The sequence below is a fragment of the Hyperoodon ampullatus genome, assembly GCF_949752795.1.
Source record: "Hyperoodon ampullatus genome assembly, chromosome: 5".
Lineage (NCBI taxonomy): Eukaryota > Metazoa > Chordata > Mammalia > Artiodactyla > Ziphiidae > Hyperoodon > Hyperoodon ampullatus.
The window spans coordinates 66036609-66108697 of NC_136918.1; positions in this window are offsets into that span (position 1 = coordinate 66036609).

Consider the following 72089-nt stretch of genomic DNA (forward strand, 5'->3'; position numbering starts at 1 on the left):
TTCCTACTGTCCCACTGTTTCCCAGGGTATATGGTTTTCCTTGCTGTAGCACTAATAGACCTAACCTTGACGACAGGCATGTATGTTCCCGGGGTTTTTTGGTCTAGTGGGCATGGACCAGAAGAGACAGATATGAGTGAGGAACATAATGCAGGATCACGGACTGTGTTAGGCAGCTTGAACTTAGTCATGCAGGCAATGGGAGGACTTACTGAAGAATTCTAAGTGTGAAATACTGTGACTTAAATTGCATTTAAAATGTGGACTGTGGGTATGAGGACAATGATTTTGAGGGCTAAAAGAGTGTTTAGCCCTCAAAGGGACTGCTGTCAGCAGTGGCCTGAACTTGGGGATCAAGAATGGAAGGGAAGTAATGAATTTGAGAAATGTTTATTAGGTAAAATCTGTAGTCTATAGTAATTGATAATGAGAATAAGAGAATAAACAATCAAGGGTACTGATTATTGGTTAATCACATTATTATTTCTTAGCTGATTGCCCCATAGGGATGCCCACACTACAGACTTATTTGGCAGCCTGAGAAACGAATGGAGAAGTCACTCCCAATTAATAATTTGGGTAAAAACACAAGGCAGGTTGCTGTTTTCACATTTAAAGTTCTATCATGGTAATACGGTACCAGGGCTCTAATTACATTGGAGGCATTTTTTTTATTTCAAAGCATGTACAGTATTTGGTTGATAAAAAGCAACAGAAAACATCAAAAATGTATGTCTGATTTTTTTGCCTAGGAGAAAGACCAAGAGTTGAGAGTTTCCCAAGGAATGCAGTTTAGTCTTAAATAAAGATGTGTCTTGATGAAAAAAAAGATGTCCTCAGAATACTATTAGCTCTGTCAGACTGAAAACTTCACAAGGGAAGGGAGTGTGTCTGCCATGTCTATTATTCTTGGCACCCATCATAGCACCCCCTTGCATATAATAGGTGCTCAGTCATTAATTAATTAATTAACAGAGAGTGTGTCCCCAACAGATGCCAACAGCACCAATGACTGGTTGTAGAAAGAGCTCTTTAATAGAGCAGCAGCATGAAATAGAAAGAGGTATTTGCAGACCTAGATCATAAAAGCCAGACAGTGGCTGTAGCAGCTGAGGAAGCAGGTTGAGGTAGCACAACAGCTTAGGGTAAAAGGGAATGTTCTCACTGTGGGTTCCCAAGAAAAAGAAGATGAAAGAGAGCAAGTTTTCAGAGGAGAGAAAAGATGTCTGTGTCCATGGATTTGCAACAAGGACTATAAAGTCTTCATACTAGGTACCAATAATAGGACATGGGATATTGAGTGAGCAGTAGTGGTTTCCCCAACCAAGATAGGTGTGGCTTGGAAGGTGAATCATTAACAAAGGATATTTTCATACTGCCATTCCACCCTATCCCAGATTCTGGCAAATCCTATGATGTTCTTAGAAAAAAGGACAGGAGAAGTGTGAGAGACCCCTTTGTAAATCCATAGGAAAACAGGAGATGATGACAATGGATTAAGAGGAAAAGCAGTGAAATTCAGTTAAGAAAGTCTTGTTAGAATAATAAAAGCCAAGCCTCAGTGAAAATGGATGGGTGTCAAAAAATTAAACTCAAGCAGTGTCGTTTTATGTACATATGCCTCTATATCTAATTTAACTGCTGAATAAATTCATTTTCTCATGTATCTCTAGTACAAATTATCTCATATAACTTTAAAAGTAAAAACATCTGGTTAAATAAAAAGAATCAGTTTCTAAGAAGAAATATCTGAATATGGATACATTTCATCTAAGGCAAAGGAAGAGACTTAGAAGCCCTAGCAGTAAATATATTATGATACACCCTCCGCCAAACCCACAAACAACCATACGTAATAAACAGTTTTCATTTTGAAATGACACAAATATCTATATATTTGAAATAAGTTGACTTTTTTCCTTCACCCCCTCCCTCCCTTTCTCTGCACTATTCGTTGCCCTGTTTCTGTTGCTCTAAACATGTGTTGAGTCCACCATCAGAGTAATTCTCCAATGACCCTGGTAGCCACTGAACTACAAAGCAAAGGTGAATGTTCCTTGATATTCTCTTTGGACTTCTACTTATCAAGCAAACAGGAAAGATACAATTGGATACCCAAAAGTTAGTTACACTAACATTTAGTACATAAAATGGCAGGAAATAAAATGAGAGTTTTTTTGTGGTTAATTATGAAAGCTAGAACATTTAAGGACACTTATAGTCAGTATCCAATCAGCTGTTTTCAATAAGCAAGAGCATTTGGGTTTTTTAATCTGGCAGGAAATTTTGTTATCATGAGAATACCATTGGTCATACGTATAGACCCATAGCTTCCCCCAAATAAACGAAACTTGCTTTCCCAGAAACTTCACTTTGGACACATGCAATTTGTCCAAAAATATAACATTATCAAACTGTCTGTATTAATTTGTCCCTTTTTTTTCATTTCCTCTAGCTCAACGTCTGTTTATACCTTTCAGTACAAAAGTTTGCTAAATATTGCTTGTTAGCTATATGGATTCATTGAGTAAAATGAAGTCCTTTGAAACAAAAGAAAACCAAAGGAAAACCAAAATAAATAAAAAGTATAGATAAGAACAAAGAATGTATAATCAGAAATACAGAAACAAAAACTCATTTTAGCTTGAATAAGATAATTTTTTACCACAGAATTTTTTGAAACTATAAAATGATGTGTGTAGAAGCATGGACGAAGTGTATGCTTGTAAGTGGCAGGCTATCAGTAGTGTTGGTCCAAATCTTCATGTAACTTGTGTGTGCATGTGAATGTTGCTGTGTGTATATATTGGCATGAATTCTCAACCAACATTCTGGAAGGAAAGTAAAGTATTAGCCATTTTTAACTAAAATAAGGAATGAAGGCATGGTTGTGGTACACAGAAATCTAAACTACCTATGAATTTCATTGACTATTTTGCCGAAAAGTTGGTACGTACATGTTACCATATGCCATCCATTAAATAGTAAATACAATAACTGTGTATCCTTTTAGAGTATTTAATATTTTTAAGACTATAGATTCATTGAGAATTTGATAAAAAGCTATGGATACTCTCTATGGAAATTGACACTTAAACCCACATCTAGCATATACTAACAATGGATTCATAGTTACTATAAGGGACATTGTATACACATGAGGTTCCATGGATCCCATATTTAAAAAATCTCTTTTTCTAAAAGAATATGTTGATAGCAAGTGGCCCCCCTCTCGATAATAGGGAAGGCCCTCACTGAGGCAATGAGAACAGTAGGCCCTCCTAGAACTAGACTGCAGGGAAATCTATTTTGGCTCTAAGGTGAGAGAAACACTGTAGGATAGGCAGAATGAAGAAACTGAGCCTTGAATATGTTGATTATAATTCCGAGGGAGTTTACCCCTCAAGTCATTCAGTTAATTGGGTGTTAACTGAGAGACATATTTTAGTGACTTCTACAGAGTATAATTAACAATAAGAGAGAGATTCTAAATCAGGCTCTGAGAGAAAGAAAAAACAGACAAACAAAAACCACCTGGAAGGAAAAATGAAAAAGATAACATTTACAAATGAAGTCAAGAGAACTTTGGAAAGAATGCTGATTTTATCAGAAAAAGAAGAATTTATCCAGTTGAGTGTAGTTAATGAAACCAAAACCATGTTTAAAAGTGTCTGAAAATATCAGTATGCATATTCTTTCTGAGACTGGCCGGGAGAAGATACTTGATAGTTTGGCAAAGGATTTAGAAGGAAATTTGCCATTCTGCAGAGCCAGTTTTGGTTACAGACACAATTGAAAAGAATATTTTTAGCCTTGCCTAGTTAATAAACCATTAATGGAAAAAAGTGGCAAAGAAGTTAACTGACCTTTTGGATCTTGTCAGAATCCTGTCAAGGAGGTGGCAGTGGAAGAGTGACAGAGAGGCAGTGACTAAATGACAATGGCTGGAAAACCTATGATTTTAATGAAATGTATCTTTGAGAAACTGATTTGGAACAGATGTGCTTAGAGTTATTATATAACACTTTAAATTCTATTTTGTTATTTGCTCTTCTTCTATTGCTAATTGTCAAAATGTTGGCAAATTTGGCAAGGAGGAGAGAAAAGGGTAATGTATATGTACATGGATATGTTTCGGGGGATTGGGAACCTATCCCACTTGCCCCTCTCTCCATCAACCATGTACACCTCCCTTCAAAACCCTTAGCCTTAGTCCTTCTCACTAGCAAATGGTAAGTCAGTATTGTTGCACTTGCCAGTTCTGTCACTTGATAAGTATTCTAAGCTTATCCCTATTTTAGTGTTGAACATTTCTAGATGCAGATACTCTCTACGTTTATATAAATACATAATACTTAATTATACTATTTCATTATTTCATTATATTTACACTGTATTATTTTTGTCTTATGTTTTATTATTTTATATTATATAAAATACATAATTATATAAATATACAATGTTATAATATGTTATATATTATTATAATAAATATGAATTGCAATGATTTGATGAAGGTTATATTAAAGTGAAACTCAATTACAGTGACCTTTAAAATGTTTTCACTTAAAACAGTTAGGCTCTCAGTATTATGACTGAATGTTTGTTTTCCCCCAAAATTTTATGTTGTGGCCCAAATGCCCAATGGGATGGTATTTGGAGGTGCGGCCTTTGGGAGGAAATTGGGTCTTAAGTGTGGATCCCTCATATGGGATTTGTGCCCTTATAAGAAGAGTCAGGAGAGAGATGATTTCTCTCTCTCCCTCATATGAGGGTACAGCAAGCCCTTTGTCTGAAAACAAGGAAGAAAGCTTTCACCAGAACCTGACCATGCTGGCACTCTGTATGTTTTGAAGTCAAGAGACTTCCAGCCTCCAGAATGGTGAGAAATAAATTTCTGTTGTTTATAAGCCACCCAGTCTATGATATTCTGTTATAGCAGCTCAAACTAAGACAGTCAAAAGCCAAGGAGTAAAAAGATAATGGAGACTCACTGAAATAGGCTTCGCAAAGACAGATGTAGTTCCAGTATTTCATTATTAGTCCTATCATTTATTATTTTATGAAGGGTTCCAAGATTTTCTTTCAGATACTGTTGGCTCTTTAAACAATTCTAATGCTTGGATTTTTAACATTTTTTTTTAAAACTCTTACCTTAGTGTCAATCTTCGAGACCGACCTAGGTATTTGTATATAGTAAACACCAAACAGTGTTTGCTAAATTATAATAACTTATCTCATTCTTCATATGCTGTAAGAAATGAGTGGTACATCTTTCTTACTCAAGTTTCTAACTTTTCTTCAGCAGTTAGACCCACTCAAGGCCATTGATCACCAATATGCTGGAGGGAAACTAATAAAATCAGGGATCCTAAAGCTAGTGTTATATTTTATTGAGCCGGGAGGAAAGAAACAGAGATTAGCCACAGATACTAATCAGCTCCTCTCTGACATTTGCAAACCCACAACAGTCCAAGAACCAATAATATGTTCACTATAAAGTTTTATTCCAAACCTCATAGGCCACTTAATTGTGTCCATGTCTTGGACACCTCACCTCTTTGGTCACTTGTCAGAATTTCAACCACTTTGATCTATAAATTCTCTCCTTATATCACATACATTTTCCTCTCTTTCCTGATATTTGCTCCCCCTACCCCACCACTAATCTTCCTTGAGAATATTTCTATTCGGGTTTATAAGGTCAGAAAATTCCCCTATATCTTTCTTTTTTTCATAGAGTATTCTCACTTCCTTCATCCTGAGAAGCAGCCTTGAGTCTCCTCTAGGACCAAGCACCCCATGTAGCATCTTTTTGGAACTCACTACTCCAAATTCAAGTTCCCAGTGTCTCAGCAAATGCAGGGGAGGGGAAACAAAAGCAGACAAATCAGAATTCTTCTCACAATATCATTCTTCTTTTACAGTCTTGTGAAAAACTCCCTGATTTTGTATCCCTACTATCCAGCTATATCAGCCTCTACCCAGTGTTAAGAGCCAGGTGAAAAATTCTGCTTTGTTTCTTGGGACCTTTTGCTCTTGGCTCAAAAGTCTTCAGGTACATTCAAATTTTATTCACTGTCATCAGTGACCCGTCACTCATGATTTCCTCTCCTTGAACTTCCAAGGTCATAGACACAGCATAAAAAGGACTAGTGGACTCCTCAAAACTCCTATGTGTTGAAAGGAAGAAAGTAAGTTGTTTATTAGTTTTCTCTTATGCTTTCTCTTATACTTTCTAATAATTTTTAATTCTTTCAATTATTTATGTGATTTTTCTCATAACACTGTGTACTTTATCCATATTTTTATAAAGAATAGTAAGCCAAACTAGACTTAATGTTCCAAAGATTTCTTTTTTCTTTCTTCCCTTCCTTCCTCCCCCTTCCTCCCTTCCTTCCACCCTCCCTCACTTCCTTCCTTTCCTTCTTTCTTTCTTCTTTTCCTAAATAATTGCAAAAGAGAATTTGAGGAAGTTAATAATATTGTTTAATGACATCAGATAAAAGAAGTAAAGCATTTGTAGCAAATGGAAAATAGAAATCAAAGAGCAAACAAGAATTGTAATGAAACAAAAGCTCCTCCACACATTTATAAATTAGGGTCAAAATCTGGTTCTGAACTTTCAGTGGTGAAAACATATGAAGCATAATAATCTCAACGACACCATGAGGTAATTAATTAACTCAGAAGAAATGCATATTTTGCTGGTACTAAAGCCTGAGGACATTTCTCCTGTGGGTCCTCATATGTATTGTCCAATGTCCTCAACCACATCCTGAAATGCAACTATGATATGAAGTTGAACATGGCTCTATCTTAGAACCTTGTTGGGTGAAAACCGACAAAGCCATTGTAAAAGCAATTCAGCCGGAATTCAATATAAAATGATAAAGATACATAACTCTCTTTTGGTCAAGTTTGATTCAGGTTAAATTTCAAACTGGTTAAATCATTAGTTTTACTTTCAATATATGTATAATAATTACCCAGGCAAATTATGAAAAATTTGTTTTCCACCAATACTCGAAGTGGTTATCCTTGAATCCCAATATGAATAATACTTATCTGAAGTAATAAATAAGCTGTTTATCCTTTAGGATAACTTCCACAAAGTTATTTCTCACATGCATTTTAAGATAAAAGTTTGCCTGCAGACAGTGTAAAATTATAATCTCTGTAAGAATCCAGAGAACCAACGTTCTGTGTTACTGATTAATAATAAAATCAATGGAAAAGAATAAAACTGCTCTCTTTTAATTTTTTTTAATACAATGAAGTACCTAATCAAAATAAATACCTAAGAAGAAGGAGGATCTATGAGCAGGGCAAAATTTTTCCTCAGAAAATAATTTGAATCTATCCCCAAACAAAAATAGATGCTAGACTCTAAAAAAAAAAAATTATTAATTAAAAATTAGATGAAGGATATGATAGAAGCCTCCACATTTCAGCAGCTGCTTTGTAAAAATGTTTAACCTGGAAAACTCATAGAAAAGGTGTTACTAACCACCTACCAAAAGCCATATATATACAAATCTCAAGCACTACAGTATTCTGATACAATCTCAAAAAAAAAGGGAAAGAATACCTGATTCATTCCTTGTCTTTGAAATAAATTGGTCTACTTGTGCTTCTGTCTATAACAATTAAAACTTATAATCATCTTAGTTTTAAAGATGTTGCCAGTTATTACATAGCAGACTACATTAATATTTCAGCACCACTTTGAATGTGTTTTCTGTTTCTTGGTTTATTTTCTTTTTCTTCTCAGCCATCTTTTGTGCCTCTTATATATGCAGAATTCCTCTTGTCCTCTGGTCATCAGAACAAATGCTGAATATATTTAAACCTCACACACACCCAGCTTAGCTCCACCACTACTGTAATCATCAAACCAGGTATTTTGAAGAGGAGCTGACCCCTGATATCTATCACCACATACAGACGTCCACAAGCTTAGTGAGCAACTATAACCATTATATTATGCTCCCAGGAATTCGAAGAGCCCATAATGGGGATGGATGGCTTGCCACTGCTACACAAATTCTGGGGTCTCAGGTGATACAGGAGTGGAAGAGCAGAAGGATGAATAAATGGCTGAGGGCAAGAATCAGAGGAAGGCTTCTCTCACTGTCTGGCATTGGGCTGGGGTGACCCAAAGCACCTACACTTGGCTTAATCATAGCAAAGTTACTTCTGTGTGGTGTGACTTTCTTCTGGGTAGCTCAGTGTTCCAAGAGTGTGGAAATGCAAATGCAGGGTAGCAGGCTGTCCCTGGGACCTAACCTTGGGACTTCACACAGTGCCACTTCTTCAAAACCACCACAGAATGTAATAAACTAATTAAGTACCAGGAAAAAAAAAACAAACATGACTAAAGGTAGGGAGGTAGAAAATTGGATACAACAGTCATAGTTGTTTCGATGATATTTCAAATAAGAAAAACGTACCCTCGAAATGTGCCATTTCACATAAAAGACTGCCAACTCGAGCCTTAAAATTATCATTCCAAATATCCGCCTGCTGCACATATTTGTAAAATTAATTTTTCTAAAGTATTTTAAATATACAGGCAAGTATGCATAATAAAAAAATGAAAAACCACATACACAACATCCAGCGCTTTAAAATCTTAACATATTTTTATATTTGCTTTAGAGATAATTTTTCAAACACTAAATCAGAACAGAGTTGAGGCACCCTATGGAAACTTCTTAATCCTATTTGCCTTCTTACCTCCCCAGAATTAACAACTACAATTGATTTGAAGGCTATTATTACATATTTTAATTCTATTATTATACATGTATACAGCTATAAAAATATATAGGCTTTGTTATGTTTTGAACTTCATATACACAGAGACAGATTGAGCACTTGTGCTGTACCAGATACTGTTCAAAGCATTTCACATTTTAATTTAGGTAAAATAACAATGGTCCTATGAATAGAAAATATCACACAGACACACCCTACTCCATTACAAATGAGAAAAATAAATGAGGTAAAGAAACATTTGCAAAGAACTGTGAAGGTCTGAGATTCCCTCCTACTTACAAACTAACAAGTTATCCTGCCAAAGATTCATGGATACTTGTAGAAGACAGGAGAATCCTGGGTTAGATGGAAGACAAAGTATTGCTCATAGTAAAGGCAGTGTCCAGAGTATTAGCATTTATTGCATTGGCTCCCCCAGTCCAGTTACCACAGGGCTTAACAAAGAGGGTCAGATGATATCTGCACAGACAGTGGATTGCATTGAAGAAGAGGGGCAATGAGCTGAGGGAAACTGTAATAATGTTCTGTAAATATGCCTTCCCTTTGCTCCAGAGGGAGATGCTATCTCTATCATCAAAGTCTGTTCACTATACAGATAGCCTTGAAAAGACTGTTCTAAGTGAAGTGCTTCATTCATAAGAGGGGCAGAAATGCAAGAAACCCACGGAGAGTTGTCTTACAGCAAGATAAAGTAGTTTGCTCAAGGCACACAATTGTTAAGCGTTGTAACAGGTTTCAAACAGAAGTGACTGATGCCAGAAACCAACCTCTTTACTGCTGTGTTATTCAACCTCTTCACCAGCATATAAGAATTCAATTTTTCAAATACTGCCCAACATTGGTATGTCTTTTTCTCTAATCTGATAAAACTAACACAATAACCTGATTATTGGGATTAGTGATGAATTTGTGCATAATATGTTTCTTGGCCATTTCGTTTTCCTTTACTATGATTATATCCTTTGCCCTGTACTGCTACTTCTTTTCATTTTTTTCATTACTTGATTTATAGTAATTTTTATATATTCTGGAATGCAAAACCTCACTGTTTGTGTGCTTTAGAAAAATCTTTTCTTATCTGTAGCTTGTCCTTTTGTCTACAGGGTCTTATGTTGTATAAATACAAATAAATGTAAAACAACATTTTATTGTAAGCAAATTAATCAGCATTTTCCTTTATGACTTATGCTTTCTCTTTTTACAGAAATCATTTTAAGGAAATATTTTCTTTCATCACGTCTATAAACCTATATTTTACTTGTTTCTGATAAATATTTAAATTTTTTTCTCTTCAGGTGTAGGTCTCCAGTCTTTAGTGATCTTTGGTTAGGAATGACTATTCTGGTATGATATACATCAAAATGCCTGAATATTTACTTTAAATTATTCTAAATTTTATACATCATGAGTGACAATTTACCTCTGTGAGCAGCTATCAGTCAGAATAGCCATCATCAAAAAATCTAGAAACAATAAATGCTGGAGAGAGTGTGGAGAAAAGGGAACACTCTTGCACTGCTAGCGGGAATGTAAATTGATACAGCCACTATGGAGAACAGTATGGAGGTTCCTTAAAAAACTACAAATAGAACTACCATATGACCCAGCAATCCCACTACTGGGCATATACCCTGAGAAAACCATAATTCAAAAAGAGTCATGTACCAAAATGTTCGTTGCAACTCTATTTACAATAGCCCAGAAATGGAAGCAACATAAGTGTCCATCATCAGATGAATGGATAAAGAAGATGTGGCACATATATACAATGGAATATTACTCAGCCATAAAAATAAACGAAATTGAGTTATTTGTAGTGAGGTGGATGGACCTAGAGTCTGGCATACAGAGTGAAGTAAGTCAGAAAGAGAAAAACAAATACCGTATGCTAATACATATATACGGAAGCTAAGAAAAAAAAAAAAAGGTCATGAAGAACCTAAGGGTAAGACAGGAATGGAGACACAGACCTACAAGAGAATGGACTTGAGGATATGGGAAGGGGGAAGGGTAGGCTGTGACAAAGTGAGAGAGTGGCATGGACATATATACACTACCAAACGTAGAATAGATAGCTAGTGGGAAGTAGCCGCATAGCATAGGGAGATCAGCTCAGTGCTTTGTGACCACCTAGAGGGGTGGGATAGGGAGGGTGGGAGGGAGGGAGATGCAAGAGGGAAGAGATATGGGAACATGTGTATATGTATAACTGATTCACTTTGTTATAAAGCAGAAACTAACACACCATTGTAAAGCAATTATACTCCAATAAAGATGTTTAAAAAAAGTAGAATAAAACTGAATTAGAATTGTAAAAAATAAATAAATAAATAAATAAAATAAAAAAAGAAGAAGGAGAACCTCTAGGATAACCTCTAAGCTTCAAATAGACTTTCTAAACACATTTTTAATGTTGTGAGCTGTTAAAATTTATATCTTAGGGGAGTAGTAAGCATGATTATACAATAAGAAAAGTAAATGGAAAGTTACATAAAAGTTATTAGTTACTATGTTGTTTTATGATTCTTGTCATATCTATATGGCAATCCTTTAAAATAAACAAACAAAAAAATGAAGCTAAACTATTAGAAACCACATTGAAATATCAAAATAAATGTTAAGAGTTCTAGTGTGACATGGATTGTAAATGTGATGGTTTTTTTGGTACTCATTCCATTTAATCTTTTCATCAAAATAAATTGATAATTAACAGCAATTATATGTCTAAAAAAATTTAAATTTATCTATCACCAACACTCTTAGCTTTTTTCCCTCACATTTATCAGTTGGGCAGACAACGTGGCACAGGCTAACATTTTTATTCTGATTTATATTGACTTGATTCTTAATCTAACATTTCAGGAATGCATGCCATTCCTTTTTTTTTTTTTTCCTATAAGCGAACCATCTATATTGAATACAAGAGCTTCAAAAACAGTGGACACCAGCTAATTACAGAATGATTTGGCTATCTGTGACATAATTTCATTCCTATACTTTTTCTCTTATGAAATGTCATACTAACTTCAGTTTTATTTTTTAGAAGGAAAAATAGTGACCATGATATAAAAATAATCTGGAATTAGAACCATTATGTTCAAGGTGTTTTATCTTTTCAAATTTAAGAATAGCATTATGAATGTATAATTGTATTTTTTTAATCTTTAAAAATAGACAATTTATGTCTGACTATAGGGATTATAGGTAAATTTAATTTTTATTTTAGTTTCATACCTGATAGTATTTTTCTAGATTTTCTACAGTTATTTACATTATTTCAGTGATATTGGTGGTATTAGTAGGAAAAATATATTTGGTTTGAGAAATAAATGTTGATAAATCAATTAATCACCTATGCCATACATTATTATCTGCCAATCTATGACTTGACAGGAAGATTATAGAATACATGCTGTTTAAATTTAATTCTGAGAATAAAATATGCTAAAAGAAGTTAAAACACTAATAAAAAGCTTAAAGAAATATTTCAGTAATAGATAGATATAACATTCAATAGTGATATGATTTAACATGGAGATAAAAGGCAATTGTCCCAAGTGTATATACAAATCCAATACTGTCACAGTCAAAATTTCAGTTGGAACACATATTGTTCCTTGTAAAAATACATGTAAACAGTGTCTGAAAAGAGCTAATTCAACTTTAAAAAATAAAAAAGAATAACAGAGACACATTCTTTATGCCAGATAGTAAGGCTAAATGCAAAGACCAAGCAATGAGGATGATATAGAAATCCACATGAAGAAACAAATGGAACAGAATATGGAATTCTGATATGTAGTTAATATATTTGAAATTTTGTTAATGACTGATAAAACAGACGAATGGGAAATTACAGATTTCTTAGTAGGTTGATATTGGGAGAACTAGCTTATTCTATGAAGAAAATATTCTTTAATGTGCATAGTATACAAAGGGAAGCTGCACATGGATTAAAACATGTAAAATTTTTATAGAAAAAAAAAAGGAAAAATAGTAGAAGAACCTCATCCAGCAGTAGGAAGGTTGATTTTAAAAGATCCCCAAAGCGCTAATCTAGAGCAAAAAATAAGGATTCAAGTACATCAATATTTAGGATCTCTGTTCAACCATAAAGCTAAAAAAAGTTTAAAAATAAGAGAAAATATTTGTAAATTTTAAAACTGATGATATTTATATCTAAAATACACCAACCAACACACACACACACACGCGCACACACACACACACACCACAAATACACAAGATAGTTACAGGAAATTCAGTAGAAAATAGGAATAAGAGAGACACAAGAATTTCAAAGAACTAAACTGGAAGTAAAGTGATACTCAATCTCGTCTGTCATTAGAGCAATAAAAATTAAATGAAAAAAGTATTTTGCATCCATAAAGTAGAAAAATAATATCAGTTAGTGTTGGCAACAATATGGGTACTCAAGAATTTCTGTAGAGTAATTGGGAGGGTGTAAATTGGTACAGCTATTCTGCAAGGTAATCTGGAAGATTATATTCAAATTAAATATACTGTATATGCATCCTAAGACTTAGAGGTGTGTATTCTTGGTATACAAACAAAAAAGTTCTTACTAGGATTGGGATGGAAAGTGTGCTGTGAGGATTTATTCTAGCAGGCCATCCAGCAGGTGTGCCTGAGTTATTTTACTAAGGTTCCTGCATGGCACTGACCCCTGGTCAAGGCATGAAACATATGGCTTAACAGTGCTGCTTTGTAGCCATGAGTCTGAGGACATTTGGAGCAATCTGTACCAATTTGCCAGTATTGCTATTGATAATAGTGAGATTTAATGATTTCAACATAGTCTCAGTGAAGTGCTCCCCTGGAGAGCTCTGTGGTTGAGTTTGGTGAGATAGTTTCCCTATTCATCTCTAACTGGCTGGATTTACCTTACCATGCTTTATATTTTTTGTTGTTTTAAAGAAGATCTCATGAGCACTATATTCCATGTGTTTATATGTATTGCAAAATATGTCCACTGCCAAGGACTTTTATAGAATTTGTGCTACTGCCTTCTCACACTGAATGTTGATGTGCAGATTTCCCCTTCTTGTATGTCATGTGATTTTTTGGCCCATGGGTCCCCACAGAAATCTTTAATACCCAGAAAGATTAACAAGGTGTGAATCAGTGCTGAATGCACCTCGATCAACTTTTTTTTAAGACTATGAAGCAAGTTTTCTTTTATAACTTTTAATACACTTTCAAATCTTTCCTTCAGGGACTTGAGTTATATTTACTCATATCTCCTTTTTCTTCCATATCTATTATTTTCCGCATTTCATTTCATTTAATTTTCTCATGTCTATACTATATATGTCCCTGTTCTCAGTATTGCCCATTCTTCATTCAGATTCAAAAGTGACTTTATTACTCTTCTTTTCCATTTATTCTGACTTATTCCAGAACACTTTTCATCTCTTTCTAGGCCTCATCACCTCTTCTTTTAGTCCTAGTCACCAGATACAATGTTTTTGGTAGGCCCTTCAAAACATAAGGGTGATTAGCTGGTGGCCACTTGATTGGTCAGTGTTTTTGTAACCTCTAGTTGTTAATTCTTTGCCATCCTTCTCATTTGCTTTATTGTAAAATTATTCTGATGCATGCTTTTCATCTCTATTATAGTTTTCATGTTAATTTCCTTTTTAAAAAAATTTTAATTTAAAAAATTTATTTTTTAGTTTTTAAATTTTTGTTTAATTAACTATCTTTTCTTAGGTCCCTGGCTAGTTGTTTTTTCTGTTGCTGGTCATTTTTCAATACAGCTTCTTTCTTTGTAAGCTATTTCTTTGTTGACAATATTGGAGAGAAAGTCCAAAGGAGTGAGATGAGTCAACAAGCCATTGGATTTGGATTTCAGTCTCTTTCCTTTGAACAAATACTAACCCACATTCAGCCCAATGGGTGGATTCCTGTACCAGGCCAGCTATAAGCTGACCTGGTTATGAGTGAGATCCTATGCAACACAGATCCTACATATCATGATCTAGTATTTTAGTTAGATGACAAAAACTCATTAGCACTTGAAATGATTGATACCTACTTTTCTACTTTCACCTTGTCCACTTGGCAAGGAAGTGTATTTCCTTCTTGAATCTCTCCTTCCCTGTTGATCTTTGATATGCAAGTGTTATTTGGGAAACTCCAACATGCTCACTATGGAAGATGGAGAAAACAACTCTTTTGGATCTGTCCACAGTGTTTATCATTTGACCATGTACTCATATAATATTTAATTTTCTTTTTAATGCCAAGAAGCATTATCTGAGAGGAAAGGGTAAGGTTCTTATTAGTGATATCTATCTTTTCTGCCTAACTAGCATTCCCTTCTTCTGAGGGTGTTCTGGGTTAATTGGTGCACTCCCAACAAAAGATACATTAAAGTCCTAACACTCTTGTACCTGTAAATGAGACTTTATTTGAAAATAGGGTCTTCACTGATATAATCGAGGTAAAATGAGATTACACTGAATTAGGGTAAGTCTAACCTAACATGACCAATGTCCTTGTAAGATGAGAAGAGACACAGACTGAGACATACAAAGAGAACACCGTGTCATGACAGAGGCAGAGACTGCAGTGATGTATGCACAAGTAAAGGAACACCAGGGATTGTCAGCAACAGCAGAAGCTAAGAGAAAGGCTGAGACAAATCGTCCCCTAGTACCTTCAGAGAGATTTTGGACTTCTAGCCCCAATAACTGTGAGATAATAAATTACTATTTTTTTAAGTTATCCATTTTGGTAATTCTAATGACAGCCCTAGGAAATTAACACAGAGGGTAGCATGATAACTTCGTTTGAAGAACTACCAGCTTATTGTCACATGTAATCAATTTTTATGGTTTGGCAAAGTTGTTTATGCTTCATTTGCTTGGTAATTCCTCAAGAATAAAAAATTAATTCATGAATTATTTTATAAAGATGATTAAAAAGAAATCTATATTATTTACATACATTAGATTGAAGATAGTAACCAAAATATCTGTAGAGACACAAACATGTCTTTCATTCATTACCCCTAATTGGCTTTATAATTTATTTTATTACTATTTGCCTAAAATTTTTAAATGCAAATTTAGCCCCATAATTCCTTTCTGACAGAGAACATTAAATATTTTCTTAAGCAGACAACATGTTATTACAGAATCCCATTCTAACTAAAGAGGAATTTAGAGGAAGGTTTTAGAGTTTTCACGTAGAACCCAAGAACAAGAAGTCAAACTGGGTCTTCGATAGAAAGAGACAAGGGGAGCAGAGAAACAGTAAGCACAGCATATACTTTCTCTTAGTTCCCCTCTCTTTTTCCCTGAGGTAGAATGGTCTGTCATTTCTGCTTACCCTCTTTACTTTTACAGATTAGAGTTCTCTGCTGATTCAGCCATTTGCAAGTTGTTCTTAATGATCACCCCAAAACTGCCATCTCAGCTCCTGAGTCTATGTGACCTTACAGGTCCTTTTCCCAGAACTTGGAACTTAGTATCCATGCTCTAAATCAAAAATTTTAGTAGAAAGAGACTGGTAGCTCTAGCTTAAGTTACACTCTGATCTCTGATCCTATAAACTATGGCCAAAGGACTGAATTTATGTGAAACACAGGGCTGCAAACTCCAGGGTTATGGAAAAGGTAGGATCTTTTAAAAAAGGTTGTAAAAATGAGAAAGAAATACTCAGTATTTCTAACACAAAATCCTAAAGCTGTGTAGATTTCAAATTGTTACTGCTTTTTTATTTTATTTATTTATTTATTTATTTATCTTTTTGCAGTACGTGGGCCTCTCACTGTTGTGGCCTCTCCCGTTGTGGACCACAGGCTCTGGACACGCAGGCTCAGTGGCCATGGCTTATGGGCCCAGCCACTACGCGGCATGTGGGATCTTCCCGGACCGGGGCACGAACCCGTGTCCCCTGCATCGGCAGGTGGACTCTCAACCACTGCGCCACCAGGGAAGCCCCTGTTACTGCTTTTTTAAAGGGTCATTAAGATATACCTATTCTACTTTATTTTTAAATGTATTTCATTTTAAATTTAAGTATGAAAATCTAGGAAATGCTCCATAACTGTTTGAATTGATAACTATAGTTACCCAACATAGTGAGAAAAGTAAATGAGATTTGAAATTAGAAAACCTGGAGACCAAGACCACTGTTACTCACTAGTCACGAAATTCTGTCAAGGATTATAACCTCTCTCAATCTCACATTTGTTATCTTTAAAATGCAAATAAAAATAAGAATACATACTTTAAGTGGTTAATATGAAGACAAAAAATAGTTTATGTATAACAAAGGGCCTTAAAGTGTGTAAAGTGCTATAAACCCTGAATATAATGTTATATTACTTTGTTATAACCCCTATAACAGCTTATGCATAGCTCTGTAATTGGTACATTATAAGTGCTTGGATGCCAGCTGTCCATTGATCAATGCCCATTTGTATTATAATTTTATTTCTACTACTGTTATATACTGAGTTAGTTAAGTTTCTTTTAGTTGCATGTAACATAAACTGACTCTGGTTTAAATAAGCATGGAAATAAATTAGATTAAATTATAGGATCCAAGTCCTAGCTAAGTATCAGAATGAACAGGATCCAAGATAGCACTAGGGACCTTGACACGTCCAAGGAACTTCCACTAGAGAGTATGTGGCATGAACACAATCACATCTCTTCAAAGTGTCACTCAGTTAAAACAGTTCCAAATTACTTCAAGAGAAAATGGGATCTACCCAAGTTGGCTAAAAAGTCTAACTCTGAGTCTGTCAGCATCACATATTGAAAATATAGTTCCTAAGGACCCCTCTTATTATTGGTGGCAGATTCAAGATAAAATCAGAATGATACAGGGCATCATCCCAAGAGACATCTGCTGTAACTGAGCAGCAAGGATTTTTATCATTCAATTTTATAAATGGCATTTTTTCCATGAGTATTCATTTTTTTCTATCTAGAATGTGATTTATCATAGAAAAGTTGCCTTCATTCATGTGTTTATCCATATCCTTTTCTCTTCTCATCTTTGTATCTTTCTGTACACGGCTTAATTCTATTGTATATGTATTGGTCATATTTCTCTACCTCAGTATACATACAGTTGTCCCAACCCAAATTCAAGCAAGAAACTAGTCACTAAGAAGTATCTATGAAACCCAAATCCAAATTCCTGGGAAAGATGGGAGCGATTCTGATTTGACCCAACATGGGCCAGGTGCCTGTTCAGCTGTGGCTGGGAGGCAAGTTACAATGCCAGATGCCTACTTTTTTTTAGCAGGGCTGCTGAAGTTGTCTGAAAAGAGGGGCAGGCATGTTAAGAGTTGTAGGTGGTTAATTTTCCTTAAAGAAAAGTGAATGAGGTGGGCAGGCACACAGAAGTTGCAGTTGATAAGCTCTAACCCATCTAATGAACTCCAGAGCAGTTTTTACAGATATCTCCATCAGCATATCCTGTGAGCACTTTACATTCAGTCTGTCCAAAACTGAGCTCATCATCTTCAGTTAGGACTCCAGTGTTTCATATTTCTGTCATCATTCTCTTAGACCCCCACACTTTAAATACTACAGTCTATTTTGACTGGTCTCTACCATCCTGATTACCATTTCTAATCAGTTAACAGGTAAGTCATTTTTACATCTATAGTGACTCTCAATTTCATTTGCTCCTTCATTTACTTAATTCCAGCACTCTGTTTGACTCTTATTACCTAGCCAGTGTAATATAATATATGCAAAGAAAAAAAAACTTCTTTGTCTCTAATATCTGTTCTTTAAATCCATCCTGCAAACGGATGCCAGGAAAAGTTATTCCCCAAAGATCAGTATCTAGTTCAGAAAGCTTCAATTCTTGGAACCTGCTCAGATCCAAATTCCAAAGCCAATATTTAGAACAATACCTGAAATGTGCTCCTATCTGATTTCCTCGTCTGATCCCAAGCTGGCCACTCTATGTGGGAAAAATATGACCTTTAACGCATTCTCTGTTCCGATGATTTGTTAATGCATACAGGACTTCCTCTACAAAAACTGAAGCTCTTCTCTTCCTTGCTACTGTAGTTTTGCTCATCTCACTATTTCACTGAGACACTTCGCCATCTAGACCAGCAGAATTTTATGCATCAGCTTAGGAAAAAAAAAAAAAAAACTCTTTCAAAATCTCTTTCCTTGTACCCTCCTCAACACAAAACATGGGAAGAGTTTCTTCTTAATATAAGTAGCCATTGCAAATTTTCTGTACCTCTCTTGTATTACACATCACATTCTGACATAGGTGTTTTTAATGGTTTTCATCATGCTTTCCTCTCTTGTCCATCAAAGAGGAGAGAGAAAAGAAAGAGAGAAGAAAAGAGAGAGAGAGGGAAAGAGAAAGAAAGAAAGAGAGAGAAAGAAAGACAAAGAAAGAAAGAAAAAGAAAGAAAGAAAGAAAGAAAGAAAGAAAGAAAAAGAAAAGAAAGAAGGAAGGAAGGAAAGGGAGAGGAATAAAAGAAGCAAGGAGAGAGGGAGGGAGGGAGAGAGAAAAGGAAGGAAGGAAGGAAAGAGAGAAAGAGAAAAATAAAAGAAGCAGGAAAGGAGGGAGGGAGAGAGGGAGAGTTGTAAACTCCTTAAGGAAATACCTTGAAGACAATCTTAGTCATTTATCTCCTCCTCAAGAGCATCCAAATACACAGAGAATATAGGAAAAAGCAAGGGTCCTTACAGTATTAAGATGGAAGAGTGTCCCAGTAACCCTCAGGTTATTTGAACCTACTTCAGCCCTCTCTCATAAGGAATCCATACATACAATGTGCAAGAGAGAAACCAAGTCCTCTCACTGTCTCCCCATGGAATCCTTTGCTCAAGGTAGTTTGATAGATATATATTTACCTAAAAACCAATATATTTCACTTTCTTCCTCAAAACCATATGCTAAAGATCATTCTTCACATAGATTCACTCAGAAGACAAGAAAATGTGATGACTGAAGCTGCATCAATGCCAACACCCACTCCTCACAAACAAACATAGAACCAAGGCCTCATTCAAAAGCAAAATGATACTATATTAACTAAAAAGCAAGTCAATAATTGTGACCCAATTTGGCTCCTTCACCCTGATGAGTTATATTAGCAACTTCCCTTTCCTCTCATAAGCAGGATGAGGGTCAGATACACAACAAAGAGATGGAGGTAGGCTGAGGTTCAAAAGCGCATCCCGGTGGCTAAAAGCGCAAACACCAGAGACGGGAATAAGACACTAAGGCTGCTGCTGCCACCACCAAGAAGGCTGTGTGCCAGAACAGGTCACTATCCACACCCCCCTTCTGGGGAGGCTGTGCAGCCCGCCACTGCCAGGGTCCAGGGATCCAGAAACAACTTCCCCAGGAGAACGCACGGTGAGCCTGAGGCTGGTGCAACGTCACACCAGCCTCTCCCTCCGCAGGCTCGCCCCGCACTCCGTACCCCTCCCTCCCCACGGCCTGAGTGAGCCAGAGTCCCCGAAGCAGCTGCTCCTTTAACCCTGTCCTGTCTGGGCAAAGAACAGATGCCCTACGGCGACGTACACGCGCCAAATCCAAAGCTGAGCCCCGGGAGCTGTAAGAACAAAGAAGAGAAAGGAAAATCTCTCCCAGCAGCCTCAGAAGCAGCAGATTAAAGCTCCACAATCAACTTGATGTACCCTGCATCTGTGGAATACATGAATAGACAATGAATCATCCTAAATCGAGGAGGTGGACTTTGAGAGCAAGATTTATGATTTTTTCCCCTTTTCCTCTTTTTGTGAGTATGTATGTGTATGTTTCTCTGTGGGATTTTGTTTTGTAAAGCTTTGCTTCAACCATTTGTCCTAGGGTTCTATCCATCCATTTTTTGTTGTTGTTGTTTTGTTTTGTTTTTGTTTCTTTTTTAAAAATTTTTTTCTTAATAATTTTTTTTATTTTAATAATGCTATTTTATTTTATCTTTATTTTATTTTACTTTATCTTCTTTCTTTCTTTCCTTCATTCCCTGCTTTAGACAATGAATCACCCCAAATTGAGGAGGTGGACATTGAGAGCAAGATTTATGATTTTTTCCCTTTTCCTCTTTTTGTGAGTGTGTATGTATATACTTCTCTGTGAGCTTTTGTCTCTATAGCTTTGCTTCCACCATTTGTCCTAGGATTCTATATGTCTATTTTTTTCTTAATAATAATTTTTTTTTTATTTTAATAACTTTATCTTACTTTATTTTATTTTACTTTATCTTCTTTCTTTCTTTCCTTCCTTCAGTCCTTCCTTCCTCCCTTCCCCCCTCCCTCTCTCCTTTCTTTCTTTCATTCATTCATTCTTTCTATCTTTCTTCTATCTCTTTCTTTCTTTCTTTCTTTCTTTCTTTCTACTTCTACTGATTCTTTCTTTCTACTTTTTCTCCCTTTTATTCTGAGCCATGTGGATGAAACGCTCTTGGTCCTGTAGCCAGGAGTCAGTGCTGTGCCTCTGAGGTGGGAGAGCCAACTTCAGGAGACTGGTTCACAAGAGACCTCCCAGCTCCACATAATATCAAACAGCAAAAATCTCCCAGAGTTCTCCATCTCAACACCAGCACCCAGCTTAACTAAACGAGCAGCAGGCTACAGTGCTGGACACCCTATGCCAAACAACTAGCAAGATAGGAACACAAACACACCCATTATCAGAGAGGCTGCCTAAAATCATAATAAGTACACAGACACCCCAAAACACACCACCAGACGTGGACCTACCCACCAGAAAGACAAGATCCAGCCTCATCCACCAGAACACAGGCACTAGTCCCCTCCACCAGGAAGCCTACAAAACCCACTGAACCAAACTTAGCCACTGGGGACAGACACCAAAAACAACGGGAACTATGAACCTGCAGCCTGCAAAAAGGAGACCCCAAACACAGTAACATAAGCAAAATGAGAAGACAGAAAAACACACAGCAGATGAAGGAGCAAGATAAAAACCCACCAGACCTAAAAAATGAAGAGGAAAGAGACAGTCTACCTGAAAAAGAATTCAGAATAATGATACTAAAGATGATCCAAAAACTTGAAAATAGAAGAGACAAAATGCAAGAAACATTTAACAAGGACCTAGAAGAACTAAAGATGAAACAAGCAATGATGAACAACACAATAAATGAAATTAAAAATACTCTAGATGGGATCAATAGCAGAATAACTAAGATAGAAGAACGGATAAGTGATCTGGAAGATAAAATAGTGGAAATAACTACTGCAGAGCTGAATATAAAAAAAAAGAATGAAAAGAACTGAGGACAGTCTCAGAGACAGATGAGACAACATTAAACACACCAACACTCGAATTATAGAGGTTCCAAAAGAAGAAGAGAAAATGAAAGGGACTGAGAAAATATTTGAAGAGATTATAGTTGAAAACTTCCCTAATATGGGAAAGGAAATAGGTAATCCAGTCCAGGAAGACAGAGAGTCCCATACAGAATAAATCCAAGAAGAAATATGCCAAGACACATATTAATCAAGCTGTCAAAAATTAAATACAAAGAAAACATTTTAAAAGCAGCAAGGGGAAAACAACAAATAACACACAAGGGAATCCCCATAAGGTTTACAGCTGACCTTTCAGCAGAACCTCTGCAAACCAGAAGGGACAGGCAGGACATACTAAAAGTGATGAAGGAGAAAAACCTGCAACTAAGATTACTCTACCCAGCAAGGATCTCATTCAGATTTGATGGAGAAATTAAAAACCTTACAGACAAGCAAAACCTGAGAGAGTTCAGCACCACCAAACCAGCTTTACAACAAATGCTAAAGGAACTTCTCTAGGCAAGAAACACAAGAGAAGGAAAAGACCTACAATAATGAACCCAAAACGATTAAGAAAATGGGAATAGGAACATACATATCAATAATTACCTTAAATGTAAATGGACTAAATGCTTCCACCAAAAGATACAGATTGGCTGAATGGATACAAAAACAAGACCCATATATATGCTGTCTACAAGAGACCCACTTCAGACCTAGAGACACATACAGACTGAAAGTAAGGGGATGGAAAAAGACATTCCATGCAAATGGAAACCAAAAGAAAGCTGGAGTAGCAATTCTCATATCAGACAAAATAGACTTTAAAATAAAGACTATTAGAGGAGACAAAGAAGGACACTACATAATGATCAAGGGATCGATCCAAGAAGTTATAACAATTGCAAATATTTATGCACCCAACATAGGAGCACCTCAATACATAAGGCAAATACTAACAGCCATAAAAGGGGAAATCGACAGTAACACATTCATAGTAGGGGACATTAACACCCCACTTTCACAAATGGACAGATCATCCAAAATGAAAATAAATAAGGAAACACAAGCTTTAAATGATACATTAAACAAGATGGACTTAATTGATATTCATAGGACATTACATCCAAAAACAACAAAATACATGTTTCTCTCAAGTGCTCATGGAACATTCTCCAGGATAGATCATATCTTGGGTCACAAATCAAGCCTTGGTAAATTTAAGAAAATTGAAATTTTATCAAGTATCTTTTCTGACCACAAGGCTATGAGACCATATATCAATTACAGGAAAAGATCTGTAAAATATACAAACACATGGAGGCTAAACAATACACTACATAATAACGAAGTGATCACTGAAGAAATCAAAGAGGAACTAAAAAAGTACCTAGAAACAAATGACAATGGAGACACAATGACCCAAAACCAATGAGATACAGCAAAAGCAGTTCTAAGGGGGAAGTTTATAGCAATACAATCCTACCTTAAGAAACTGGAAACATCTCGAATAAACAACCTAACCTTGCACATAAATCAATTAGAGAAAGAAGAACCAAAAAACCCCAAAGTTAGCAGAAGGAAAGAAATCATAAAGATCAGATCAGAAATAAATGAAAAAGAAATGAAGGAAATGATAGCAAAGATCAATAAAACTAAAAGCTGGTTGTTTGATAAGATAAACAAAATTGATAAACCATTAGCCAGACTCATCAAGAAAAAAAGGGGGAAGACTCAAATCAATAGAATTAGAAATGAAAAAGGAGAAGTGACACTGCAGAAATACAAAAGATCACGAGAGATTACTACAAGCAATTCTATGCCAATAAAATGGACAACCTGGAAGAAATGGACAAATTCTTAGAAATGCACAACCTGCCAGGACTGAATCAGGAAGAAATATAAACTATGAACAGGCCTATCACAAGCACTGAAATTGAAACTGTGTTTAAAAATCTTTGAACAAACAAAAGCCCAGGAACAGATGGCTTCACAGGCGAATTCTATCAAACATTTAGAGAAGAGCTAACACCTATCCTTCTCAAACTCTTCCAATATATAGCAGAGGGAGGAATACTCCTAAACTCATTTTACGAGGCCACCGTCACCTTGATACCAAAACCAGACAAGGATGTCACAAAGAAAGAAAACTACAGGCCAATATCACTGATGAACACAGATGCAAATATCCTCAACAAAATACTAGCAAACAGAATCCAACAGCACGTTAAAGGATCATACACCATGATCAAGTGGGGTTTATTCCAGTAATGCAGGATTCTTCAATATATGCAAATCAATCAATGTGATACACCATATTAACAAATTGAAGGAGAAAAAACATATGATCATCTCAATGGATGCAGAGAAAGCTTTCAACAAAATTCAACACCCATTATGATAAAAACCCTGCAGAAAGTAGGCACAGAGGAGAAATTTCCTCAACATATTAAAGGCCATATATGACAAACCCACAGCCAGCATCGTCTTCAATGGTGAAAAACTGAAAGCATTTCCACTAAGATCAGGAACAAGACAAGGTTGCCCACTCTCACCACTATTATTCAACATAGTTTTGGAAGTTTTAGCCACAGCAATCAGAGAAGAAAAGGAAATAAAAGGAATCCAAATTGGAAAAGAAGAAGTAAAGCTGTCACTGTTTGCAGATGACATGATACTATACATAGAGAATCCTAAAGATGCTACCAGAAAACTACTAGAGCTAATCAATGAATCTGTTAAAGTAGCAGGATATGAAATTAATGCCCATATATATTTTGCACTCCTACACACTAATGATGAAAAATCTGAAAGGGAAATCAAGAAAACACTCCCACTTACCACTGCAACAAAAAGAATAAAATATCTAGGAATAAACCTACCTAAGGAGACAAAAGACCTGTATGCAGAAAATTATAAGACACGGATGAAAGAAATTAAATATGATACAAATAGATAGAGAGATATATCATGTTCTTTGATTGGAAGAATCAACATAGTGAAAATGATTCTACTACCCAAAGCAATTTACAGATTCAATGCAATCCCTATCAAACTACCACTGGCATTTTTCACAGAACTAGAACAAAAACTTTGACAATTAGACCCCGAAGATCCAAGAAAACCCCGAAGAGCCAAAGCAATCTTGAGACCGAAAGACCCCAAAGAGCCAAAGCAATCTGGAGAATGAAAAACGGAGCTGGAGGAATCAGGTTCCCTGACTTCTGACTATACTACAAAGCTATAGTAATCAAGACAGTATTGTACTGGCACTAAAACAGAAAGATAGATCAATGGAACAGGATAGAAAGCCCAGAGATAAACCCACGCACATATGGTCAACTTATCTTTGATAAAGGAGGCAGGAATGTAGAATGGAGAAAGAACAGCCTCTTCAATAAGTGGTGCTGGGAAAACTGGACAGGGACATGTAAAAGTATGAGATTAGATCACTGCCTAACACCATACACAAAAATAAGCTCAAAATGGATTAAAGACCTAAATGTAAGGCCAGAAACTATCAAACTCTTAGAGGAAAACATAGGCAGAAAACTCTATGACATAAATCACAGCAAGGTCCTTTATGACACACCTCCTAGAGAAATGGAAATAAAAACAAAAATAAACAAATGGGACCTAATGAAACTTCAAAGCTTTTCACAGCTAAGGAAACCATAAACAAGACCAAAAGACAACCCTCAGAATGGGAGAAAATATTTGCAAATGAAGAAACTGACAAAGTATTAATCTCCAAAATTTATAAGCAGTTCATGCAGGTCAATAACAAAAGAACAAACAACCCAATCCAAAAATGGGCAGAAGACCTAAATAGTCATTTCTCCAAAGAAGATATACAGACTGCCAACAAACACATGAAAGAATGTTCAACATCATTAATCATTAGAGAAATGCAAATCAAAACTACAATAAGATATCATCTCACACCAGCAGAATGGCCATCATCAAAAAAGGTAGAAACAATAAATGCTGAAGAGGGTGTGGAGAAAAGGGAACTCTCTTGCACTGTTTGTGGGAATGTGAATTGGTACAGCCACTATGGAGAACAGTATGGAGGTTCCTTAAAAAACTAAAAATAGAACTACCATATGACCCAGCCATCCCACTAGTGGGCATATACCTTAAGAAAACCATAGTTCAAAAAGAGTCATGTACCAAAATGTTCATTGCAGCTCTATTTACAATAGTCTGGAGATCGAAACAACCTAAGTGTCCATCTTTGGATGAATGGATAAAGAAGATGTGGCACATATATACAATGGAATATTACTCAGCCATAAAAAGAAACGAAATTGAGCTATTTGTAATGAGGTGGATAGACCTAATGTCTGTCATACAGAGTGAAATAAGTCAGAAAGAGAAAGGCAAATACCGTATGCTAACATATATATATATGGAATTTAAGAAACAAACAAAAAAAATGTCATGAAGAATCTAGGGGTAAGACAGGAATAAAGACACAGACCTACTAGAGAATGGACTTGAGGATATGGGGAGGGACAAGGGTAAGCTGTGACAAAATGAGAGAGAGTCATGGACATATATACACTACCAAACGTAAAATAGATAGCTAGTGGGAAGCAGCCGCATAGCACAGGGAGATCAGCTCGGTGCTTTGTGACCACCTAGACGGGTGGGATAGGGAGGGTTGGAGGGAGGGAGACGCAAGAAGGAAGAGATAGGGGAACATATGTATATGTATAACTGATTCACTTTGTTATAAAGCAGAAACTAACACACCATTGTAAAGCAATGATATTCCAATAACAATGTAAAAAAAAATAGCTTCCCATGCCTACACCCAGAGGGCAGATTTTCCTTCCACTTCTGGCAGTAGCTTCATAAATATGAATAGCTGAAAATTAATTTGGAATTTAGATAATATAATTTGTATTCTTCTAATGATAATCATCCTATATATCATCTAATGTGTATGAATATCATAAGAAATTTTTCAAGAATCAAGTTTTCTGCCCATAGATTTTATCTTCAAGATCCTGCATGACTTTGTCCCTGGTTTCCCCAGAAATTGAACTTCCTATCAGCAATGCAGTGGCATACATAGAAAATCAAAAATTTTATAAAATTTAGAAAAGAAATGGTAGTAGTGTGAAAGGCAAGGGACCCATGAAATTTACTCCTTTTACAGAAAACTAAAATATAATGCAAAAAAATTAAGCCAGAGGTTTACTAAACTCTTTAAATGCCCTAATTTCCAAAGAGACAAATGGCAGCTTTCAACTTGTTCCATTTCTACTTTTAAGTTTTGTGTAAATTACATGAAAATAGCAGACTGCACTTTTTTTTCTAGTTATGGATGAGAAAATAGCAGTTGCTTAGCTAAATCCCTGAAGGGTTTCTTGGACCATCTCTGTATGAGGGGAGACAATTATTCTACTTCTGGCTGCTACTGTCTCATGATGAGGGAACACATGTACAGTAATAGTGAAACCCTGTGAAGAATGGAATAGAGATATTGCTTCATTATTCAATATTAAAGATGTTTTACTTTTAAACACTTGGGGTTTGAAGAACCATACAGTAACATCTTTTAGAGCCCACCTTGCATAAACACTATATTCTGTTGGATTATATGAAGTCCCATTGCTAACCTGGAATAGAATAGTAGTTGAAAGGAATTTAGAAATATTCTCTTCAGGTATCTGTCGGGTTAATCCTATTTTGTGAATATTAATCCATTCTTTTGTAGTTTAACTAAAATAACAGTTTTGTGTATATTATACCTGGGGAAAAATTCTGCCAAAGAGATGTCACACTCATATATACATATATATGTATATATGTGTGTGTGTGTATATATATATATATGTATGTATGTGTATGTGTATATATATATATATACACATATATATACATACATATATATATATATATATATATATATATATATATATGTAATGGCTTGCTACTAAAATCTATTCACAACTTCATGTTCAATAAGATCCTTTCAGGAGATTGAAATTGGCCATGTTAGAAGTATTTACAACACAGAAATCCACAAACCCTGCAAATCAGGGATTCTCTCCTACCCCTCCCTCCATTTCCCATGGTCCAGTTTTTAAACAGTGTGCCAGCAGACCCCTGGGGATGTTAGTATTTTTTAAGCCCCTCTATGATTCACATGTTTGGTTATTGTTAAAAACCAGTGATCTATGGGGAAAGTTCCAGTAAGAAAGACAAACACATACATATATGTATAATGATTACCATATATATTATTATTTATAATGAGGGAACAAGAGTATGGGTGATTGATTCTCTATGAGAGAAATAACTAATGGAGAAAGTTTGGTTTTGAGCTTGGATTTGAATGACATGTAGGACTTAGAAAGACAGAAAATGGCATTTGGAGAGAAAGAGGACATTTCTGTTGACAACAATCACAAACAAAGGGATGCGTTTGGGTAGCACATTAATTTCAGATTAATTCCATCAAAACCAATATACATTATTGAAATTATAGTACTTGCTTAATATCTATCCCACTAAAATATAGCCTCCATAAGGGCAAGTATTTTACCTGCCATGGTATTTCCAGGCTCTAATACAATATCTGATACTTAGTAGGTGTATAATAAATATTTGTGTATAAATGAATGCACATCCCAAATGGCCTAAGAGTGGGAAAAAAGGGAGGCATTATTCTCAGGGACTGGATCTGAAATATGGAATTTTGTACTTAATGTTTCTCAGCTGGAAAAGGATATCTACTGTTACATATGGAAGAAGAATTGGCAGTTAGAGGTGCCTAAGAAGGAAAAAAGATTTGTGGAAAAAAGAAAGAGCAATGTTTTTTTGGGGGAAAAAAGTCAATATATATATTTTTAGATTCCATATATATGTGTTAGCATACGATATTTGTTTTTCTCTTTCTGACTTACCTCACTCTGTATGACAGACTCTAGGTCCATCCACCTCACTACAAATAACTCAATTTCATTTCTTTTATAGCTGAGTAATATTTTATTGTATATATGTGCCACATCTTCTTTATCCATTCATCTGTTGATGGACACTTAGGTTGCTTCCATGTCCTGGTTATTGTAAATAGAACTGCAATGAACATTGTGGTACATGACTCTTTCTGAATTTTGGTTTTCTCAGGGTATATGCCCAGTAGTGGGATTGCTAGGTCGTATGGTAGTTCTATTTTTAGTTTTTTAAGGAACCTCCATAGTGTTCTCCATAGTGCCTCTATCAATTTACATTCCCACCAACAGTGCAAGAGGGTTCCCTTTTCTCCACACCCTCTCCAGGATTTATTGTTGGTAGATTTTCTTGATGATGGCCATTCTCACTGGTGTGAGGTGATACCTCTTAAATACCTATTGGGCCCTATCATTAGAGGTAGATGTCACTAAGCCAAGTTGAGAAAATGATAAATGTTATTTAATCTATAAAAATAATTAAAAGTCAGTTCTCAATTTACCAAGAAGTGTCTTGAGATGTAATCTACTTAAATCAAGTACAGTCACAGTTTCTTAAGGGAATAAAATGATTGCTTATTGTTTGTTTGTGTGCTCAAATCTCTCATAGGCTGATATTCAGAAAGCCTGCATAATTCAAAGGTAAAACTCAGATAAATAGTAATATACAGGAAAAATACTTAAAACTACTTTATTTAAGATTACATCTCTCCTAAAATGAAGAAACTGGACTTAAGCCAAAAGGACTAGCTATAACCAGGAAACTATAAAGAAGTAGAGTTCTACTGATTGTTTCAAATTTAGTTAGAGAAAGATATTTGAAAAATTCCAAAATATGTGGATATTCAGCAATACACATCTAAATAACTCATGAGTCAAAGAGGAAATATGAAGAGAAATTTAAGAATATTTTGAACTAAATGAAAAGGAAAACACAACTTATCAAAAATTGTTCAATGCAGTGAAAGCAGTGCTTAGAAGGAAATTTATAGCATTGAGAAAAAAAGAATCATCTAAAATCAATCATCTAAGCTTCTACTTTAAAAAGCCAGGGAAACAAAAGAGCAAATAAATCCAAACTATCAGAGGAAAAGAAATAAGAATCAGAGCAGAAATCAACAAAACTGAAAATAGGTAATCAATAGAGAAAATCAATAAAACAAAAAAAAATGGTTCTTTGAAAAGATCAATAAAACTGAGAAGTTTCCATCCAGACTAACAAAAAAAAAAAAAAAAGAGAGAGAGAGAGAGAGAGAGAAAGGACACAAATATGACTAAGAAACAAAAGAGGGGGATCATTACAAATCCCATGGTCATCAAGAGGATAGTATAGATATACTATGAACAACTCTCTGCCCACAAATTTGATAACCTAGATTAAATGGACAAATTCCTTGAAAGACACCATCTGCCAAAACTCACACAAAAACAAAGACAATATAAAAAGAGCTGCACATACAAAGGAAATTGAATTAATAATTAACTTTTCCAAAACAGAAGCACCAGGCCCAGAAGGTTAACTGGTGAATTATAGCAAATATTTAAAGAAGAAATTATACCAATTCTCTATAATCTCTTCCAGAAAACAGAAGTAGAGGGAATACTTCCTAACTTATTGTCTGAGGCCAGCATTACCCTAATACCAGGACCAGACAAATTTTACATTTACTACAGACCAATATTTCTCATAAACATAGATGCAAAAATCCTCAACAAAATATTAGCAATTTGAATACAATAATGTATAAAAAGAATTAATACAATGACCATGTTTTTCCCAGGTATGCAAGGCTGGTTTAACTTTCAAAATCAATTAATGTAATCCATCCCATCTACAGGCTAAAGAAGAAAACTCACATGCTGAAAGCAATAGATACAAAAATGAACCTAAAATTCACTTATTTATGTCAAAAATTCTCTGTAAACTAGGAATAGAAGGAAACTTCCTCAACTTGACAAAAAAAGTCTACAAAAATCCTACACCTAACATCATACTTAATGGTGAGAAACTCATAGCTTTCCCACGTCAATCAGGAGAAGGCAAGGATTTCTCCTCTCACTACTGATTTTCAACATTATATGGGAAGTTCTAGCTAATACAATAAGACAAGAAAAGGATATAAGAGGTATACACATTGGGAAAGAAGAAATAAAAGTCTTTGTTTACAGATGACATATAGTTTATATAGAAAATCTGAAAAAATACCAAAAAACCCTCTTAGAACTAATGTGATTATGCTAAAGTTGTAGAATACAAGTTAATATACAAAAGTCAATCACTATGCTATAGTTTTGTGTATTTTGTGTATTTTTGCTTTTTTGTTTTTTTTGCAGTATGCGGGTCTCTCACTGTTGTGGCTTCTCCCATTGCAGAGCACAGGCTCTGGACGTGCAGGCTCAGTGGCTATGGCCCACAGGACCAGCCACTCCATGGCATGTGGGATCTTCCCAGACTGGGGAACGAAACCGTGTCCCCTGCATCGGCAAGTGGACTCTCAACCACTGCGCCACCAGGGAAGCCCCATATGCTATAGTTTTAAAGAAATAAACTAAATCTAAAATAAATGCTTTCAGAAAATAGAAAAAAATAAAACCATTTATTTTCATTTTATGCCAAAATTTAATAACAATTTTATGAAAATGGAAAATTATAGGCCAATCTCACTTATGAGAATAAATACAAAATTCTAAAGATAATAATAATAAACTGAATTTAAGAATGTACCTTTAACAATATTTATGTCATAGCTAAGCTGGCTTTACCTTGGAATTGTAATGATGATTTAACATTAGAAAATCAATTAATATGATGGGTCATACTAAGTGATTATGGGAGAATAACCTCATAATCAGCTCAAGATACTAAGCTTAAGTGTTGAAAATCAGTGTCCATTTATGATTTTTTCCAACATTTCTAGCAAAATAAAATTGAGGAGAATTTCTTTAAATAAAAATGGACCTCTGCTAAAACTCCATACATGTCATACATCTTGGTGAAATTTTAGAAGAATTTATTTTAAAATCAGAAATATTAAAAGATATTCCCTATCACTTCTTTCTCTCAACATTGTACTAGAAACTAGACAAATGAGAAAGGTAGTATCTAAAATTAGTCTGGGGTTCAATAAAAGATACTAGGGTAACTGGTAATCTACAGGGGAAAAATAAAACAGGATTACTATTACCACAGACTCATAAACTAAGTTCAGGAAGATGAGTAAACGTAAAAAATAAAGGAAATAAGTGTATACATAATAAAATATTTCTTCAGAGTCATGTATAGAACAGCATAGAACATCTTAATGAACTTGCAGTAGAAATGGATTTGTTAAATAAATCATAGACAGCGTAAGTCATAAAGAAAGATTGATACATTTGACTGCCTTGCTGTTAAATATTTCTGTATATGTAAATATACATACAAGTAAACGATGTCATGACAAGACAAGCCACATACTACTAGTGAGAAAAATATAAATAAAAACCACGAGATAACTTTTAATACCCATCCAATCGGCAAGAATTTAAATTGTACAATTCCTAAAATTTTTGAGGAAAAGGAGAATTGCAACCCTCATACACTACTAATAGTATTATATACATTGTTAAAATCACTTTGGAAACAATGGAGACATTATCCAGTAAAGCAGAAGTTACTTATAGTCTATGACCTACAAATTTCACTTCTAGATGAATTGCATAGAAAAAAACTCTTTTAGAGAAATGAGGGAAGAAGACCTTTTAATGATGTTCATAGTAGCAAGTACATTTTTGAACAACCGGAAATGATTTAAAGCTCCATCAATAGAACTATATTAGAGTCAAATGACAGGATACTATACATAAAATAATTAAAATGAACTAAAGCTACATATATATCAACATAAAAAATCTCATTGATATTTTAAGCAAATAAATAGAAAATACATATAAATATACTTATCAAATTTTAAATATTGCAAAGCCATATTATTAGTGACATATACATATAAAAGTTAAAATAGAAAAGTCATCATAGTAAACACAAACACTAAATTCATTTGTAGAGAGAAGGATAGAATTGAGGAGATATACTTATATACACTTTTTAATGCAGAAATAAAAATTCTAATAGTGTCTTCATTTTGCCTACCTCCATGGATATAACTGTTATTAAATATATATATCTAAAAATCCCTCTGCACCCACCTTCACGTTATACATGGCCTTGCTAATACTATAGGAATACTTAAAGTCCCTAGGCAAATTAAATAAGGTCACAAATTCATTGATCTTCTTGTTATAGAGAATTGGTATGTCTCCTTCCTCTTTGATCTGGATTGTGTGTCAGCACTGTCCCATAGGTTATGTTGGAAGTGTTGTTATTCTAGTTTTAGAGCTTCATTCTTCATCCTGTCTCTGGGAGCCCTGAGCAGCCTTATAAGAAATCGGACTATGCTGAGACTGCTATGCCAGAGAGAACACATGTAGGCACTCTGCTGGACAGTTCCAGTTGGGCCAGGCCTTCCAACTGTCTCTGCCAAGAAACTAGACTTGTCAGTGAAGCCATCTGGGACCCTACAGACCAGCCATTCACCAGCTAAATACACCGAGTGACCTCATTAAACTCCATGGAGAGAAGAATCAGTCACTTAATACCTACTGGATTCTCACTCCAAAAATTATGCTAAAATAAAATGGCTCTTTTAAGCAATAAAATTTGGAAGTAGTTAAATAGATAAATGGAAAAATCCTTTAAAAATGCTTGTAAACTCTAAGTATTAATTCACCATGGTTAAGGCATAGAAAAATAGTTTTCACAGTGTCCTCTAGCTGATCCTTTCATGCCAGGGACCACAAAAAAAAGCAAAAACAAGGTACTATTTTGAATTCTTTTAACAGGAATTACTCGTTAGAAAACATTATTTTCCCTTCCATTATATTTTGCCTCTATTCTATTCACACGTCATTGACAACCATGCTAATTTCTCCTGCATCTGCCATATGGGTCCCATGAAGCCTTTCAGCTATTTGTATTTCTCTGCTTAACCTCATACATTTCTATTATTCACCATAGGCTGAACTAAATTCATGAATCGTTAAAGCATTTTGAAAACAAAAGGAGCCGTCCTGAGGTTGATATGCCATCCTGAGGGACTAGCAGATGCAAAGCCCCTAAACAGAAACAAGTTCAGAGAGAAGAAGAAATGAAATTCAAAAAGCCCATGAGTTTGTGGTATTTAAAAGGAGACAGAGATGTAGGACAAAGTGGCATACTGAGCATGTTAAGATGCTTGCATTTTATTGCAATATTAAAAGCAATGGAGAATCTTTGGAGGGTTTAAAGCAGGAGCATGACATTGATTTTTGTTTCATAACAATCCCTCTGGCCTCTATGAGAGGGCGCATTTGAGGAGTGCTTTTCCACTTACCGCTGGCAGCCCCAGTTCCTGGAGCTGAATCTAGTTCCCGTTTTGCCCAGCCGCACCTTGGTCGGACTCTGATTAGCTCACCTTGCCTGTAAGGCTCTAATCATCTTCCTTATCCTTGCAGAACTGTGTGCTCACACTGCTATTTTAGCATATTATGCTTGATTATAAATAGGGTTGGAACAGCTACACTCTGATGTTCATTTGATCCCACTCTGAAACACCATTTTAATATTCACCTTTCGTTATGTTCTTATTCTTCCTGTTGGGCATGAATGATTTCCTAAGTCCTCAAATCAAGCTGTCTACAAGCTGATCTTATAACTTTTCTCCAAATAAACTGCATTTGGTTCCTAAAACTATTATTAGTCCTTGGTAAGGACGAACATATCTTACAAAATTTTTCATTGTTATCTCGAACTTCCAGCAATTGATGGGGATCAACTAAGTGCCATGTCTCCCAACCTTCATATTAGAGCCAAAGCTTACAGGAGGTCTTTTTATTTAAGGTATTAATGAAATTTTTAGCTCTAAGGAAAAAATCAAAATTAAAGATTCTATAATTTTTGGAGATTAGACAATTAAGAATAAACTTTAATTGGTTTAAAAAATTAAAATTTGAAAACTAAAATCTAAAGTTGTAAATTCATAATGAGTAAGGTGTGTTCTGAAGTCTAAAAAACATTTTGTAATAACAAATGGAACAAATTAAACTTAAAAGCTTTTGTGCAGCAAAGGAAACCATTAACAAAATGAAAAGACAACCTATGGAATGGGAGAAAATATTTACAAATGATATGACTGACAATGGATTAATATCCAAAACATTTCAACAACTCATACAACTCAATATCAAAAAAAACCAATCAAAAATTGGACAGAAGACCTGAATAGACATTTTTCCAAAGAAGACATACAGATGACTAACAGACACATGAAGAGATTCTCAACATCACTAATTCTTAGAGAAATACAAATCCAAAAAAACAAGATATCACCTTACACCTGTCAGAATGGCTATCATCAAAAAGTCTACAAATAAATGTTGGCAAGGATGTGGAAAAAAGGAAATCCTTGTACACTATTGGTGGGAATGTAAATTGGTGTCACCACTATGGAAAACAGTATAGAGGTTCCTCAAAAAACTAAAAATAGAACCACTATATGATCCAGGAATTCCACTCCAGGGTATATATCTGGAAAAAAATGAAAACACTAATTCAAAAAGATACATTCACCTCAATGTTCAAAGCAGCACTATTTACAACTGCCAAGGTATGGAAGCAACCCAAGTGCCCATCAACAGACTAATGGATAAAGAAGACGTGGTATGTATATACAATGGAATCCTATCAGCCATAGACATGAAATTCTGCCATTTGCAGTAACATGGATGGACTTAGAGAATATTATGCTGAGTGAAATAAGTCAGACATATGAAGACAAATACTGTATGATATCACTTATATGTGGAATCTAAAAAATAATACAAACAAATGTATATGCAAAACAGAAACAGACTCACAGATATAGAAAACAAATTAGTGGTTACCAGAGGGGAGAGGGGCAAGTTAGGGGTATGGGGTTAAGAGATACAAACTACTATGTATAAAGTATCCATAGATAAGAAACAAGGATTTATTGTATAGCACAGGGAATTATAGCCATTATTTTGTAATAACATTTAATGGAGTATAATCTGTAAAAATAATGAATCACTATGCTGTGCACCTAAAACTAATAGAATATTGTAAATCAACTAAACTTCAATTACAAAAAAATATTTTTGTGTATATATGCATACATACAGCAATAAACACATAAATTTTTAAAATTTTATTTTTATGTAATGGAGTAACTTGCTGAAATACACAAACACATACACGACAATAGGAGGTTATCGGGAATTTTTTTTGAATCAATGAAGACATGTGCCTCCGTTGACAGAATGACTGAAGTTTATGTGGTTATCTGGGAATTGCATGGGTAGATAGGGTAAATCATCCTGCAGCCACCTAAAGTAAAGAAAGCACTGAGAAATATTACAAGTAGTCCCACATCTATAGAAAATGATATAATGTTGCCTTATTTTATGAGATTATTAATGAAAATTTGCCTCTAAAAGCTGGGAACAGCCCTCAGTTGATGGCTGCAAGATAAGGACCTCAGTTCTACAAATACAGGAACTGAATTCTGCTGACAGCCTGAAAGGGTGGGAAACTGATTCTTCCTTAGAGACTCTAGAAAAGAAAGCAATTCTGCAGACACCTAGATTTTAATCTGATGAGACCCATTCCAGACCCCTGACCTAGGCACTATAAAGTAAGTACACTGGCAAAACGACATTGCAGCATATGAAATCATTTTATGAGTTATTTTCTACCTAGGAAATAATTATTTGATAGTGTATATATTGTAAAGCAATTATACTCCAATAAAAATGTTAAAAAAAACCAATGCAGCAAAAATAAATAAATAAACATATTTAAAAAAAATAAAATAAAAAGTAATTATTTGAGAAAGAAAAGCTGTTACTGAGAAACTCTCTTATTTTAGTACTTTATTCAACTCACAGTCTGTATCTATAATGTGTTGTACTATGTTCCAGGTGAGAAGCTAAATCTTTACTCTAAAGGAGCTTACTGTTCAGTGCAGATTCCAGTTATTAAGATAGAACATTTGTAGTTCTCCTAGGGGATAGCCAGTCATCCATTTTGTTCCAAATAGAGGCTACAGGAAGAAGTAAGTGATAAATCTGAATATCTTGGTTAAAATTTGATTGTTAATGACCAAGATAAGAAAAGTATATATTTATCTAGGTAAGAAATGGAGATGCTGTTGGTTTTTGGAAAACAGAGTGCTATGATCAAATCTTACTTTGGAAGATTAGTCAGGGAGTTAATATAAAAGATATACTGCCAAACTAAAAATAAATTATAAGCATAAATCCCAGGAGGTTACTGAAATAGTTTACAGCATTCTAGCAATAGGAATGGAAAAATGGATCCGATGATAAAATAACACAGAAGTTAGACAAAACTTAGTAACAAATTTGATGGGAGAGTGAAGGGAATAGATAATTAAAGCATGATTTCCTGTTTATGAATATGAACGACTTAAATACTTATGACATTTCCAACAGAAATTTGGAAGTCACAAGAAGAAGCTGTTTAAAAAAATGATGAGTTTTGCTTTCAGCCCAACACCAAATATCTGAATGAAAATGAAAAAAGTTCATCTAAATATTTGGATGTTTTCTTTTTTCTAAAATGTGCACTTAGAGTTTTTTATATATAGTTATTATATATATCTTTATGACATTTGTTTTAACAGTTATATTATACCATAGGTATTTGACAACATGACCTTGGCTGGTTTGAATTCATCATCTATATACTTAGCCAAGTAATTTCTTTAGCATGACTGAGATACTAAATTAGATTGCCAAATGAATCTTCAGATACCTTAACATAAACATGAATGCCTAGTGTTTTTGACAGTGAATATGTTTAAGTTGTCTAGGAAAAACAGTATTCTGAGATATTTTTAGGAATCTGACAGCTATAGAGAAAGAGACTGCAGATATTGATATGCAGCATAACATTCAGTTACCTCAGTGCGTCTAAATGCACTACAGTCTGGTGGACTATGAGTAGATCCAAATCTGCCCTAGACTGTACACTTCGGCTTGGCTGTTGAATTTGTGGTTTGATAGTCCATACACAGAGCTCTACCGTCTTGTGGTATTATTATAGTGGTCAAATCTTACATACCGATGAGCTTGGGCATTTCTTTATCTGGTCACATATAAATAATGTTCTCTAGTTTTTTAGGATTATTTTATAATATTTTATAGTGTATTTGAAATACAGAATAGCAGAAAACTGAAAACATTTCAAGTTAAACTTATTCATTTTTCCTACTATTGTCATTTCCTTCTAATTCTAGAGTACAAAAATGAAATTGAAAGTACTAATATGCGAGAAATAAGAAGGCAATATTTTCTTTGGTAATCTGTTTTCAGTTTTGAGAGAACTGTCTCATGATAAAAAGAAGCATAAAGAGATGCAGCAGGTAATCTCTCAGACATTCTAAATTGCTTCTAAATTAGAATATTTTTATGATTGTTTTAATATATTATTTTATGTTTGTTTGACCCCTGGGTGGACATTTACTTGAGTGCAAAAAAGATAACATCATCATCAACTAAAGTACCTTCCTCAACATGGGAAAGTTATCAAAGCCTTTCCATTTCTTAATCATTAAATTCTAGTTTAATTCTGCTGATGCTATTTATTTATGTGAATATCTGAAAAAAAGATTTGGAATTCTAATACTCACTATTCATGAAGTGACCGGTGTTGTAATGGACTGCAAAATATCCCTAGTATCTGTAAGTAATGACTCTGACTCAAGTACTATTTAATAATATTTAAATGATTAAATTATGTAAAACTTTTAAAATGTGAATATACACCTATATGAAGGTATTGGCTACATTTATAGGTTGGTGCTAACTGGGAATAAAGCAGATTGGTTTTGTAAGCACTTCTTAATTCATTCCTCAGTATATCTCAGAACTATATTAAAGTGAGAATACACAAACCACAGCTAGAGAAACACTATGTAAAGATTAAAATTAAGTCTTATTCTATGGACATATTTTCAATTGTAACTTATCATTGCAAAAGAGAAGTCTTGTCTTTATTATTTGTATTTATTTATTTATTCATTCATTTATTTATTTATGGTTGCATTGGGTATTTGTTGCTGCTCACAGGCTTTGTCTAGTTGTGGTGAGCGGCGGCTACTCTTTGTTGCGGTGCACCGGCTTCTCTTTGCGATGGCTTCTCTTGTTGTGGAGCATGGGCTATAGGTGTGCGGGCTTCAGTAGCTGTGGCATGCGGGCTTAGTTGCTCCGTGGCATGTGGGATCTTCCCGGACCAGGTATCAAACCCGTGTCCCCTGCAGCGGCAGGCGGATTCATAACCACTGTGCCACCAGGGAAGTCCCGAGAATCCTTGTCTTTATAATTCATAAAATAATTCAGCATTATTGAGATATAAACAGCATGGCTTGATTAATCTCCTACTAAGATAACGTTTCTGAACCCCAGCTTGAAAACATCGTTTCGTCATTGCCTGCAAATCTTGGGCCCATATTAAGCAAATGTGTAATATCAAGGTCATCATTCTGCAGAGGGGATGTAAGAGAAACCAGCATGGTATGAAGCCCATTGGTATTAGAAGATCATTTTCATTTTCAGTACATTACAATTTTGGCCTTTTGTTTACTGTTGAAAAGGGCACTCTGCTAAGTTATAAGAAGGATTCAAATTAAAGGTGTGGTACAGGACATGAGCTGCCAATGCGAGCAATATTAGGTAATATCAAAAGAGGTTAAATAGTTGATTTAATTTAGAACAGTCAATTTAGCAATAAGTATCAAAAGCATTAAAGTTTGTGTAACATTTGACCTAGTCATTCCACTTCTAAGAATTTCTCTTAAAAACTTAAACGTACAATTGAATAAAAGTTTAGCAAAAAAAGATTTTCACTGAAATGTTTCTCTTAGTGAATAATTTTAAAAAATTAAATATATAACTCTGGAGTACAGATTAAATACGTATATTATATCCACAAAATAAAATAATAATTATATAAAATGAAAAAAATTATATCACATGGGAATGTTCAAAAATATTAAGTTGAAAATAGCAGGTTGTTTACATTTAGATACAGATGGATTGATAGAGATAGATAAGTATATATATATAGAGAGAGATGAATGATAGATGATATGAAGATAGATATATAGACAGATTAAAATATTGACAGTGAATATCTCTGGGCAGTGATAAAAATATAATTTCTTTTTCCTCTTCCTTGTTTTCTTTTATATCTGTGGCTTCATTTTTTTTTTTTTTTACCAAGAGCTTATATTTTATTTTTCAATAAGGAAAAGGCAAGTCTTAAAAAAGAAAAAAATATATAATAGAGTCAGCCTAGACAATATATCAGAAAACCAAACATGGTAAGTTTTTAAATTAACTTTTCTGAAATATTTTCCACATGACTCTGTGTTAAAAATATCACTTGTACACAAAGACATGGACTTCAACGAGTGATTGGGGTTTGCATATGTAGAGAAATGGAAAATACATTCTAAGTGGATGGAATTCTTTCATCAAGTGACAGAGATGGAGAGGACACAGGTTTGTTTAGGAAATAGTGAGCAAAATAGTGGAGCATGATAGAAGTTCAATCAGATAAGTAGATTGAGGCCATTTAAGAAGGGTCTAAATGCCCAACCAGAGATGTTAGGTTATATCAGACAGGACATAGTGCCTGTTTATCTCAGCCACCTCAGTCGGTACCCCTTTCCTCACCGACTCCTTGTTCTCAGCTACATTTATCTCCTTTCTTCTCTCTGCCTAATCTCTGCCCTACCTCAAGGCTTCATGCACCTGCTAATGTCTGTCTGGAATTCCTTTCTCTTTGTTCACAACACTGCTGGTTCCTTTTAGTCACTCAGAACACAGCTTGCAGTTCACCACCAGGAAGAATCCTGCCCTGACCACCCATCCTGACTAGTCATACACTACCATACTGCTGTGTTTTAATCCACTAAGAAGCACTTACTATTAACTATTTTTATTTTTTTATTGTGTCTCTCTTTTGAATGTAACCTCTTTGAAGGCACAAAATTTGTCTTCTTATTCACCACTATATTCCCAGGACCTAGGGTAATGTCTATGAAATATCTGTTGGATAAAGCAATGAATAAACAAATACCGATCTGTTATTGACAGAGAGAATTGAGAGATAATACAATAAGGAGAACAAGAGATATTTTTTTCCAAAACATAACTCAGAAAGATAACGGCATCTAAATTATTTTGAGTTTAGCTTATAGAGCAAAGGAAGACAATTCATATTATTCTTATTTGCAGTGGTATACCATTTCCTGGACTCTCTTAAATATATTATGAATATTACTAGTTTGACATTTAATTATTTCTTTCTTCACTTAAAATGTAGGAAAGTAAACATTCAAACAGTGTTTATTTCCCAAAACCCCCATACAGCCCCCTCAAGATACTACAAATAGGAATAAGTAGCACCTGCTCTTAAACATTCAGGGACAAAAGGATACTAAACTGGTGAAGGTTAGGCCTATATGACCAACACATAAAATGAAATCTGAAAAAATAGGTATATTTTAAGATCAGCTCACATAAAATATTTACATGAAAAATTGCCAGATTAATTTTCAGAGCATATTCAGAAGATAATTACATCAATAATTAGAGGATTTAAAATCTTATGTGAATGAATCTTAAAACGAACTTACAAACCTACTTAGGATGATCAATGTCAGATAATGTCAAGGCATTTTCATTTTGTGAGTGTAAAACATGAGCTTTGGGTTCATGTTAGATATTTTTGATGCTTGAGCTATAAACCACCAACATTATGCTTTTTCTATGTTGTATTTATTCACTGTCTACAGAGGCAAAAGTCAGACTAGTGAAGGATTATACTTTTATAGAAGAATTTCTATCAAACCTTCAATTTGGTCCTACTGCGATATCTTATTTTTCTAGACTTTGATTAGAATCCATTTAATTCTAAAGGGACTCTCTCAGACATTGTTTTGATAAATTATTATTACACCTAAACATAAATAATGCATCTCTGGAAATATATAGAACATTGTGTAAACATATATTAGAACCATATTTATCCTTTGTATATACAATTATCTGAGATGACCAAGTGTTTTTAGAAATAAATTATAATCTTTAGATTTAAATGCACTACTCAAAAAGTATCCTAAACAACCTTTTTGACCATTAAACATGTGTTCTAATTTTCCTAATACTACATGTGTATGTACTTATGTATTACACGTGGAAGCAAAACGGTACCAAAATTGTAAGTTTCAAAATGGTAAATAAAAACTCAATTTAAAAAAGTACATTTTCTATGAATTTGCCTACTCTAGGTATCTCATTCAGCAAAACACAAAGTATGATAAGAGACTACAAGGAATGGGAGGAGAAGGAAAAAGTTGTTTCCGTTTAATGGATACAGAGTTTCTACTTGGGATGATGGAAGAGTTTTGGAAATGGATGGGGTCATAGTTACACAACATTGTGAATGTATTTAATGGCACTGAATTGTACACTTAAAATGGTTAAAATGGTAAGTCTTACATTATATGTATTTTGCCACAATAACAACATTTTTTAAAGGAGAATAAAAGTATACTTTATGCTAAGCAAATTCTGGAAGGGTGGAAAGGCAAACTTGAAAACAAGAGACTTCAGGTATCATCTAGCTTCTTATTTAACCAGCTCCTTATGTAACAGAACCAAAGGTCTAAGTTGATCTTCTGAAATTCAGACAGTAGCAAAATTTAGTCTGAATTCAATTACACCCCAACCCACCTTATCTTCAAGAGATTTAAATGATCAACCAACTGGGCATCCCAGCAACACCACAAACTGAATACATTAAAAGGTGAACAAATAATCACCTCTCCAAATTAGCTCTTCATTTGGAGTTCTCTTGTTGACTAAAGGCATCATCCTCTTCCTAAGCATGCATACCTTCCCACAGCCAATCACCCACAAGTCCTATCCCTTGAATTCTCCCCAAGTCTCTTGATTTTGCCACTTTTTTACTGTCCTGACCCTACTTAAAATCATGAGGCTTCATTTGTTTCTTACCTCCTGACACTGTCAGGCCAACTGACATCTGGCTTTCCTGGATTATCTTATTTGACACTACATGAAAACATATTGTACTCTCCTATTCCATTCCAAAGTTTATCTCTTCATTTGCCTATGAACATCTTACACATTCTCCAAACCTAACTATAACACTCAAAATATTATATTCTTCTCATATTTTCATGCAAAAAATATGTATTAAATGCCAAGCATAGTACACATTGTGTTAGGTTCCGGAAGTTTCGATGGCAAGCCAGAACTGATACCAACCAATCCCATCTTTATGTAATTTAGACATGTGAAACAGACTAATGTTAATCAAACAATGGTAAACCACTTGAGTGTTATTTCTTCCCCAACAAAGCAACAGTGTCAGATGCTAAATTCCAAGACAAAATCAATTATGAGGATAAACCGAGGATTCTGGGTCGTACCCAGGGGGTACAAATTGGTTTGCATATGTAGAGATTGAAAAAGCCTACAAACTCATTATCATCACAATGAACCAGAAAGCAATGACCATTCCCTTAAGAATGACTAGCAAATAGGCCACATAGAAGAAAAATTTTATGTGGAGCTTCCTCCTCTGTACTCATGACTGGGAAGGTGACTGCTATGGACGGAATGTTTGTATCCTTCGAAAGTTCATGTTAAGGCCCCAATTCCCAACATGGTGGTATTTGGAGGTGGAGCCTTTGGAGAATAATTAGATTTAGATTAGGTAATGAGAGTGGGGCCCTCATAATGGAATTAATGTCCTTATAAAAAGAAAAAATGAGATACGAGAATTCTCTTTGTACCATGTGAAGATACAGGTAGAAGGCAGCCATCTACAAGCCAGGGAGAGGGCTCTCCCCAGACAATGAATCTGCCTAGCACTTTGATCTTGGACTTCACAGCCTCCAGAATTGTGAGAAATAAACATTTATTGTTTTAAGCCATACAATCTATGGTATTTTATTATAGCAGTCTGAATGCACTAAGACAATGACCAAACAGAACTTAAGAAACAAAAGAACTAGAAGAAAAGCCTATTATACACAGATTTTTTTATAAAACTGAGAAATGTAAACAGTCAAGTTGCAGTTGCAATAGCAACCATTGAAAAATCATGCCTTAGCTGTCACAAAAATTCTCAATTCTTGAATATGTGTACTGAAAGAGAAAAGCATGTCACTATATTCCATCATTGACGTAAACTAGTTAAAATGTGGTTCTCATTCTAGAAAATAGAAATCTTTTAACTTAGTTTTGTTTCCCAGAATGAAAGAGCACATTCTTCATTTTTTATTTGATAATTTAAATTTGTTACCCTGTGGAATGTGGCACTACTTCCTATGTTTGTACATATTACCATATAATTCAAGGAAATGATGGTGAACAGAATCTACTCCTTTTTAGATAAGAATTACATTTGAGGTACAAACTTGAGGTACAAACAAAAGGTACAAATTTCCAGTTATAAAATAAACAAGTTATGAGGATGAGATTTACAGCATGGTGACTTATAGCTAATAATACTGTATTACATATTTGGAAGTTTCTAAAAGAGTATACCTTAAAAGTCCTCATCACAAGAAAAAAGAATTTTTGTAACTATGTATGGTGATGAATGTTCTAGACTTACTGTGGTGATCATTTCACAATACATACAAATACCAAATCATTATGTTGTATGCTTGAAACTAATGTTAACCTAATAAGTCAATTATAACTCAATAAAAAAATTTAAAAGAACGACATGTGATATGAAACTTGAGGAGCCTCAAGACACTGAAATCAGGATAAAGTTTAGAGCAATTGTTCAAATCTATTTTAGAGTGTTTATTTTCCTTAATAAATTTTGATTCATTCATCATAATTTTTGAAATAGATTAATAATAAGTATCTCACTTGTCCACAGTACAATGAAATCCTTTTTTTCCTTTTCTAAGTGAAGCAGAAAGAATGGAATTATTAGGAGAATGAGAAAGAAAATTGAAAGGATTCTACTTTCTGGTAAAGAATTAAGAAAAAAGTGAAATTTCCAGAACCAGTTATAATTCTGAAAAGAAAAAAAAAGAAAAAAGAAAAGAAATTAATGGTATCTGAAGTTTCTAAATTTCTGGAAAATTTAAAAATTCCTTGATTGTTATGTTTGTTACCTCTGGCAGATTCCCCGAAAAGCTTTATTGTAAATTCTAAAAAGGAAGAGGGTTGTAAGTGTGCTAGGGTCAACCCCCACACTCATCCTCCATCCTCCATGCTCTCCTCTAGACAGCCGGGTACTAGAAGACTTCCCACTGAATTTCTCATGTGCACCTGCCTCTAAGGTTTCAACGACGTTCTGCTGATAAGAGGTGGAGAATAGAGGGTAGAAGAAAAGGAGATGCCATTTTTTTCCTGCTTCTGATTCCTTTCCTGGGGAGCAACTGTGTGCTATGAGAGATGCCAGTGAGTCCCTAACATAGCAGTAATGTCTAAGACAGTCATATTAGTAGGTCACTGAGGTTGGTCATAGAGGACTGAAGGTCCCGGCAGCATCGGCAGCAAATACAGCCCTATCAGTGGGAGTGTGGGCTCCTGGCTGCCTGCCCTGTGTCAAGAGGCAGCAGTCCCAACAGCAACAGTGTCAGCAAGATAACTCCGGGATCCTCAGTAGCAAGTATACTGTGAGCTCTGGATAGCACTACCCTCCCTCTCTTGCACTCTGCTTTACTAATCAATTCCCTTCATTAAATGTCTGCACTTATCAACATGACTAACTTCCCAAAGTCCCTCGATTTAATGTGTCTGCTTCAGCTGCTAGGAGTGGATTTAACAATTATTGGTTGGTTGACCAGGATCTGGACTCAACAGTGGCTTACATTAAATGAGTTTGAGACGCCAGAACTTTTTATTGGAGTACGTATTTGAATTATGTGCAACCCACCCAACAATTCTCCAATTATCTCCCAAATTTGAGAACTGCATTAATGAGGAGGAAGCTCCTGCACTCTGAGAGAATTTCATAGTTATTCCCTGTAGGTCAGAGATAAAAGTGGGAGATGCTGCCATTGAAATATGAGTTTCTGGGCTGGCAGAGGTCACATGGCAGCACCTCAGCCCCTGAGACAGGGTGGTCAGTGTTACTATAATGGGCAGCAGGTCCAGAGCAGTAGTCAGAATATTTTGAGCTACAGACATCTTTGGCTGTGGTTAATTTATCACTAGAAATAAATTAGAGGTCATCTTTTTAAACAGTTTGTCAATATATAATCACAGAGAAACACGAGGACTTGTTTTGTGGGTCAGGGGGGTTTGTTTGTTTTTGGCCTCACTGTATGGCATGCGGGACCTTAGTTCTCTGACCAGGGATCGAACACGTGCCCCCTGCATTGGGAGCACAGAGTATTAACCATTGGATCACCAGGGAAGTCTGAGAAATATGAGGGCTTGTGAGCAGAGGTCTGATTTCATCACCACAATGGAGAGTCCCATCCTCTAACAAAGTTTCCATTCCAGAGCTAGATCACAGACCTAGAACCCTTTGAAAGACAGAGAGGCCAGGTCCACTTAAAGAAGGACCCTGAGATACCATGCCAAGAATAATCCATAAATCTACCTTAAATCTTCCCTGATGGGACCCCTTTGGCCATTAATCAAGGAAGCTGGATACACATTGAACAAAGGAAAAAACACACACCATTCAGAGATTGGTAAACTGACAATGAGTTGATTTAAACTGGGGTCCCAAAATACTATTGGGATAATTGATTAAAGTTGAAGCTTATGGGAATTAGGTGACAAATGGAGTTATTGCCTAAGTCTATCTCTCAATGGATTGGCCAACCCAGCTTTGGATAATTTCCTTAGTTTCTGAAAACAAAGTTAAAATAAACAAGGCAGTGGAACTTATCCATTTTGGTTTAGAGAGGGAACATAGACTCCACAGAATAGAACAGATTGTCAATCACATGGAGAAAGTAACACAGGCTAAATTAATGGGACCTGTGAGAGAAAAGGTAAGTTCATTTTGCTGGTTAAAGATCAAGAAGTGTACCTAGGAGTTACCTGGAAGGAGAGCATGGGAAGTGTTCCCACAGGCAGCCTACTTCATTATTGGCCTTCAACATCAACATACAACATACCCTCCATAGACAAGGCTTCAAATAACTACCTTAAAAATGTCTGAAAAAAGTGATAAATCTATTTTTCCAAAAGCCTCTCTTGGGCAATATTTTATTTCCATTATCAGCCTGTGTTTTCCTCTGTTTTTCCTCAGGCTGCAATTAATTTCCTTGAATAAACTCATTGTGGTCACTGTGAAGACAATCCGATGGCATTAACAAATGAAAATAGTATAAAAGGACATATGTCTTGTTAGCTGTGTTCCCTCAAAAGACTCTAGGGCCTAAGATAGAACCCAGAGAATTATTGTGATTAAATGAAAACCACTCAGAGGAAACAAAACAATTTAAAATGTCACTCAAGCCATCTCTATTGGTTTCAATTGTCCAGGAATTCAATTGTATGAAGTTGTGACATATGGTTTTTGCATTTCATAGTGCTAATGTAATAAGTATCAGTCAAGATGTAAGCTATCAAATAAAATACAACATTCCAATTATTCCAATGATATGGTAGGGAAGCAAAATTTGCTGCCCTAAAATCTGTCTCTTTGGTATGAGTATTACTTTAGGCTGATTCTCTTTAAGAAAGAAAACACTCCAGAGTCTTTTTTTTTTCAACCTCCCCCTTAGCTGCCTAAAGATTTAGATAAAGAACCTGTTCACAGAATAGAGCTATCACCAGAGATATCTGCATAGAATACAGGTTAGATGTGTGGGTGGAAACTCTAGTCAGAGCCTAGACATCAGAGTCCACTCTGTGTCCCATTGTGTCTGCATGACCCAGCAAACAGTTATTTACCAAATATTTCCTTTTCTCTCTCCATGTGACTTGCCTTCCTCCCCTTTGTAGTCTCAAAAGACTAACTCCAACATCCTGTTTTGGCTTTAGCTGAAGATGGTATTTAAGGTGAATGCTTCACACATTTTGGTGAATTACTCAGTTTTCCTGAATCTCTCCCATGTATACATGTTATCAAACCTTTTTTTCTCCTGTTAATCTGTTCATGTCAATTTAATTCTTACACCAGCCAGAAGAACCTAGTAAAGAAAAATTTCTTCCTCCCCAAAAATATCAATAAATATTGTAAATAATAAATTATTACATCTAGAGTATGGCATTGAGTTATATTATGCTGTCTGAACTATACCAGATTTTAAACATTTATTGACTGTTTTAATATTAAATACATCATGTATATCATAAGACTTTTATAGTAAAACTGGCTGCATAATACTAAAAACTGAAATAAATTTTCCATTAGATTTATGCAGAATCTTCAAAGAATAAAATATAGAAATGAAAATTCAGAAAGAAAATTATAAATTCAACCAACTATATAAAACATGAACTCAGATAATGGTGATGAAACATTTCAGGAAGTTTAAAATATATGTTATAATATGTGTGTGTGTACATAACTACTTCATTTCTGCTGAATTTTTCTTGCTGCTCAAAATTGAAATATATTATTGCAGAAAATATTTGAGCCCTTGAAAATAATGAAATGTTTAATAAACTATTTTAAATATACAATATGTATATTTTATACATATACATATATATACATATATGTATATATATACTGGGGTACTAAGTTTCAAGCATCTTATAAACTTTTCTGTATTAGATAGTTTGTTATCTAATCTTAACAACCCTATGAGGTAAGTATTATTTTTTGTATTTTACAACTGATAAAATTAAGCCTGAGAAAAATACAGTAGCTTAAGCAACTTGCTTGAGACAGAATTTTCCACTGAATAGACAATATATGGACTCCAGTTTCTTCAGAAAACCAGTGTTGTTTATATGGTGCTATTGCTTCCTTTTTGAATCTTTAAATTCTGAAACACACACACACACACACACAGTACTGCACAAATAACTGTGTATATTTCTATATACATTTTTAAATTTCCTTGAAATGTATCTCATACAGTTAATTACATCATCAACTATTCATATACCAATAATACTTATTGGTATATGAATAGTTAATGATGGATACTTTTGCAGGGATATTTCCCTAGCACAGCTATTAAAATATGTGCATTAGTGGATTTAAATATCCCACACAATGCTTGCATGTTAACAATTACTCCTTTGTTAACTAGAGCTAGAAATATTCAATTAAAGAAAGATACTGTATTGCCAACTTTTGTTTTAATGTATTCAAATATATTAATATACTCAGAAATATATTGGGATAGCAAGAGTGAGTTTTATGAAATTTTGTACACTATACTCTATTTCCTAAATAAAGACCTTATTTTAAAAATTATAACCCAAATGCATAATGGCCTCATGTCATATATAATAAGTTAGCAACACAGATATAAATCAAGTCACTTTTTATTTTTCGGTACGCAGGCCTCTCACTGTTGTGGCCTCTCCAGTTGTGGAGCACAGGCTCCGGAAGCGCAGGCTCAGCGGCCATGGCTCACGGGCCCAGCCGCTCCATGGCATGTGGGATCTTCCCGGACCGGGGCACGAACCTGTGTCCCCTGCATCAGCAGGCGGACTCTCAACCACTGCGCCACCAGGGAAGCCCCAAATCAAGTCACTTTTAACAGTTTGTTCCATAGTCAAAGGTAAAAGAAATCTTTTATTCTATATGTAAACATTTGTGAAGGATTCAGAAATACTTTCTTCATATATACATTTTGATAGTATTACTTTGCATTTTCTACACAAGACAAATACGAGACCATCGCAATTACATAATATATTGGCTTGTTAAATATATTTTTTAAGTTTTGGGAGTTTGATTAGCAGCTATGAAATGGAACATGAGCTTTTAATAAATCCATGCAATTCAGCTATCCCTCTCCTGATCCCACTGCCACCACAATTTCTTCTTTTCTCTTCATAACACGTTTTCTATATATCAACCATTTTTGGAAAAACACACAAGCGCACAAACAAAAAACTTCTGCTCAGTGACTTTCAAATCAAATTGGAAACGTTTTGGTGATGTAAAAGAAGAACTGAAAATAAACTGAGGGGACAAGAGACTTCAACAAAAGATATTCTCTGGAATTTTATGCATACACACGAAATGGTCTAAAATGTTCAGGACCTTCCAAATTCAGAAATGACATTTATGAACTGTCAGGTGTTTTCTTATCCTGAATTCTTTCCTGACAGATTTTGAGTCATTTAAGAATCTCTCTGCTTGTTCTCCATTCCCTCCTTCTGCATCTATCAGGATGTAGACATAAACAGAACTGGCTAACATAGGTAACCAACTCATCACAAGCAGCGCTGATTTGCAAGTAGAATATTTTTACTATTTCATGAGAACAAATGTTTTGATCAGGAAATAGATCAACTGGAAACCTTCCCTTGAAACACTGCCAGGATAAGTTTAAAAAGAAACATTCCCTGCTCTGTTCCTTCCAGCCACTGTTCTGTTTGGAATAGATTTTAAAATCTCTTAAAATATGACCTTATAAGAAATGATTTATATTTTAAAATGAATTTAAAATCACAGAAGCCCTGAACTCTACATAGGACACAAAGTATTATTAGTTCACTAGAGGCATATATAAAAAATATCATCTTAATACATTAAATAAATATTAAATTACCATCTTAATAACAGGCTTATCATATCTGAGTGGCTGCCTTGTTGTGCGTAAGCTGCTATTTATTGCTTTGATTGCTTTCCCAAAGATGATCTTCACATAAATGATAATAACAAGTGCCTTTAGTTACAAGCAGCACATAATAAATACTTATTACACTGCATGAATACCTGCCATTACCCTCTTTTATGCTATTATTAGTGAATAGTCCCTAGTCACCCAAGTACATTTCTATTCTTCATCACTGTGGCAGTTTCAAACTGTGCATTTTCAGTAGGTGTCAAGATACATGAAGCTTCTCAGAGTTGTGGAAGGATAACTTTTACTGTTTCGTGGCAGGGAATGAAAGAAGGTTGCTTGGTCAAGACCTTGCAGCTTGTCAGCTGTACTATTTGAAGATAGGGTGCTTTGGATCAGGCGCTGGGTGTCACCAGGGCTTGGGAGACATAACTAATGAAAAAAATCAATGGGCAGTTGTTTTTGAAATGTCACAGAGAACTAAAGAAATATCTGAAGTGTCAAAATGCACTTGAAATAAGATACAGTGAACCAAAGGCACTGAAGTAATTTAGGGGTTCATACACAAAAGCCCTGCAGCAGGGCAGTGGAAGTCCTTCAGTAATCTGTAGGTCTGTATTCTATGAACTACTGCATTTGGTTCAGTTCTAAACAGTTCTTTTTTTTTTTTCTTTAATCTTTATTGGAGTGTAATTGCTTTACAATGTTGTGTTAGTTTCTGTTGTACAACAAAGTGAATCAGCTATAAGTATACATATATCCCCATATCCCCTCCCTCTTGCATCTCCCTCCCACCCTCCTTATCCCACCCCTCTAGGTGGTTGCAAGACACCGAGCTGGTCCCCCTGTGCTATGCAGCTGCTTCCCACTAGGTATATATTTTACATTTGGTAGTGTATATATATCAATGCTACTCTCTCACTTCATCCCAACTTACCCTTCCCCCTCCCCATGTCAAGTCCATTCTCTGTGTCTGCATCTTTATTCCTGTCCTGCCCCTAGGTTCATCTGAACCTTTTTTTTTTTTAGATTCCATATATATGTGTTAGCATACAGTATTTGTTTTTCTCATTCTGGCTTACTTCACTCTGTATGACAGACTCTAGGTTCATCCACCTCACTACAAATAATTCAATTTTGTTTCTTTTTATGGCTGAGTAATATTCCATTGTATATATGTACCACATCTTCTTTATCCATTCATCCAATGATGGACACTTAGGTCGCTTCCATGTCCTGGCTATTGTAAATAGTGCTGCAATGAGCATTGTGGTACATGTCTCTTTTTGAATTATGGTTTTCTCAGGGTATATGCCCAGTAGGGGGATTGCTCACTCATACAGTAGTTATATTTTTAGTTTTTTAAGGAACCTCCATACTGTTCTCCATAGTGGCTGTATCAATTTACATTCCCACCAACAATGCATGAGTGTTCCCTTTTCTCCACACCTTCTCCAGCATTTATTGTTTGTAGATTTTTTGATGATAGCCATTCAGATTCAACAGAGAAATTAAAACCACAGACAAGCAAAAGTTAAGAGAATTCAGCACCACCAAACCAGCCTTACAACAAATACTAAAGTAACTTGTCTAGGCAGGAAACACAAGAGAAGGAGAAGACCTACAAAAACAAACCCAAAACAATTAAGAAAATGATAATGGGAACATACATATCGATTATTACCTTAAATGTAAATGGATTAAATGCTCTAACCAAAAGACATAGACTGGCTAAATGGATACAAAAACAAGACCCGTATATATGTTGTCTACAAGAGATTCACTTCAGACCTAAAAAGTTCTTAAGGAAATGGAAAGGCTTTAAAGAGGTGTGGCAGCAGTAATTACAGTGGAAAACAGCAGTCTGGAATAGGATAATAAAAAAAAGTCATTATGCCTGAAACCATAAAACTCTTAGAGAAAGACATAGGTGATAAGATCCTTGATATTGATCTTGGCAATGATTTTTTTTTTGATTTGACACCCAAAGCAAAGGCAACAAAAGCTTTAAAAATAACCAATGGGACTACCTCAAACTAAAAAGTTCTCCACAACAAAGAAAATCATCAACAAAATAAACAGGCAACCTATTGAATAAAGGAAAATATTTGTAAATTAAAGGTCTGATAAGGGATTAATATCCAAAATATATAAAGAAATCATACAACTTAATAGCAACACCCCCCAAACAATCCCATTAAAAAATGGGCAGAGGATCTGAATAGATGTTTTTCTGAAGAAGACATACAGATGGCAAAAAGGTTCGTGAAACAATAATCAACATCACTAATCATCAGAGAAATGTAAATCAAAATCACAATGAGATATCACCTCACACCTGTCAGAATGGCTATTATCAAAAAGACAACAAATAATAAGTGTTGGCAAGAATGTGAAGAAAAAGGAACACTTGTGCACTCTTGGTGGGAGTGTAAATTGGTGCAGATACTATGGAAAATAGTGTGGAGGTTCCTCAAATAATTAAAAATAGAACTACCATATGGTCCAGCAATTCCACTTCTGGATATCTATTTGAAGGAAATGAAAACACCAACTCGAAAAGATATATGCACCCCCATGTTCACTTCAGCATTATTTATAACATCCAAGATATGGAAACAACCTAAGTGTCTACTGACAAATGAATGGTTAAGGAAAATGTGGCATATATATACTCACAATGGAATATTATTCAGCCATAAAAAAATAATGAAATCTTGCCATTTGCAGCAATACAGATGGACTTTGAGGGCATTGTGCAAAGTGAAATAGGTCAGGCAGAGAAAGACAAATAATGTATGATATCACTTATATGTGAAATCTAAAACAAAACAAAACTAAAAACAAGCTCATAGATATAGAGAGCAGATTAGTTGCTGCCAGAGGTGGGGATTAGGGAGAGGTAAATAGGTGGAGGCAGTCCAAAGGTACAAATGTTCAGTTATAAAATAAATAAGTCATGGGGATGTAATGTACTGCATAGCAACTATAGTTAATAATACTGAGTTGCATATTTGAAAAATCGCTAAGAGAATAAATCTTAAAAGTTCTAATTACAAGAAAAAAAGTTCCATAACTATATGTATGGTGATAAATACTAACTAGACTTACTGTGGTGGTCATTTTGCAATACATACAAATATCAAATCACTACGCTATACACCTGAAACTAATATAATGTTGTATGTCAATTATACCTCAATTTAAAAAAAAGAAAAAAGTAATTATGAATTCTTCAACTCTTCTATCTGGATCTCTTTGAAATGTAAGGAATAAAATCCCTTTCAATTGAACCTAACTGAAAAAGAGGTTCTAGGACATGGTTAGAAAATATCACAGAATCCAAAGTAGAGGCAGATTTCCTGGGAACTGGAAAAGGAATGTTGCACAGACCAACAAAGGATTATGTTGATCAAGAAGAAGGTTTTGATTCCCCTGCTGTGTTTTTCTCAGTAAATCTGCTCCATCCTCCTACCATTCAAGAGCTTCTCTGCCTGGTCAGCTGGCACGCATCTCAGTATTGCCATTCCAACTCCAAATCTACAAGTCCTTTCAGGAACATACTAACTGTTAAATGATCAGAGTATTTGAGTATAATTATTTCCATGGAAGATAATCTGATGAGTTTTGTGTAGTCTCCAGATGAGTCCCTTTTTAGTCAGCTGAGGCAGCATAGTGGAATCCTTCAATTGTTCCTAAGAATCAGCTTTGAGAAAGAAAAGATAAAGCATGTCTCTTGCTTACATCTACAGCATCCCAGGCCTTTCAACTCAGCGCCAGGCATTATCTGAGAGTCTGGCACTCACTTCTATAGCATCTTGTGTCAGGCACATGTCCCTGTGCAAGAAGATCTTTTCTGATGATAAGAGTCTTATAGAATTTGCTTATATTTTCATTCTTGGTAATTATATGCATTAAAAGCCAAATCCAGAAATGTAGTTCCTGACATGACCTGTATCAGAGCATCCACCTAACCAAAATTTAATAACAGCCTCAGATGACTAGAGATGATGAGTCTGTGGATTTGCAGCCTGGCTTCCCACACACACTATTCCTCCCAAGACTTCCCAAAGAAGAGATTCCCAACAACACAGGAAACCCTACTCATTCCAGATACTCAATTGCAATTACTGAAATGTTTTTTTTTCTTTTATTTCTTTTTTCAAATGAAAGCATTGATTTAATCTAAAACACAACACACTTGGGATATCAGCTTCAAATGGCAAGCTGTTTTGTAACTGAATCCCAATGGTCTCAGAGTGCCAGCAATGAGTAGAAATGGCTTCATACAGCAATTTTCAAAATATAATAATATATTTATATTAACAATATCATTATTTTCATTTTTCATCATCTGGCTCCAGCCAGGCACTCTCAAACAGAAGTGTATCTGGGTCCTCAACATTCTTAGAGCTATAAGTAGTAACCAATAAATAACAATACATATCACCAACCTGACCTTTTTCTAAACTCCTCAATTCTTCTCCCTAAGAAGTTGTATGTTCTAGATTCTAAAAGTTTGTATTAACTGTTTTTCCATCACGTATCCATGAACTGATAGCTCTCTTCCTAGGTGAAGGGTTCTAAATGTCTTCCTCTCAGCCATGACATCTTAACCAGCCTTGTAAAATTTCTAAATCCCATTGCTTGTAACCACACTCATACCTCAAAAAATTTCTTTTCACTACAGAATCTTTTGAATACAAAAAAGAAAACCCCACTAAACTTGGGTGAAATGAAAAGCAAGCTTTTTGTGTGAAAGCAGGTATTGAAAATAGTCCAAAGTATGGAAATGCCAGGACTACTGCAAATTGAACTTAAAGAACAGGAACTTCATTGGGAAATGAGGGCACTCCCACCCTCCATCAGGAAGAGGTCCATATGGTGTCTGTCACCTCAATATGTGTTTATGTGCATTTATTCCATTCTCTCCTCCCTCTTGAATTAGCTTACTTAGCTTTTTCATTTTGCAAATGTTGGACATCACTGCCCTGTGGCTTTTTAAATGAAATCCTTACTGCTGACTCTAGTCTCTGTGTCTTTAGTTCTCATGGCTGAGGACACAACGTGATTGTGAAACAAAACTGCTGGAAAACAGGTTTGCTCAGAACAGTCCAAAAATGGGCTCCTCTTACATCAGTTCTCCACTTTAAATCAATCTGATGTGATAAATCTTTAATCTTTCTGTTTTTTAAAAGGGCTTAGAAACTTAAAGAAGGGTGATATAGAAGATATTTATCCAGAGAGTGTTCCTGAATGTCACCACCAAAGACCAGAAGATGAGAGAACCCAAATGTCAGAACAGCTCTGATTTATCCACTTTGTTCACCCATTTATAAAATATTTCATTTGAATGAAAAATTCTACAGCTAGAAAGAAGCATTTGAAAAACTCAATCTGGTCTCACCCTGATCCACTCAAAAGTGTATTTATTTTAAATAATGGTACTTCGGGATACTTTGTAGAGGACATGGCTATCTTTATTTCCTCTGACAAACTATTCTTGGTGCTTATTCATAATTCTAATTTCTTCTTAGATATATTTTATGTTTATTCTATATCATCTGAGTAAATACTTGATAATATTCCTTCTCAGTTTACTTCTTTCTAGCAATATTATCCAAGTTAGATACACCAGTAGGTCCCTGAAGGGCATTTTTGATTTGGTTTCCATTTTTGTTGCAGATGATAGAGGACTGGCCCTTATATTGGGCACTTTATTAATTTAAAAAATGGGCTTCTCTATCTTTTGGCTAGCCTTTTAAAAAAGAACTTAACAAAGAGAATTTTCTCCTGTTCTAAGTTCTTGGTAAAATGCATTTAGTTAAGTAGAATTATAATATTCACACATTTAATCCTGCTATGGTATGTGTGATGGTTAATTTTATATGTCAAATTAGTTGCATCATACTGTGCCTAGATATTTGGCTAAACATAATTCTGGATGTGTCTGTGATGGTGTTTCTGAGTAAGATTAGCATTTGAATTGATGAACTCAGTAAAGTAGATAGCCCTCCCCAAATGAGTAGACACCTTTGAATCCACTGAGGGTCTGAATAGAAAAAAATGGTGGAAGAAGGGAGTACTAGGCCCTTTCTGCCTGAATGATTGAGTCGGAACATTGGTGGTCTCCTGCCCTCAGACTACAATTTACACCATTAGCCACCCTGGTCATCAGGCCTTTAGGCTCAGATTGAATTACACTACTGGTTTCCCGGGTCTCCAGCTTGCAGAGGGCAGATCACGAGACTTCTTATCATCCATAATTATGTGAGGTAATTTTAAAACCCACGCACACACACACGCAAAAATCTCCTATTGGATTCAGTTTCTCTGAAGAGCTCTGACTAATGCAATATCATTATAAGCAAACTTCAATGTTAGTAGGGAGAAATTAAAACCAGAGGGAGTTGTGAAGACTTTATGCAAAAGACAATTTGGTGTGGCACCAATGGGGATGTAGAAGGTTTCAAGGGAGAAGAAAGGTGGAGAATGGGCCTTTCAGACATAGGTGATAAAATAACTGAGTGTAAGTCTAATGTGTTTAGAGGACACTAAATAGTCCAGTTTGTCAAAATGAAAGAATATATGAAAAGGCAAGAGGGGTGTATGATGGGAGTATACACTGAACAAGAAGATAAAACATCTGTCAATAAGGTTTTTAAACTGGAATTACAAAGAAAGTAAAAATAATTGCCATTTACTTGTTAACTACTATGTTACTATTATATGCTATGTGATTGGTATCTTAAGCTTCATTTAATTTTCAAATATGAGAATACAGGTATTATTACCCCTGCTTTGTAGATGAGGAGACTGAAGGTCTCACTAGAAAATGGTAGATCTGGAATATTAACTCAGGCCAATCTAGGTTTAAAACACAGCTCATTTCTATAATTTTTAAGAGTAATTTGAATTATTCCACTTACAAAATAATATTCATACTTTATTTTCATTTTAACTTGTCTTTCACTACCCACTTACCCCAAGAGAGCTTCTTAAATAGCCTAGGAAGAAAATAATTATGATTTAGGTTTTACGAACCTTTGAAACAAACAAAAAGAAGTCTTCAAAATGAAGTCATATAACAAAAACTTGACTAAATATTTAGGACTCTGAGGATAGGAGAGTGATCATTATGATTTTTAGCTTATATTCTCCAGCAACAGTTTGCAAAGGGTTGAAACAGAGCCTTTATTTATTCCACCCAACATTGAGACCCCTGAGTGTGGCATGGATAGGAGAGGTAGGATAAGGGAAAGGACCAGGAATATTACTTGGGGACGTGCCCACAAGGACTGTGCACAGGGACTTGTTCAGAGTCAGTGTAGTGACACCTGGAGCACAGGCATCGCCATTGCCTTCACCCAAGGAAGTGGCAGGAGAATGGGCCATTCACTTTTATCATTGCAAAGGGGTATAGGAGCTGATGAAATAGGGCAACGAATGAAAACATTCTGAGTTCAGGAAGAGACAGTGAGTTACAGAAATTTTTTAAGTGCACATGGCTTTTACTATGGCAACCCACTTTTTAGAATTCAAGAAGAATAATCAGATTACAATACTAAACCATCTCATGTAGCATGAGATGGGAAGACTTCATCAGAATGGAATAAGTTGCCTGATGTCTTACCAGTAAAACTTCTCTTCTACTCTTGGCTCAGGAAGAAAGTCAAAGATTATGAGAGTTGGGATTTAATGGAGGAAGGAACATCACTAAGAAACAGAAATAGTTTCTTCTAGGGAATCATTTTTCTGTGTATCTGACATCAGAATTATATTTAAACTATCATTATATAAGCAAGACTCACTCGGCTTGATTATCTCCCATTATAATCTAGGAACCATACCAATATCCACATTTTTACTATATTTTGAATATTAACATTTAGTACTTAGCCTCCATATTATATATGATAAAACTCTGTATGATTCTCAAATGATAATAATTATCTCTCCATATATTTTTTTTCCATAGAAAAAAATATCACTTTTGTTTTAGTGGATATGTGTTGTGTTTTTATTCCAGCCCAGCATTCCTATTCCTATTCCTTTGGGAACCTTTTCCTCCTCATTTCTCTCTGATCCCGGAAGTGGGGGGAAGTGACACTTCCCCCTATCTCAGCTATAAGCTCTATCCAATGGTGACCTAATTATAACATTTTTCACCTTGGCAACATTTTTTTTTGTTCCATGTGGAGAATCAATATAGCATTTTTGTTGGAATGAGACTGCTGTGCTCTAATCCTGGCTCTGTCACTTATTAAATATGTGACTTTAACCTCTCTGTGTCTCAACTCCCTCATGGGTAAGAGAGAGATAATAATAGTAGATCCCTCTCAGCGTTTTCACAAGGATTAATGAGTTAATGTGTGTAACACTTAGAAGAGCACTTGGAATATAGTATGTGATATATAAATATTTGTTAAATCAATGCATTTGTTTAAAATCATGTGCAATTACTCAGTGTTCTACTCAGGACTGATGTGTGGACATGTGGAAAGCAAAGTGATCTTTTTCACTGTGGCTTCTTGGGCAAGTTGAGGCTCATGATGAATAAAATAGAGAGGCGTGTTATTCCACTCAGGCTATGGTAACAAAATACCACAAAGTAGGTGGGTTAAAAACAGCAGAAATTTATTTCTCACATTTCTGTGGTCTGGAAATCAGACATCAGGGTGACCACATGGTGAGGTTCTATGTCTGGTGAGGCCCACTTCCTAGTTCTTAGATGATATCTTTTCGTCACGTCCTCACATGGAGGAGGGGGTGAAGAGCTTTCACAGGCAACTTTTATTAGGACACTAATTCCATTTATGAGGGCTCTGCTCTGATGACCCAGTGATCTCCCAAAGGCCCCAAACTCCTATTATCACCTTGGGGGTTAGGTGAATTCAACGTACCAATTTGTGAGAGACACAAACATTCAACCATAGCAAGAGGTAAATTTAAGAAGTCAGCAACCTTCCTGTTTACCACATAGAGAAACTAAACAATGAAGTCAGCGACACAGTTGGCAGCAGAACCAAGATACAGAGACAGACAAAGACCCAAATGTTATCCTTGTGTCCAGCTGTAGCTAATTAGACTTAGATTCCTCAGATACAAAAGCCAGTAAATTTCTCTTTTTTTTCCTCCGCTAAAGCTTTGTTCAGATGGGTTTCTGTTACTTGCCACCAAAAGATTCCTGACCAAAAAATATATATATATAATTAAGATCTTAATTTTGCAGTACGCACGCCTCTCACTGTTGTGGCCTCTCCCGTTGCAGAGCACAGGCTCCAGACGCGCAGGCTCAGCGGCCACGGCTCATGGACCCAGCCGCTTCGCGGCATGTGGGATCTTCCCGGACCGGGGCATGAACCTGTGTCCCCTGCATCGGCAGGTGAACTCTCAACCACTGCGCCACCAGAGAAGCCCTAACTACAACATTTTAATTGGATACTTTTAGATGAAAAAAGCAGAGGAAGTGATTAGCAAATGACGCCTATAAGTTTTCAAATATTAATGAAACTATTTATCCACAATCTGTTCGCACCCATTGGAATGAACGGAGAAAGCCTCACACACTACAAAACATCTAACTTCCATTAGTAAAATATTATTATCCTGTGCAAATACTGTGTAACATTACTGCCAAGAAGCTAAGATTATTAAAGCATTACCATAGAAAAGCTGATGCTATATTTATCATAGAGAGTATACAGATGTCAAGTGTAGTGGTGTTGGGCCCAAAAGGTTTTTCAAATTGTGTTTTTTGCTTCTTTATTAGCGTTATAATGCTACAAGGATAAAAAAGGAGTCTGACGGCTACATTATGGATTTATGCAAACTACCACAAATTAAGCAAAATATCAGACACCTTCATACAAGGGGAAAATGTTCCAAAGCAGGTGCACTAGAATTCTTTTATGGCTGTCAAAAACCGTACCCTGTGAACTCTTTCTTGAATTAATTTAGAATAATTTCCTCCAAATACAGAAGCCTTCATTGAGACTATTAATTTACAGTAGCCTTCTAAATGCCAAGCAAACAGTCTTTAATATACTGTGCATCTGATTATAGCAAACAATTAACTGAAAACAAATTCCTTCCACAGAGTTTCAAGGATTTTTGGTATTAACTATTTAACAGTGTTTAGGTTTTAATTGTTTTTTTCCCTTCAATCACTTTTGGCTATCTCACATTCTGTTTATTAAAAGAAAAGTTAATATCTATTTCTATCTAGCTCTAATTTATTGCCTTCCACTTCAGAATGCTCCCTGTTCTCATATGATACAGAATAAATTAGACCTCATTGATTTCCATTATAATCATAGCTATTGTGCAGCCTTCATTATTATATCTGTCATTTGCTTTCTTTTCTCTCCCATATAAATAATGACAATATTTCCAATTGTTTTTTTAGTAAGTTCTGAACTAAGGGCAACCTTGTGCTTCTTATTGGGCTTATTTTCCTCTCAACTTTTTAAATCAACCTTTAAAAGTTAATGTAAACAAACTTGACTGTTGCGTTCAAGATGAAAACATACTTGATGCAGAATTTTGACTGATTTTTCATCCTGGTAGAGGGATTGAAAGAAATTTTTCATTGCCAGTTAGAAACTTGCTTAAAAACTGATTATATAAACAAGAATATTTGAGATTGTGCTGTACGGATTTCCTTCCCCAAAAGATTAAAGCCTCCAAAATATTTAATAGCATCAAAAGATACTTCAATTATTAGGTAAGTATAGAGAAAGCTAGCTTCAGTCATGGGGAAAAACCTAATTTCATAATTATCAAATAAACTATACCTTAAACATTTTCCAGTATATAATACAACTGGAAAAAGGTTTTAATTTTCTACCAAATATATTTCAATTACCAAAATTGCCATTTAAAAAACTCAATTTCTAAATCTTAAAAACAAATCAAATCTTAGAAAAGTAAGAATCCAAGTTTTAAAAGGTCCATCCACAAATATTTTCCCCCATTCTGAGGGTTGTCTTTTTGTCTTGCTTATGGTTTCCTTTGCTGTGAAAAAGCTTTTAAGTTTAATTGAGTCCTATTTGTTTATTTTTGGTTTTATTTCCGTTACTCTAGGAGGGTGGTCAAAAAAGATCTTGCTGTGGTTTATGTCATGGAGTGTTCTGCATGTGTCTTCCTCTAAGAGTTTTATAGTGTCTGGTCTTACATTTAGGTCTTTAATCCATTTGGAGTTTATTTTTGTGTATGGTGTTAGGGAGTGTTCTAATTTCATTCTTTTACATGTAGCTATTCAATTTTCCCAATGCCACTTAATGAAGAGGGTATATTCTGGCCTCCTTTGTCATAGATTAGGTGACCACAGCAGTGTGGGTTTATCTCTGGGCTTTCTATCCTGTTCCATTGATCTATGTTTCTGTTTTTGTGCCAGTACCATACTGTCTTGATTACTGTAGCTTTGTAGTATAGTCTGAAGTCAGGGAGATTGATTTCTCCAGCACTGTTTTTCTTTCTCAAGATTGCTTTGGCTATTCGGGGTCTTTTGTGTTTCCATATGAATTTTTAAATTTTCGTTCTAATTTTGTGAAGAATGTCACTGGTAGTTTGATAAGGATTGCATTGAATCTGTAGATTGCTTTGGGTAGTATACTCATTTTTACAGTACTGATCCTTCTAAACCAAGAACTTGGTATAGTTCCCCATCTGTTTATGTCATCTTTGATTTCTTTCATCAGTGTTTTATAGTTTTCTGTGTACAAGTCTTTCACCTCCTTAGGCAGGTCTATTCCTAGGTATTTTATTATTTTTGTTGCCATGGTAAATGGGACTGTTTCCTTAATTTCTCCTTCTGATTTTTTGTTATTGGTGTATTAGAATGCCAGAGATTTCTGTGCATTAATTTTGTATCCTGCAACCTTACCAAATCCATTGATTAATTCTAGTAGTTTTCTGATGGCATCTTTAGGATTTTCTGTATATAGTATTATGTCATCTGGAAACAGTGACTGTTTTACTTCTTCTTTTCCAATTTGTATTCCTTTTATTTCTTTTTCTTCACCGATTGTCATGGCTAGTACTTACAAAACAATGTTTAATAAGAGTAGCAAGAGTGGATATCCTTGTTTTGTTCCTGATGTTAGTGGAAATGCTTTCAGTTTTTCACCATTGAGTGTGATGCTTTTAGTGGGTTTGTCATATATGGCCTTTATTATGTGTGGTAGTTTCCCTCTATGTCCATTTTCGGGAGAGTTTTTATCATAAATGGGTGTTGAATTTTGTCAAAAGCTTTTTCGGCCTCTATTGAGATCATCACATGGTTTTTATTCCTTAATTTGTTAATGTGGTGTATCGCATTCATTGATTTGCATATACTGAGGAATCCTTGCATCCCTGGGATAAATCCCACTTGATCATGGTGTATGATCCTTTAATGTGTTGTTGGATTCTGTTTACTAGTATTTTGTTCAGGATTTTTGCATCTATGTTCATCAGTGATATTCGTCGATAATTTTCTTTTTTTGTGATATATTTTTCTGGCTTTGGTGTCAGGGTGATAGTGGCTTCATAGAACGAATTTGGAAGTGTTTCTCCTTCTTCAAATTTTTGGAAGAGTTTGAGAAGGATCGGTGTTAGCTCTTTTCTAAATGTTTGATAGAGTTCACCTGTGAAGCCATCTGGTCCTGGACCAGATGTTGGAAGTTTGTTGGAAGATTTTAATTATGGTTTCAATTTCATTACTTGTGATAGGCCTGTTTATATTTTCTAATTCTTCCTGGTTCAGTCTTGGAAGGTGGTACTTTTCTAAGAATTTGTACATTTCTTCCAGGTTGACCATTTTATTGGCATATAGTTGTTTGTAGTAGTGTCTTATGAGTCTTTGTATTTCTGTGGTGTCAGTTGTTATTTCTCCTTGTTTCATTTCTAATTTTATTGATTTGCATCCTCTCCCTTTTTTTCTTGATGAGTCTGGCTACGGGTTTATCTTCCAAAGAACCAGCTTTGAGTTTTATTGATCTTTGCTATTGTTTTCTTCATTTCTATTTCATTTATTTCTGCTCTGATTTTTATGATTTCTTTCCTTCTACTGACTTTGGGTTTTCTTTGTTCTTCTTTCCCTAGTTGTTTTAAGTGTAGGGTTAGATTTTTTTGTCTGTGAATTTTCTTGTTTCTTGAGGTGATATTGAATTGCTATAAACTTCCCTCTTACAACTGCTTTTGCTGCATTTCATAGGTTTTGAGTCATCGTATTTTCATTGTCATTCATTTCTAGGTATTCTTTGATTTCTTCAGTGATCTTTTGGTTATTTAGTAGCACACTGTTTAGCCTCCATGTATTTGTGGTTTTATAGGTTTTTTTTTCCTGTAATTGATTTCTAATCTCATAGTGTTTTGGTCAGAAAAGATGCTTGATACAATTTGAATTTTCTTAAATTTTCTGAGGCTTGATTTGTGACCCAAGATATGATCTATCCTGGAAAATGTTCCATGTACACTTGAGAAGAAAGTGTATTCTGCCACTTTTGGGTGGATTGCTCTATAAATATCAATTAAATCTATCTGTCCTATTGTATCATTTAAAGCTTGTGTTTCCTTATTTATTTTCATTTTGGATGCTTTGTCCGCTGATGTAAGTGGGGTGTTAAAGTCCCCTACTCTTATTGTGTTACTGTCAATTTCTCCTTTCTCGGTTGTTAGCATTTGCCTAAGTATCGAGGTGCTCTTATGTTGGGAGCATAAACATTTATAATTGTTATATCTTCTTCTTGGATTGATGCTTTGATCATTATGTAGTGTCCTTCCTTGTCTCTTGTAACATTCTTTATTTTAAAGTTTATTTTATCTTATATGAGTATTGCTACTCCAGCTTTCTTTTTATTTCCATTTGCATGGAATATCTTTTTCCATCCCTTCACTTTCAGTCTGTATGTGCCCCTAGGTCTGAAGTGGGCCTTTTGTAGACAGCATATATATGGGTCGTGTTTTTGCAACCATTCAGCCAGTCTGTGTCTTTTGGTTGAGGCAGTTAATCCATTTACTGTCAAGGTTATGATCTATATGTATGTTCCTATTATTGTTTTCTTAATTGTTTTGGCAAAACAAATCTCATTTAGTCTTTAATTAGTTGGATATTGGTTTTATGTGAGTAAACTACAAATACAGAGAGAACAATAGCCAACTTTCTAAGAAATATTTATGTATTCTTATCCTTGTTTTAATGATAAAGTATTTAGTTTTATTCTAATACTAACTTACCAAATAGTTTGTATTTCATTTCCCTGAAAAACCTCACCATATGTAAATTTCAAAAAAAAAAGTAAATTTGATGATTTTTAGCTTATTTATTCCTTTATAACATCCTTTATTTTTCCATTGGTAACTGAGGATTTAACAATCATGCCTTTTAGAGTTGTTATATTATTATTTATTCTGATGTTAAAGAAGAATCTAGAGGACCTTGCTCACTTCTACAGAACCTCCACCCCCTCAAAAAGCCAGGAATGAACCAGAATAAACATGGCAAGGATAATTTTCCAGAGTTCATATCAATGCCAGGATAACATGGGAGGATGAAGGATAAATAGAGAAATGGATGGAAGGATAACTGGAATTAATTTCCAGCTAAACCAATAAATATTATTTTCCCAAGTCTTGTCTTCTGAGAATGTGTTTAAAAATACCATAGAAATAAATAAGCAGCTACTCGAGAATAATATTTAAGTGTCAAGTTTCCTGGACCAATTTAATAAATCAGCCTCTCATCTCTCCATTCATCACTTCTCCATCAGTAACATCTGCTCTGGATGATGGATACATGTTCTGAACCGGCTGAAGTTTTTCTTTGGACAAACTGTGTGGCTATGAACAGCAGATACCCCAGCACTGCCAAAACGGTCCTCAGAATCTGTGCCATCCTTTGGGAGGGACCATAGTAGGCATGGCCATGTCAAAAAATCCAGAAGTCAAGATAATTTTTAGTACTGTACCTTTTTGATCTTGAGAAGCAGAGTAAATAATGGATTCTTCCCAGTTCAAAAATTTGCAGACCTATTCTAAATCAATTTAAAAGGAAATTAATGTTAGCCCTGCTGATTAACACTTGTTGCTTTTGAATCAGATATTATACGATCTTAAGGACAGAACATCTTTTATGAAGAGAAAGTTTTTCTACCAAGATCCCTGTTTGAGTTTCCAAGTTGGATTATGGCATCAAAGTTTGTTGTCTTTCAGAAGTGAAAGAAATATAAGAAAAAATCTCTAAACAAGTTGAACTTTCTCTCTGAGCCAACGAAATGACTAGAAGAATCTGGCATAAATGTTCACATAATCAGAAAAAGAAAAGAACTGAAGCTATCCACTTGCATTGAAGGCATAAGCATATATGTTTTTGGTTGAGCTAAGTTAAGATTTTCTTTGGTCCCAATATATGAATTAAAATCATAATAACAGCACTTGTGATTACAAAATATAAAAATCAAGAAGGTGATACTGGAAAAGATCCAGCAGCTCAAAATTCTCTATTATTCATAAGCCAGAAACATGGAAATCACCTTTGACTTTTCCTTTTCTGTCATCTCCCCAATTAATTACTGAACTTATCAATTCTTCCTTTTATATCTCTCTTGAATTCATGCACATTTCTCTCAATCCTAGTTGTATTACTCTACCATAATCTCTTACTCATTTTACAGTTCATACAACTAACTTCTCTCCCTGATTCCAAATTTTTCACCTTAAATTTCACTTCCTTCACCACAATAGACTACTATTCTTAAAACATATAATCAGTCTTCTCCATCTACTTAGGATGTATAAAGCAGGAAAGAATATTACTTCCACAGTAGCAGTGAGAAAAGTTGCATAAGCAAAAAGATTATAATTTCATTGTGTCCATTGGAGAACTGAGATCATAAAACAACTAAGTAATCTGAATTTCAAAGGGAAAGAAACCTCGAAGGAGAAATGAGACAATGAAGAGACAACATACAAGAGACTAAGGAGAAACTGAACAATTTGCTAAGATCAAACATGCATTAGCTTGTTAGTCTAGAATTCCCTAGGGCCCAAGACAAAAAGGGGGTTTTGCACACTTGTAAGATCTTTTCCTTGGACTTCCACTGGGTGCTCAGAAAAAAGATTAGGGGTAGGGAAAAAAATCCAGAGAGCCCACACTGTTGATGCAGGCAAATAGGAGACGATTAGCCCACAAGAAGGTCATGACTGGTAGCAAGAGATAAAATTCTACCGGAGGGGCAATAGACCTACTGCTCTCTTCCTCCTCTAACTAAGCTGACTTTTCTAATCATGTTAGACTTCTTTCAATTACTTGCATGTCCTATGTTGTCTCTTATTTTAAGGTTTCTGCAGATGCCATTTCCTCTGCCCAGTAAATTCCTACCCACTCTTTCTCCTGGATAATCTGTTTGTTAATTCTTTAAATATTCACTTAATTTTGATGTAACTTTTCCTTAGTAAGTTTTCATTACCTGATCCCATCATTTCTACCTGAAGATATAATTTTATGCTTTGGATAATTCATCTATTTGCATGTCTTCTTTTATTGACTGTTTCTTCCAGACTCTAAGCTTTTTGAGAACAGGGATCACCTCCATCGTGTACAAATTTGTATTCCTAGCACCTAACACAGAAAAAATGCTCAATACAGACTATTGATTGAATAAAAAGCCAATACAGTTTTTGTGGGAAAATTGCATGCAGATACTTCAACGTAACATACTTTGTGTTCTTGCTGAATCTTATGTGTAGCCATGATGATTTTCTTTTCTACAATACTTCTGGACTTTTCAGATTCTTAACACATACTCTGCGAAATAAGTGCATTCAGTAACAAAAATGCACTATTTTTAAAATAAACCACCCAGTAATAACTCCTCTGCAGACTTTAACTGCCAACCTAAATATCATGCAAACATAAAGCCTGGTTATCAACATTGGTACCTTTGCTTCCCATTCATCCACAATGGTAGCTTAAATTGGAGGATATTAGCTAACAGTCAAGGATACATATTTGATTATATCTGTGACCAGAAACACAAATTGTGGAAGGAATGCAAGGTATTATAAATTGGGAAAAGAAATTAACTACCAACCTGAGGAACTGAAACAGCCAAATTTCATTTACCAAGAGAGTTTTATTATAGTTAGTGAACTATATTATAAAATAAAATAGATTCTTTCCCTGAGAGCTTACTCAAAAAGCACAAGTATAGCCCACTCTCACTGCTTTTTAAAGACATAACAGAATCTTGGGATTGGCGCCTGGAAAGGACAGGTGTATATATGTTTATACTTTTATTGTGAAATGTAAACCATTTTAAGAGAAGAGTGCAAAGTTATATATAAATTTGATGTATTCCAATATTAATTTACTTATTTATATAAGAAAATTCTAGTGACAAAATTTTGTGTCTTTTACCACATCTACTGAAAGTTGAATCAATAAAATAAAAATATTTTCCTCCTTCACTGTGCTAGTTTAATGATCACTGTTAATCTCTCTACTATATTTCTCTTCCTGTTGCTACTGCACAATTTGATAAAAAACAGAATATATCTACAACTCTAAGTCCCTTTTGCAGTAACCCTTTGATCATATGATATCCTTATACTGGCTACTAAAACCACTATTTAGAGGCTATGTGAGTTCCAGCATCAAAATAATCACTTAGAGCATAGTTCTAACTCAGAAGAATCTTTCTTATTACTCAAATAACCTCTCCCTTCCTACCTTCCTAGTTTCTTCCCAGAACTCCTACTGATACCAAAATTAAAGAGACTACTGACATCTAAAGTAAAAGCTTAACTTGTTTCACAATAGTAGATCAATCTTCCAACTCATTGAATTCTACACTTGCTAATTATATGTTACTTTGGATATCATTGATTGATTGAATTCTTCAGTAACTAAGTAACTAATTTGTAACTAAGTTGACGTAAACTTTGCTATAGCCAAAGTTGTGGTAAAAGAGCAGCTGGTTGATACAAAATTGGTCTTTTTTAACATGTCTTTATAGCCTTCTCACTATTCCTTAAATTCTGTCTTATAATGGGAGCACATATTCTTTTTATTTTATTACTATTTCATTTCACATTTAGATTATAGCTTTGAGATTGCAAAATTCTTGCACTGCCACTTACTGAGATTCAACTTATACTTTAATCGTTGGACAATATTATTTTCTTCAAAACAATGTTTAGTTTCCTATCCCTTGAATTCATTTTAAATAGAGGATAATTTTCAAGACAAAAGACTTTATAGTTGTTTTTTTTTAAAGAGAAACACTTGTGTTTTTATTTTAAATGAACCAGAGTGCTAGTCATATTAACGTTAAAAAAACTATTTACATTTCTGAAACTTACATAAGTTTAGAGAAACTTAGCATTCTAAAATAGTCTATTACTCAATTTATCTTAAGGTATCTGATAAATGTAAAGTTTAATGTCGTGATGGCAAAAAGATAAACAGTAATGATATTATTAACATTGGTTGAATTAACTAATTTGAAAGAAAATAATGATAAAATTAGACCAGTTTTATAAAAATATTCAATTTTTATATAATATTAACAATGTAGTATTCTTATGACAATGATTTGCTTTTTAATTTGGCTCTGTGCTGTCCTTTATTGTTCTCTGGAAATTGAATACAGGCTTGTCTTTGACAGTTACAAGGAAAATGTCTCAAGACTGCTGTTTTTTAAAGATGTTTTACAAAATGTTCCTAGTTAAAACAAAAGGACAACCAAATATGTAGTAGAAATGACACCTTAATGTTCTATGTATATCACTTTTTCATATCTTCAATGACAGAATGAATCAGTTTATTTACTAATGCAGAGCATTCCTTTCCAAGCTTCAAGGTCAAGTATATTTTTGTAAACCAAAAATATGTGTCTTATGCTGGATCACTTTGAATTAGTAGTAATAAAATCTTTAGGAAAAGAATATGTTTTCTCTTGCTTGTTGAGAAAGTAATCAACTAAAAAGAAAATGTCAATGTAGACAAAATGTTAAGGCTAAATAGGGTAAAAGAAAAGTTGTAAAAGCATCTCTAATTTGTTGTCCACAGAAATCTGCATGATTGAGATTTGTGATATGGAGGCACTTTAATTCCCATAATGACATTTGTGTACTTTAGGAACCAACACACTTAAAGACAAAATGAATTTTTTTTAAAAGAGATATTCTTTGCTTTACTGGCAGGTATAAATAAGAATGAAGCACTTAGGAGTTCATGAAATTCTTCTTTAAATAGAATCCATGATTATCCTTTTCTACCTCCTTGGTGCCTCTCAGACCTAAATTCCTGGGACTTTTAAATAACTATACTTAAAGGTAATATAAGACTCCTTCTCCAGAGCAAGTATTTATTCCTGGATCCAGAGACTTATCTTTCATAGCCAAATGAGTTTCATATAATTTATTCCATTGGTTTCATCATTTTATTAACCCTCTTTTTTTTTAACATCTTCATGGCACAACTTAAGAAATCCTGTTATAACCTTCTCAAGATTGTTCCCCCTTTTGCCTGAATCCTGTTTTCTCTTCTCCATTAAGTTCAAGCAGGATTGGTTCCTTCAGATGTGCTGACTTTCCCCATCAAAGAGAATAAGATTCAACCTGGTGGATCTATTCTGAGATTCAATGTAGATTTCTTAACTTGTCTGCATTATCTGAGGCTCATTTTTGAGAAACTGTTTACTTTTCTCCATTCCAAGGGCCAGAGTGTACATGAGTCTTTAATGGTAGTACAGGACTATAAAACATTTTTGATATATTTTACACTGTTTTCTCTTCATTTTAATGCATTCTAAACATAATAAGTGTTCTTATTTTCTGAGTAGTCTTTCAATAGCTCTGTTGAAGTTAGTATTTTAAATTCCTTGTCAAGGAGAGTACATTTATCAATTTTTTAAAAGTTTATTCAATATTCATTTAATTTGTTAAGTATCTACTCTATACTAGAAACTACATATTATAGTATTACATAAACCACACAAATATATAAATGAATAAACATAACCATTATCTGGCATACTGAATACAATTTCCAAATTATTTTTAGAAGTTTCTCTTTAGATTGGCAAATTTGAGATTTTTTTCCTTTAAAAAGTCCTAATTCAGAGATAATTAATTTTAATAGTACCCTAATAAACAGTAACCAGGTATTTTACCTCTTTACATGAAAGTAGTTCTTCAACATTCAGAAAATGCAGTATCTAAAATTATCAGGACTTCTTAAACACATATAACTGAAAATAGACATATAATGAAAATGAAATCATATACACTAAAGTCAATTTCTCACATTTCAAATAATTTTTAGATACCAATGACAGATTAAAAGTTACAGCAAACCCTACTTTTGCAAATAAATTTATATAAACTTCAAATCCTGAACTTAAATCATTTGCTATACATATTTAAATGGATGAAGTTTTGTGGTGAGAAATTTATCTTTATTACAATAGTAATCACAATAATTTAAAGGATAATAAAGATAAATGAAACAATTTCTCTCTATTACAGTGATATTGTAATATTACAATTACAATAGATAGGGCAATGATTTCAAACCCAAATATGACATAGTTCCAAGAATAAAGCAGATGGTATCATTAAAACCTGCCTGTTTTAATGGGGATGTAATGTGTGTTGCAACCAGTACAAACATGTATTCATACTCCAAAGTTTTTTCAAAAATATTTTATTACATTGGATAAAATCGTTATTTTTTTCAATAGTTTATAAGTAGCATTTGTGGCAAATTCCTCACAGGTGACTGTTTAATATGCGTTATTATCCATATTCCTTGATTTTGTTGAGAACAATATATCAAGCTCCAGAAAATGAAAAGAATGCTTTAAGACATTCACGATCCTATTTCTTGCTTCTTTGGAATTCCTTGCTGCTGGGGTACCAATGGGACTCAGTTTTAGGCAATGAGACTGAAGTAGAAGCCTGCCAAGTGATTTCTAGGAATGTTTTTACTTTCCTGCTAAATGATAACAGCCCTGGCACTGACTTTTCTCTCATGCCTGGAGATGTAGCAGCCATCTTGAAGACAAGATGATGATGGAATAGAAAGCCAGAAGGATGAATACTTAAGCTACTTATCAATGCCAGCAACCAACCAATCTCCCTCTAGTTTTCTTACTATAATAAATAAATAAATGCCAAATTTGTGAGAGACACTTTAAGTAGTGCTTCCTACTTCTTATAAGTAGATACAA